Source organism: Pinus tabuliformis, chromosome 4_2 (assembly GCF_031772625.1).
Source record: "Pinus tabuliformis cultivar Carrire ecotype Pingquan chromosome 4_2, CPIR1, whole genome shotgun sequence".
In the NCBI taxonomy this organism is placed as follows: domain Eukaryota; kingdom Viridiplantae; phylum Streptophyta; class Pinopsida; order Pinales; family Pinaceae; genus Pinus; species Pinus tabuliformis.
In genome coordinates, this window is record NC_142304.1 from 614588822 (window position 1) to 614660910 (window position 72089).

General features: G+C 34.9%; 2 protein-coding genes and 2 pseudogenes across 2 annotated transcripts; all 4 read right to left on the reverse strand.

Annotated features, from left to right (window-relative positions):
- Nucleotides 1-33527: 33527 nt before the first annotated feature.
- On the reverse strand, nt 33528-34997 carry LOC149170817 (uncharacterized; annotated as a pseudogene).
- Nucleotides 34998-35934: 937 nt separating this feature from the next.
- On the reverse strand, nt 35935-37247 carry LOC149170818 (uncharacterized; annotated as a pseudogene).
- A 1935-nt stretch (nt 37248-39182) lies between these two features.
- Nucleotides 39183-40270, reverse strand: LOC149170819 (uncharacterized). The gene has a single exon (XM_089427369.1). The coding sequence runs from the start codon at nt 40069-40071 to the stop codon at nt 39445-39447; it is 627 nt and encodes a 208-aa protein (XP_089283495.1). The 5' UTR covers nt 40072-40270; the 3' UTR covers nt 39183-39444.
- Nucleotides 40271-63486: 23216 nt separating this feature from the next.
- LOC149170820 (uncharacterized) lies at nt 63487-64523 on the reverse strand. The gene has a single exon (XM_089427370.1). It carries the CDS (start codon nt 64360-64362, stop codon nt 63736-63738), a length of 627 nt encoding a protein of 208 aa, XP_089283496.1. The 5' UTR covers nt 64363-64523; the 3' UTR covers nt 63487-63735.
- Between the last annotated feature and the right edge of the window lie 7566 nt (nt 64524-72089).

Sequence of the window (72089 nt, forward strand, 5' to 3'; positions counted from 1 at the left end):
CTTTCTTTACTTTTTCTTCTTCCTCTTTTTTCCTCTGTTCTTCTATCTCCCTTTGTCTCCTTTGCTCTTCTTGCTCCCTTTGCCTTCTTTGCTCTTCTTGCTCCCTTTGCCTTCTTTGCTCTTGTTCAATTTGTGCTTTTTGCTGTCTTTCTATTTGTTCTCTTCTGTGCCTTTCTGCCTGCAACTTTCTTTGACTTTCCTCCTGTTCTCTAATTGTAACGGGAGGTGAATTTATTTCTGGCTGATCAGGCTCGCTTGAGGATGAAGTTGGGGTTGTGGATAATAACTTTAGAGGCAAAGTTTGCAACCTTTGCTTTCTAAGTTTATTAAATTCAGTTAGTTCCACATCTTCATATCTCATCGCAGCAAGTTGTCTGACTTGGCTTATTGAATCAGCACCCATGAACAGGTCGTCGAACTGGTCTTCTTGATGAACAACCTTTGTCAGCTTAGCCTGTTCTAAGGCAATGAAAGCTGTCTTTTTCGGGTCATAAAGTCTGTTGGGAATAGAAACTAGAGATAGCATTTGGAGCTTTGCTGCTTCCTTTTCTGCATGCTTATAATTTAGCAGCGTATAAACTCCAATTCTTAAAGGAAAAGATGGCCATCCTCTCTTCTTCTCCTCTTTGAGAGTTTGGGTGACACCTTCAGACATGATCTGATAGGAGATTTCTCGGGCTAACAATTTGTCTGGCATGTATAAGGGGAGAACATGTGGCCTGGCTTTGCTTCCAAAAACTCTGATATAAGAAAAACATTCTTCACCGAACCAATGGGCTACGGCTGGTAGGTCAAAAGAGGCTTCATAGGAAATCCTAGGGATAGGTCTGTCAAAAATAGAATAGTGAATGGGAACCATAAAACCATTGCAGATTTGGTATAAATGGTCTTTGTGAGAGGGTTTCCACAATTTACGATGATACAAATGAATAGGTGTTGGGTCATGGGTTGTCCATCTCCAACCAAGGACAGGAAACTCAGAATTAAAACAAAGGGCATCCATAATGTAGGCAGAATAATAGAAAGGTGGGATTTTTCTCTCAGTGACTCTGGTTTTGGCCCTAAACTCGCGAATAGCTAAGACCAACTTATCAGACAGGATAGTGGCCCAATCCATAATTATACTATTGACGGCCGCTTCCATTAGGGGAACCATATCAACATGGATATTTGCAGAATCATGAAATCCCCACAATCTACACATCATAATTCCAGCATAGCAGTAAGGTGAAGCCAAAGAAGCATTGGAGTACTTACCCGACATATCCTGCTTGTGTTTTGCTGGATTTTGCCTCCAATCTCGGAGAGGTTCGGCTGGTGATTCATTCTCTCTGGCGAATTTCTCCACGAATGCTCTGTTATAGACTTGCTCGGGATTAGGCAAATGATACATTCGTCTCAAGTCGTCAGGCTTGAAGGAGCCGAAAATCCTTCCATCCTTAGTAAGGAAGGTTCTATTAGTGAGAGGAATTTCTTCAATTGCCCAACGTACCACATCAGTATAAGGCAAGACTTGTTCCCTGGCTGCTATTCTGTGCAGAAAGGAGTCAGCCAAATCTTTAAGAGTTGCCTCAGACTTTCTTAGTTCATCCACACTTGCCTCCGTTACTGTCGCTTCTGGTTGTTCTCCTTCTAGCAAATTGTATGTCCCTTGCCATGTAGTACCAATAAGACCAGTGCATGTAGTATCTGAGATTAAGCCTTTCCTTGAAGCTGTAGCAGCTTGGCCTGAGGCAGGTGTCGCAGTAGAACCTGCCACCTTCTTGAACTTCTTTCCCATCATATTCAGACTTCTCTCGGTAGTCGAATTCTACACAAGTGCAAGAGAAATCGTAACAAAGAAATAACAATGACAATCCATAACGGGATAAATATATAATTTGAAGCGTGGCGAGATTATTCCTAAAAGAGGCTGCGGATCTAATGATTTGAGAAGGCATCGTAGATGCAATGATGGTGATTTTACGGCCTGCAGCTTCATAAATGACCATTACTGAAGTTATTAAACCGAATGACCCCTTAAAGCGTGTAATAGATTTTTTCAAAGGTCTAATCGTAATTGCTCGTTAATTCGAAGGGGCAAAGCTTTAAATACGCATGCATTACCTTATCCCTTTACTTAACGGTATCTTGAGATCTGTGTTGTTGTCAAATCGGATTTAAATCTAACTTTAATGTTTTGAAATAATCACCTTTTGGAAACTGAGGTCATCATTAAGCGTCATCAAATCGCATCGGGAGGATAAATGACATTGTCATTTGGGAAGGATCTTTAGCGAACGCCGATTGCGACATTGTATCGGTGCGCGAAAACAATTCCCAATTGATTTACCGAACGCCGATAGCGATATCGCATCGGGGAAAAGATATGAACGTCTTATGAAACTGCGTAGGATTCTACCGACTGCCGATAGCGATATCGCATCGGGTCGGTGCGTTAAAACACTTTTCACAAGACATAGTGTCGTGCCGATAGCCGATCGCCGATATCGTGTCGCATCGGGAAAAAGGTATGTGCTTTTTCTTTATGTGCATTGGTTATCGCCGATGACCGATAGCGATATCGCATCGGGAAAAACCAAGATGGCAGCCAATCTTGCGATTGCCTTTTTTCGGACTTAACCTCAAAAATTGCTCATTATTTGTTCAACAAGGGTTTTATGCACAAATTCATTTGATTATCATACCTTAACTGAACAAGTTTATTAATGCCAATTAAAAATTTTAAAAGGGACCCATTTCATATGTAAATTGTTTGTGATAAAAATATTATGAAATGGGGGGTTGTTGTAGGGCACAACACCAACCTATGATAAAAGATTTATTATAGAGTGAAGGTGTGTTGGCAATGGAAAAATTACATTCTGGGGAAGGAGACGGTCATCCACACCGATAACCAACATCTTTAGTTTATATAGACACAAGGAAAGTTGCAGAACAATCACCATCAGAAGTGGTCTACATATCTTCAACAATTTCACTTGAACATTAAATATAAAAAGGGAAGCACTAGTCATGTTGCAGGTTGCCTCATCTAGCCTTCAGTTGTAGCACTGGCTATTTGTCTCCACTCTTGTTCCCACAAGACCTTTGGATGACCAAAATTGTACAAAAATGATCAAGAGTTTGCCACCACATACGAGATGTTGTGGATGGAATGCAAGTTCCTGATTTCCACCTCCATGATGCATTATTATACTACGTGGGCCATCTTTGTGTTCCTTAAAGCGAGCATGCCAATTTGATTTGGGAGACGCACTACAGTTGGGTCATAAGACAATTTGGTGTGGAGAAAAATGTGGTTGCACTCCATATTTACTTTTATTATCCAAAACTCTGACTAGATGTTGGCAAATTTATTAGAACCTGCACTTCCTAAGTCATCATCAAGCCAACCATCAAGAAGCAAGGCCTGTACACTCCTCTGCCTACTCCTAGCCAACGCTAGGAGTCCATTTCCATGGACTATCTATCTAGCCTCCCTTCTACCAAGCATGGTAATGATTATGTATTTATGGTTGTGGAATTTTTTTCTAAGATGGCTATATTAGTGGCCTGCAAAAAGAATATCACAACGTAGGACACTGCCAAACTCTTCTTTCAACCAATGTGGGTACATTTTGAGATCCCGCAGACCATTATATCAGATCCAGATAACATGTTCCTAAGCACTTTCTGGTTGAGCATTTGGACACTATTTGACACCAAGCTCACCAAGTCAACTGCTTACCATCCCCATACTGACAATCAACGAAATTCATCAATGGGATGATAGAGCACATATTACGCATGTACAACTTCAAGCATCCATGAACCTAGGATGAGAGTCTTCTCTATGGGAAACATAACTATAACAGAGGTCTCCATAGCTCCACTGTCTTTTCCTTTGAGATAACTCTAGCTCAATTAATTATACCAAAGAATCTATAATGTTTTGTTGTTTTGAATCGCTGGATGACCAGTGAACAATTTATAAATAGGTTCTTGTAAACTCAAATAGATTTCCAAGTAAAATAAAAGGTTGTTCTTTAACTGCACATAGATAATTTGATTTTAATGGGGTGGAAAAGTAGAACATGAAGAAGTAAAATTCATTTAATATTCAAACTGAATACGTAACCAATTATAAGAAGAAATTAAGAAAACAATTTTTTCTTAATCAACAAAATATAATTAAACTATTACAGATATCTAATGTAATTTATAATTAGAGAGGAACTCACAATAACAAACAATTTTTTAAATTATTCTCTTTTTCTAAACACAATTTCATAGAGGATTGAAAATGAGACTGAAACTCAGTTAAATTTTCGATCGGATAACTGTAAAGGAGTTAATTTATATGAAGAAAACATAATGAATGAACAACATGAAATATAGCTCACTAAGAAGCAGACCATATGAGATAAATCCAGAATCCTTTATTATTCCAAAAATTGCTCTAACTTAGTACAAATCTACTCGATAGTTTGTTCAAGGGTTCAACCCATAATAACTCAAAGGGGTTCTTTATATAAAAAATTGAAAAATATCTACGTGATGTTGGAACAACATACCAAAATAGGACAAAATTACAAAAATAGGACAATATTGTAGGAACCGAAAAACTGTTGAAGAGGTGGCTCTATATTTTGGGAATCTGCTGATGATTTGGCTTGAAAAAACTGATGTGATGTCATATTGTTAGGATCAGAAGTTACTTAATTGTTTCACAGAATTGATTCCATCTTTGTTCACTTTGGATTTCCAAATCTACCATCTTCCTAAATGTTTCATCCACTTTTGTATACCTCTCAAAATTTGGCTTGGTGAGAAATAAATGTATAATTTCATGCTTGATGGTCAAATCAAACTCCAAGGCTTGCAGCAAGGCCTTCCCTATTATATGTCCTTTGATTCCTACAAACTTGGCTCTATCCACTGCAATAGTATACAATTTCTTGCAATAATCTTCTAATTTGATCAACTTATCATTTAGATCTACCAATCCTAGTAGTCCCTTTTGATTTAACACATTAAACTTTGAATGAAACCTTTGGACAACAATATCCAGGGTTTGACATTTAGTTTCTAATTGGTTAATCAAATTACTCTTTTGTAAGACCTTCCTAATCTCTAATATGGTAGTTGTTTTGTCATAAATATTTATTCATTCCAGCTCTTCTCTGCATTTTGAATTTAACACTTTGATCATATATGTGGCTTCAACTGTATTAGTCTTCAAATCTTCTTTATGTTCTTCCATCATTGCTCTGCATCTAGTGATGAGTTCTTGTTTCTCAAAAATAATTTGTATGGATGGACATTCATCTGTCATAGATTGGCTAATGTGTGTCCAAATATTTTCCTTGGCATCGACCAAATTATTTTCCATTAGGGACTCACTTTCCAACTTCTGAATCTTAAGTTCCTATTTGTGGGACTTCTGCATCTCCTTCACGTAGAAAGTATCATTCTTGACTTTCTGCAATTCTAAACTTTGGAACTTTTGCAGTAACTTCTCATTTTCCTGTTTTTGTATGGCCAAATCTTGTGATAATCTTGCTAGATCAGCTTCTTTTGATGTAGACTCAATGGCTTTTGATGATGAACTAGGCTCTATACCTACAACGGCTAGTGGGACTGCTATGACTGGAACCATAGCAAGCTATGTTTCTTCCTTCTCCTTTAGTAACTCTTCAATCTGGTCTTCCATTTTATTTAGCTGTATATTTTTCTCAATGATAAGCTTGAGCTTGTCCTCCTTTTGCTGTTTATTTTCTGCTATGTCCTTTGTTAGAGGATCTTCTGTAGAAGGCAGCTTCAACTGTTTTTTGAGTGAAACAATGTTTGCATCTTTCTTTTTGAGGAGTAACTCTGTAGAATTTACATCTTTGGGATCATAACCTACTTCAATTACAAAGTCCTCCAATGCCTTTATTATGTTATCTTTGGCTAAGGAAGAAAAATTTTCTAACTTGAGATGAGACTGAACATTGGATAGGACAATCCTAAGTTTGGAAAGAGACATAGTTGTAGTTGTCATGGTAGAAAACAACATCTCACTAGTTTGTCTATGCATATCAATCTTGTCAATTGGATGAATTTGACTGGTATCAAATGAAAACACAATCTTTTTATAATCTAATGGAGACTTAGGAAATGGAATTTGGGCTTGCAAGAAAGCCATTTTCATTTTGCCTTTCTCATTGTCAAAATTAGAAAGAAGCTTATGCTGGGAAGTTGATGTTTGTTTCCACAATTGACTATATACATTAGACTTCAAAGTTTTTCTCTTCTGTTTAATCTCAAGGAACCTTGAGAATATGTTTTGATCATCAAAGGAACTGGTTCCTGTGGACTGAATGATTTCTAGAGGCTCCATAGAAGGTGAAGTTGTAGGAGGAGTTTTTGAAGCACTAACTCCTTCTGATGTAGAAACTTCTGAATCTCCAAGATCAATTATGACTGGTTGATTTTCTTCTGTCAATGTGACAAAGCCAAACTTTGGCTTCTTCTATTGAAAAATGAATCCTTTAATGATCTCCTCAGTATATGAAGTCTCCTCTCTTACTCTTTTATATTCCTTTCTCTGAGCAAATGGAGTCTATTCAGTGGGGGTGGATATCACCTGTTCATCTGCCTCTTGAAGTGTCCCATCAACCCACTACTCTTGATTCATGAAATTTTCTATTTTTGGTCTTGGAGTATGATTATAAGGAGTCGTTTTTAATTCAACTCTCAATGCAAAAATAATACCAAAAGGGTCATAAGACAAAGTAAATCTAGGCTGGAAATTTATCTTCTTTAACAATGTATCTGCCTCAACACCATTTGATCTGATGTTGCAAATGAATGATCCTATCTTTACCTTGATCTTGAATTGAGATTTCCTTTTCTCTGAAACAAAGTGCAGGTCATCCATGTTGATCATCTACCTAATATATTCTAGAGAAAATATTCTCATAGGAACATATTTGGGCAGCTTATATGGTGCAAGCTCACAACCATATACCCTTATCTCTGTATAGTTCAGGTACAAATACTAGTCACCAGTTTTAGTCTGCTCACTTAAGTGTAAAATTCTTTTTATCTCATATCCAATCCTTGGCTTTGTTTGACTGTTGAGGAGCTATGCCACTGGATGTATGAATGTATCTACAAAATTTGAAAATGAAGAGCTGGTAGAAGTTGTCCTAAATATTTCGGTCCAATGTATCACTGATTGATTCACTCCTTGCTCATCCTATTTTCTGAGCTTGATAGGTAAAATCTCATTGATGAAAAAGAATCATGTGAAAAATTACAGAGTTGTAACTGAACAATCCTTTTACAATAAAATTCATGAATTGTTCATATATATTATTAGCTACGAATTGGTTGTAATTATACATGAATGCTGGTTGTTGATCTTTGTTAAAGATGGAAAGGAATCCAAGGATAGTTTCATCAACAGACCGGTCATCTGGATATCCTAACAAGTATGAAAGCAGAGAAATACAATGTCTGGATCCCTTAAGAAACATGGAATATGGGTAGGGTGGATTCCTTATTGGTAATTTTGCATCCTGAGGTAAACAAATTTCAAATATTTGGGCTCTCTGTGGAAAGGTTAACTTATGGTACAGATCCATAAGTGTTGCTAGTGAAAAATGGCTGAGAGAGTCTAACTGAGGAATTAGGAGCATATGGTTTATGGTTTCAGTAGAGATGGTGATCAGAATGTCTCCATTTTGAGCCACCACTGCTTTTTTTACAAGGTCATATTTGGCTTGGCACCAAGGAATTAGGTCAGGGAAATCATGTGTTCTTGGGAAACTAAAAAAAGCTAACAGAGATTCCCAGAATCTGATTGGGTCTCGCTGGTCAAGGTATTTCTGTTTGAGCGATAGGTGTAGTTCATGGAAATTGAACTTGCACTTGTCATATGCAATATTGAAAAGAGAGTCAACGAGAGGAATATGGTTAAGATCGGGTTGGTTTGTAGTAATCTTCTTTTTAACTTTCCCTTTTGCGGCCATGCTGACAAATAGAAGAAAGAGCGACTCTGGTAACAAATTGATCGAATAGGAAAAGGTTCTGCAATTTACAGTATCTTATAATGCAACCAATGTTTAGTCATATTTATCTTAGTGATTAATTGATTGTCTCAAACTTATCATCTAGTAATATATTTAGTCATAAATTTGGTCATCAATTTAATCATTGATTTAATCATTAATTGCCACAATTATTGACTAAATATACTACTATATGATCACCCCATAAAACCAATTAATGACTAAAAATACATGACCAAAATGTTGGTCACGTTATAAGATATTGTAAAGTAGCTACTAATAGCCATATATATGTAAATTTTAGTCATCATTTAAAAAAATTAATGACCAAAGAAATATAATTAAATTTTGGTCATGTTATAAGATACTGTAAATTAGCCACTAATAGTCATATAAATGCAAAATCTAGCCATCATTTGTAACTACAATTTTTTCATTTACAGTATTCATTTATATTTTTTTAGTAGTTTCATATTCATTATATAAAAAACTGATTTAGTAGTTTATATTCTTTTCATTTACTTTCATTAATAATATTATAAACGACTAATTTAGTCATTGTATATTCATTTTATTTGTGCTCATCTTTAATCAGTATAGACTACTAAATTAGTAATTTTAGATTGATTTGATTTTTTCATTACTAATTAACATAAATTAATTAGTATGATTGTGCGACTAAATTAAAAAATGCCATAAAATGTACATATTCATCTAATGTGAAAAACGCAAAGTTACATATCTTAATGCCAATACTAAATAATATCAGGTACAACTATATATAATTTTAACCACATAAATTATATTATATGAAATGTCAAGTATTATAATATGAGTTTCCAACTTAATATTGGTTGGACTACAATTTAAACATGAAATAGTTTTTCATCACTTCAAAACTTTAAAATTATGTTTCCAACGCATTGCAGGTGAATTCACCAACTTTAAAGGCTTTACCATCAGTCTGGATCTCATGCAGGATATTGGATTTAAGGGTATCCCTAGACCATTTCTCTTCTCTCTCTCTCTTTCTACATTTTTTGCTCCAATGTTATTGTTCTCCTCTTTCTTTAATTCCATCTTTTTACCATCGATACTGAGTTTCTCTTTTGAAAATGAAATAAGATACAATTCAAAGTATATAGATAATTACTGATTAATTCCTCTCTTGTCCACCTTCTCCAATAGTAAACAATGTAGGAGTGTAAACCTTTCCTCAAGTTCAACCAACCAAAGTTATTACAATAGCATATAAGATAAAAAGTCCAAGTTGAATAAGTGGAAAGTAGATGTCTTTCAACATACACTTTAGTTGATCTTCATTCCCATAATTTGACTTTAACTTGGATATATACACCTCTCAACATTCCAAAATAGTACATTATTCATAAAAAAATAGTATATTGAGGACATATGCATAAACACCTACATGTCGTTGCATTTGATTATGATATAAGTAATCATCATAAGTTTCACATTCTGCTTCAATATCATCCTAGATCTTTATATATTATCCTTTCTAGATTAATATGCCAATCATTAGCAATTATGATCTAAATTTGAACTTTTAAAAGCCATCACCTTGAACAGGGATTCTACTGTAATATTTACACATCTTATTTTAAACTCAAATAGCTATTTACACTCATCATTTTCCAATGACCATAGTATTAAATGTGTGAAAAGGGAATTTCAAAAACCGCTAATAGCATTAAACAATTCTAACATGAAAAAATATTTCTAACAATGTTCACCTAGAAGCTGTAAATTTGTACTCAAATATTTTTGGAAGATTGATATCTCAACAATAATATAAGCTCATGAGATTCAATTGCTTTGACAAGAATAAAATAATACCTTGATTGCATAAGAATTTATCATGGTGCCTAATGCTATCACAAATTTGCTCCATAAATTACAAACAAGAATTGTCAATAAGGTTTACTAGCTTGGGTTATTGGTAGGAAGAATCGTTATTTACCCATATGGATTTAAATCCCACATGTGGCATATTTATAATATGCATTCTTCCTGAGCTAATTGTTAAATAAGGATTTTCATGAGCCAAGAGGAATATCTTACTCTTGCTTAGGGCGGGAGAGTGAGGAAATTGGTTACATGTTTGAGAAAAAAAAGAGTACAAACAAGAATTGTTCTTGCACCATCAGAAGAATTTCCAAGAAAATATATAATTCTGGTGGCCACTATACCACTAAAATTATATAATTGAGTCATTAAAACCACTAAATACATTTACAAATATCATCCAAATTCTTTTGAACATAATAAAAAACTCAGTGTAAATGCATTATCATAGAACATTTGGGAAATGAATCTCAAATACATCAAATCGTCATAAAAATGTTTAAATAAAATAAAGGCTGAAGGGAATCAAATTTTACACTGATTACCTCACTAACCAGGATACACTTTATAATTATTAGGCTAAGGATGACCTTGATGTTTCACTGTCTCTTAGTTGTGTTCACATTTGATTCAAATGTTTCATAATTTTTATAGATCAATTTACAATTTTGGCATCAATGACATTTCTAAAAATTGTTTCTTCAGTCATCATTTTTCTTTATTACAGTACTTCAGAACCTTATAAATGATATTATGAAACGTAACAACTTGGCCTATGTGAGAGTGTTTCATGGTGCACCTTGAAAAATTATGAATAAGTAAAATGCATTGCAAGGGAATTTATATACAGAAACAAATATCTTACTCTTTTTTAGCATTCTTAGTATATGATTGTAAAAATATATTTTTCAAAAATGTGGACAAGCAAATCTAGAATTGACAATCAGGCTACAATTAAATCACTATAACAAAACTAAATAGTTTCATAATCAAGACAACAACCACTTCCATATAATCTTACACAATAGAGCATGACTCGAAATACACATTTCTTGTACATAATGAAACATAGAAGCCATGAAAACATTAACATACAAACACTTCAAACCACATACCTTTGTAAAACTCCAATGAGGAGACATTCCAAGTTCTTCCTGTGAGACCTCCCTTATTTCTCATGTTGTCTATAAACAAACCATTGGTGAATGTATACTTCAGTCACATTGATCTAGCCGACTTCAAGCCATTTTGAAAGGGACAAATCAACCCCTTTTTTGTATTTATCTGAGAAACACATGCATATAAGGTTTTAACTTTTCATCCACTGGATGGTCGCATTAGCAAGATGATGGGTAATAAAGCTCAATTCTCCTCTTTTACATGATGTGACTTAGTAGTAAGAATCCGTCTATTTTAAACATTTTATGGGTTACCCATTCAACAAAGGTCATGGATGAGGATATAATGGAAGATGGATCAAGTCGTTTTTATTATCGACAAGTCAACCTTTGTTATCATGAGGCCCTAGTTGACCATTGCGTTTTCAATGAAACCATTGTCACAAAAGTATTAAAGAAGGATACCTTATTCAAATTCCTTGATAATAAATTAGGGTCTTTGTATAATGTGTGAGAGGAGGGACATGAGATTTCATTGAGCCATTTCCATGCAATGGTGACAAGCATAGAGTTCCCTAAAAGAAGCATTGCCTCACGAATTCAAGAGTACACAAAAGTAAGATCTTGCCAAAGTTTCGAAACTTCTAGTTTATTGTTTAAAACTATGCTTATCAAGCATGCAAAAGAAGCTATATGTTTTCCATTAAGGCTAGTCATGACCCCACATCACCCTCTCATACTCTTAACATTATATAAATGCATTTTGGAGGAGAAAAAATTAAAACTTTGGAAATGATCTTAAAAATTCCATACATCAATGAAATAAAGGATACTAAAATAATTTTCATTTTCAGAAAATAAAATCCATAGATTATCTCTCACGGGTTTTGGTATATTCTAGAAATACCAAAAATGTTTCATATAGTTATATATATAAATTATTGGATTCCAACATATTTTGAAAATCGTAGTGAGCATAGAATATTGGTTGTTATTCATGAATGCTCATTAACTCATCATTTTTATTTAAGAAAATCATGCCATTTAAAATAATTGTTCTTATTATATATAAAATTCTTGTTCATTTAAGTGTGTAACTTTTCTTTTGTAAATGAAAAAAACCTATCATAATTAAATTTTTAATTGTAGTGAACAAAGTTATTATTTGTTTCTATCTACAAATTCCCTGTAACTCATTATGTTATTTAAGAAAACCATACCATTTAAATTTTCACTCTTACCAAATATTTCTAATTTTGAGTTGTTAACTGATTCGTTTATATTCGACCAAAATAAAGTTTTAAACAATGAAAAATAATTCGACAATTTCTTAAAATAATTCTACTTTCAATAACATTTAATAAAGAAATAACTTTCGATAACATTGACATTAAAATTAAAATATTGAAAGTAAATGTTATCAAATATCATATAGTCTTAACACCATACAATCTCGTTGCAATATAAATTTTGTATCTAAGAAAATTTGAAAGAGGAAATTACTCGGCCATGACTGATGTCTATCTCAAAGGTTTAATTATATATATATATAATTGAATAATCCCTATCTCCAAGGGGAAATAAATTAGAATCCATTTGGAGAGCACATGATTCCAATGAGTGGTGAAAGAGTCAGTAATTTTGAATTTGCTTGCACGACTCATTCCATCAATAACCACAACCAACCTCTCCTCCACAATCAGTGGGAACATTGTTTGGTATTAAGTTTCAGATTTAAAAATTTTGATTTTTCAACTCTAAGGTTACAAGTAATTTTCATTAAAGTCTATCAATTACCAAATGCTAAGACACAAGAGAAGAGAACCATTTGGTGTAGTACACGTCCAATAAATATGAAATTTATGGTGTATATAAATGCCATAAAACTCATCCACCTAATCAATGTGGGATATATTCCATACCCACAAATAAAAAAGGCATAAGATATAAGTTCCCTACAGTTTTCAATGGAGGGCATCGAGGGTCAAATATCAAAGATCATAGTTGAATTGTGTGACCCCCGGGATATTCAAATTTTAATGAAGGGGGGTTCGCTATGGCCTATTCATCTATTGCAAACTTCCAAATTAAGTTGTTGTTGCTTCGGGTAATGAAGAAGGTAGTTAAAAGGTGAAAATTTACACAATACCTGGCTGAACTTACAAGCTTGCTTTTATGGCCTTCCTCTACTATCTCTAATTACACTCAAACAAAATCAAGAGAACTGTGAATTTAGCTCAGTTTTTAAAGGGAGAATATAGATGGTTTTTCTTGTTCAGTTGTTTCCTAAGAAACTAGGTCTTGTAGCAGAGAATCAAGCATTTTTCACTTGTCCCATAGTTGGGGGCCTTTTGAATGATACAATTGGAAACGCGACTGTGATGATATTCCATAACCACAAATAAAAAAGGCACAAGATATAAGCTCCCCGCATCTTTCAATGGAGGGCATTGGCGGTCAAATATCAATGATCACAGTTGAATTGTGTGACCCCGGGATATTCAAATTTTAACGAAGGGGGATTCACTATGGCCTGTTTTTCCAAATAGCCTGTGGCTAGGTGGCAACTTTTCATTGGAGTGCAACCCCTAGCTTGAGACAACATAAAACTATTACCACCGGCATTCCATACCCACAAATAAAAAAGGCACAAGATATAAGCTCCCTGCAGCTTTCAATGGAGGCATTCGCAGTCAAATATAAATGATCACAGTTGAATTGTGTGACCCCGGGATATTCAAATTTTAATGAAGGGAGGTTCGCTATGGCCCGTTTTTCCAAACAGCCTGTGGCTAGGTGGCAACTTTTCCTTGGAGTGCAACCCCTAGCTTGAAACAACATACAACTATTACCACCTGCATTTCACCTTCAGTTTACTCCATACCAAAATCTGCAAAGTGAGGATGCTCTAAAATCCCTTTCAGCAAATGTAGTGAATTTGCATGAAACCCTTTTAGTTGACCTGCTCTAGCATTCTCAGTGCTTGTAGTGCCCTAGTTATTGTTGAAAAGGGGAAGCAGATCCATTTTCAAATCATAAAAATTGGATCAACTATAAATGTAGTCGTATAAAGTGCCCTGGTTGATATATAAGAAAAATGTGGGATTTTAGAAGAAGATCAAATGGTTTTGAAAAAATACGGGAGGCCAGACATGGATTCAATGGTGATGTTTATGATATTATGTCAAATAGTCACTTTGGGAAACACATTCACAATGTTTGGAAACAAATAGCTTGACCGAATACCTCTCTTTTCATTAAATGTTTGGGTGTGATTCACTCCATTTTCAAAGTAATCGAATATGGATACTTCGTCATTTGGTAGCTCGATTGAATTCCTCCAAGCATTCTTGGATATATAGCTAGAAATTTATTCTTGAGATTCTGTTGAGTTTTTATGGTTCATCTATTGCATAATTCCAAATTAAGTTGTTGTTGCTTCGGGTAATGAAGAAAGAAGTTAAAAGGTGAACATTTACACAATACCCGATTGAACTGACAAGTTGCTTTTATGGCCTTCCTCTACTGTCTCTAATTACACAAACAAAATCAAGAGAATTGTGAATTTAGCTCAGTTTTTAAAGGGAGAACATAGATGGTTTTTCTTGTTCAGTTGGTTGGACATAACACCCTTTCCTGAGAAACTAGGTTTTGTAGCAGAGAAGCAAGCATTTCTCACTTGTCCCATAGTTGGAGGCCTTTTGAATGATACAACTGGAATCACGACTGTGATGATCATCTCATCATATGCTCTTGATAATAGAATTATTTGCATTGCGCAATGATATTTTACTTATTTTTGTCTTTATTTATGCTTGGATGTGCCTTTTTCATAGGTGGTGTTATTCACCATAAGAGAAAACATGTTTTTATAAGGTTTTTACTATTGCCAACTCAGGATTATTAATGATGGTTGTTATGGGCCTATTTTTCGTAGTTGTGTTGCACTTTATGCACATAGAATTGGATGTTTGTAAAATTAGAATTATCCCATTCAAAGTTCAGAAATTGTTTCATGCTTGAAGCCTATCTATTCTACCCTATATTCCATTTGAAGAGTCACAAAAATGTTTATGACCCCATAGACCAGACTCAAGGCTACCTAGGAAATAATTTTTTTCCAGAAGAATTCAAGGAGCTCATGTTAAGAGGAATACATTGAAAGTATGTAAAGGTTTTACAACATTGGTTTAGTTGTTGTAGACGAGACTCCAATAGCTGGAATGCCCACAATCCTTTACATTGACATAAAACCAAAAAAGGAAGAAACATCTAAATGCTTTTGGGTCACATAATTCCTTAATTCATTATATTTTTGTAAACCCAATCAACAAGTTATTATAGAGATGATTAAAAGAGGCCAGTAACATAGTGCAATTGTGGGAGATGAATTAAGGAATTATGTAACCCATAACAGAGAAACTGGGAATGGGTCGATTGAAGCTGAACCTCCGCTCCCACTAATGGTTGTGCCTGTCCATAGACAGACCCGACGAAAGAAAATTGGAGTTGCAGAGGTCCAATAAAACTCAAATGAAGAGCCCAAAACAACCAATAAGTTATGCTTTTCGCCTTTGAATAATAAAATCTTTGATATTGCTTACCCATCAAAGAAGAACAAGTGAAATCACATGCCACCACAGAGCCCATGGTTGTGTCAAACGTCGGCTGCAGATGTTGGGGATCATAAAAAAAATTGCACTGGATCCACGCAGAAGAAGAAGAAGGTGTAAGGTTAATAAAAGTTGTGTTTGGAAAAATGAAAAAATTGATGGTGATTGCACTATAGATCATGGTAATAATAATTCAATGCCTTCGTCTGGTTCTTCCCCAATGAATTCTCGTTTCTCTAGCACTTCAGCTAACTCGCCTATGTCTAAACTAATTTCAAATGGTAAACAATCCAATGGTTCCACTAATTTCATATCATGCACCTTAGTCAATGGCATCGAGATAGAAGGCGAACAAAAAATGGTTGCGCAAAACGTTTCCACGCGTTGGATTTTAACTTGATAGAGAACAACGAAAATGGAGAGCGGGCATTGGCTTAGGTGAACAGTGTATGCTCACCCAAAACCCGCAAAAAAACACCTTCGGTGTAAAAATAGAGATCGGGCATTCGTTGGAGTGAACAATGTCTGCTCACGTGCAAGTGATCAAACTCGCAAAAGAACACTTTCAATATAACTAGCATTTGCACCAGATGTTGCAAAGGAAACATCGTAAGACATAAAGTGCGGAAATCCATTATCCATGTAGTGTGTGCATTATTTAACAAGGTGGATCTCTCTAAATTTGTTGCAAACATTTATGTTGTTGCATTGCTAATTTATTTAGAATCTACTACTACCTCCTCTTCTTGGAATATTAAATTTCTTATCACAATCCCTTTGATTATTGGCATCACAATTTTTTCCACTTTAGTGGCTTTACCTTCAACCTAAAGAAACATGAATTTGAGTCACTCAATTAAAAATAAATTGCTAAATTTCTATTTATCAGGTTTTGCATAAAAACAATTAATAACTCATATTTACAACCCTTTAAGTCTTGTATTTATAACTCATATTTATAACCCTTTAAAATGAAACTATCTATATTTTTATTAATAATAAAAAGAATCTTCTTTATAAGACTGACACTCACATGCTACTCCTATATACCTATCTTATATTTAATATTCAGTGTCGATCAATTGAATGACAAGTTGAAAGCTCAACTTAATAGCACCTTTCTAAACTCCTTTGTGGGAATTCATGTCCCATTAATTTAATGGCAAATTGAAGTTTCAAATACAATACACATTTTATACCAGATTCGGAGAGTTCATGAACAAACTTTCAAGGTTTTGATGGATCTGGGTCGTTTGTATTTTCTCTGATATTCTGGTTCATTTGTATTTTCTCTAATATTGACTATATTACAAAAGCCAAAATCTCTTGGATTGTGGTGAAACCTTGGCTAAACCATAATCCAAGTGGAACCATGAACAATCGAAGATTAGCGAGTATATTACAAAACCCAAAATGGTGTAACCTTGGCTAAACCATAAATCCAATTAGAACCATGAACAGACAAGGATTATCGTTGCCAAAAACATAAAAAGGTACATTGTTTATATTAGTATACATCCAATAGAACTTGTTGTACCGTATTGTAGATTCCTGTGGCCAACCAATGAGAACCAAATTCTATGCTACCTTTGTGGGTGGAATCTAATTCGTTGTATTTAACCCTGGCCAATGTGTCATATGCCCTAATGAATATCTAATAAACTATATAATCCAAGAATTTTGTAACACAACATATACTGATAAGGAGGTCTCCTTCCACAGGCTCTAGCATTTACAACGTGGAGTTGCAGCAGTAACTCGTTATTGAAAAATAACTATTTAGCAATGTGTTTATTTTGCAAAGAAACACGCTGGACGGTATTCCATATGGGCAGAAACTAGAATTGACTAACAGAGACCAATTAACATTTCACATTTGTAACTCTGCTAACTATTTATGTTATATAAAATACTGATAAAATGATACCTTACAGAAAAAGAAGACATCACTTTGTAGGGTGTGTTATTTGTATTTACATAATTGATTTTTTTATTCAATCAGCTATGCTATTCTCTGAGCTTTTGTTGGGTTCCTTCATCACCACCATCATTGGGAAATTCATTTCCCTCTTGAAGTATGAAACGAGTAGCAATTCCAATTGATCTCACACTACCACCATAAAGAAGCTAGCAATCCTGATATACAATTCGAACCAGCCATCCTATCAAGCAATCCATGTAGTTCCCAATCTATAGCTTTGATAACCCAAAACTCAAATCTTTTATATCTAATATGCACAAAATTTTTTACAGATCTGATGCAGAGCCATCCATGGCTTCATCTTTTAAAAAACCATCTACGAAAGGATCGTCACTCTCCAACAACCCATTGAAAGAGGCAATTTTGGGCAGTTGCAGTTTATTTTGTTGATCAATATTAGGCAAAGAAGCCATCCCTTCATGTGCACTTGGTGATTCATCTCGTTCTACCCCTTGTACTCTTTGAGAATGACCATTTTTCTTGTAAATTCGGCACAACACCCAATCATCAAGCTGGAGAACAGAAGTACCATCAAAATCAACAATACCAGTTTTAGTTGAATGAATCAATTCCTATTCATAAAGAATCAAAACACAAGAACTGTGAAAGTAAAATCATTCATATTGATCAATATTCACCGGTATATGAACAATAATTCCATCAAATATTATCACAAAACAATCAAATTAGAAGATTTCAACAATATTATGGAGCCTAGATACAGGAATTCAACTAATAGCTATACTTACTCTCAAAGAACCCTTCTTGTTAGGTATGTAATGGGCATCCTCCACTGTGGGGTCAAAATGCCAAGGTAGTCATTAGCAATAGCCAGTTTTCTAGGCATAACAAGGAGTACTTTATCAAGCTTCTACAGTATACACACCTGGGTTTTTACACCAAAATCCAATCTCCCTTACATTACAAATATATATTCTAATGAAAGAATATATAGGAAAAACATAATCTTCAAGCTGTTACAAGATTTTAGGAATAAAATCCTAACAGTAAACTTAAAATAAAATTAATAAAAAGTTGTTACAAGGAATATGGAAATGATAGAAAATCCTCTGCCATCAAATTGGAAATTGATTCTTTGATTGTTGATATCCTGCCTGCAAATTTGAATCTATTGTAAATATTCCTGAAAATCTATCGACCTCCCTTTAAACAGGGTCAACTATGCCACCTGTTATCCAATGGTCCTTTTATCCAATTTTGAAAGAGAAATTTTTGTCATATGTTGAAGTATGGTTTACAAAACCTTTTGTTTCATATAACTTATTTGAAAAATATACTCTACTTTATCCATGGGTTAATTCCTCATGTAAAAATATAATTAGTGGTAAAATTCGTAGGATAAATTAATTACTCTTTTCCTAGACATCTGGAAAAACTACAAAAAAAAAAAGTGTCTAGCTATCAAAAACCATGGTTTTCATCTCTTTGATATCCTAATGCCATAAAACAATGATATAGGAGTACATCAATAATTGGAAATCCATTGTGTTTGGTGTTTCTCAATATTTGTACGTTATTTTCCTACCCTCTCTTTTCCAACAAGAGTTACGAATGTACCTATGAAAACATCACTGGCAATCAATTCCCTCATATATGGCTCTGCATGTGCTTCAAGGAAAATAAGCTCCTTCATGTGAACAACTTTGTCATAGACACCACTAAATCCATCTCTATTATCAACATTTTGCTACTCCGTTTTGAATCCATGACCAAATTGCAGAGGTAGCATCTTATCATGCCTAAGAAACTACATAGATTGAGATTGATGGAAGCCATCATTAGCTTACATGCATAAACTTGTAGATAACATACACATTATACAATATTAAATATTGAATATTTCTCCATAGACCTTGACCCCATAGTAGACCTATAAACAAAAACCTCAATAATATGTTGTACAATTTTGACATTCACTTGCTTGTTTGCAAACACATTCTCCAAATTATCTAAACAGCTCCTTGGATTGGCAAGATCAAAAATCCAGTTCAGCATCAAGATGATACAAAACCAAAGCATTCTCTTTAGCTTCTATGGAAAAACCATCAGTAGTCTTAGTACATAATTTCATAACAGGCTTTGTTGTTTTCTTCCAGTAAAAGTTTGTAGTGGGTTGTTGTTTTTCATTCAGTATCTTGGTTCATTTAGTAATTGGGTTAGATGTTGCAATGGAAACGCCGTAAGGCAATAGCATATAACATTAATTAATGTTTTTTGACAATTTTTGTAAGGCAGAAAAATATCAAGAAAAGGCAAGGACCATGTTACAGTGAAAACTTACATCTTGCTACCTCCGAGTAGGACCAAGCTCTAATCCTTGAACTCTATTGGAAAAGTTCAGTGAGCATAGAGTTTCTCCCATGTCATTTTCATGGGGACTAATTTGTACAAATAAAGTCTTTGTGCATCCTCCTGAGTGAACATGCATCATATTGGTGTTAGATGTTGTGGAAGGACTCCAAGACAAGACAATATCATACCATCTCTATATGAGCTCATTCCTTCTGCCATCAACTGCCAAAACATGGCTCCTCCACCTGCTCTTCCCATGTTAGCAGAAGCATATATTTTTTTATAAACCATATCAAATAAATTGTGTCTTAGTCGATGCTGAATCCTAGGTCTTTAGAGGATTTCCCAAAATCTACAAATAGAATTGGTTTCTTCAATATTCTGCTTCCATCTTCTAGATGGTTCTTTATCCAACCTAACTGAACAGTTAATAAATAAGGGAAAACTACTCTTTGTATTCAGACTGGTTCCCTTCGAAACGAACTTCATTTGTGTACAAAGATATGCAGTGAATAATGTTGTCTCAAAGTCCTTCCACAACATCTAACACCAATATGATGCATGTTCACTTAGGAGGAATGTTAGGCCCCTATACTACTAGCGTAACCCCTTATTCTTATTAGTAAAACCCCCTTATTATATTGATGTACCCATGTAGTGCCCATATTGTTACTATTTTGCCCCATAGAAGCCCACTATTGTTATTATTATGCCCTTACATTATTATTGTTATGTTGGCTCTCATTATATTATGACCCCTTAGACTCCTATATATAGAAAGGAGGTCTTTTCATTTGTATCATCAAAGAAATCGCGTTGAATCTTGGGTCTGAATTTCAGAGCTTTTTGCGCTATATTTACGGAGATATGATCTGAGGAAGTTGGTATTTTTTTCAGAATCCTGAATTACATTCCAAACAAGCGACCTGGGTAAAATCTTCATAACTTTCTCTTTGAGCATCGGATTGAAATTTCATAAGAAGGTATAGAAAGAGGACAGACTGTAGTTTCTTATATATATTTTTTAGAGCCAAAGGTTGAAACAGTGAGACATGGCACTTCATTCAAGTTCGCTCTTCTGGAAAGCTCTATAATTAGGTCATCTTGGGGGATTGTGCATAACTTTGTCTTGGAGAATCTAAATTCGATCAAACTGGTGGCATTGGAAAGAGGACACAGAGGGCTACTGCAAGTCGCAATTTTAGAACTGGAAGAACAAAAATTACAGAGTTATAGTCATTTCAAGATCGAGCTCCTAAAATCAAGAAGGCGATATGAGGAAGTTTGATGGCAAGGATCCGGTAAATTGGATACTTCAGATGGAGAAATATTTTGATCTACATAGTGTACCACTGTTACAAAAGGTATGTATTGCATATTCATATTTAGAACCGGATCAATTTTTATGGCATAAAGGGCTTTGTTCTCGTAAACTAGTTGTTATGTGGTCAATTCTCACGAAGGAAATGATAGCACATTATGAGGATACAACGATCAACACCTTCTTTAGAGCAACACCACAACAATTGGAAAGAGTAAAAGGGCTTTGTGACATAGTGGAAAGTAAAATTATGGCAACAAGGAAGTCTACCCCTCACAACTACAAAGATGGAAGTTTTGTTTCTCCTAGCCTTCCACAACCTACAAGGGTTACACCACAACAATTAGAAGAAAAAAGAGAAAAAGGGCTTTGTTACAATTGTGGTAGAAAATGCACTAAAGGTCATAAGTGTGCTAAGAAATTATTTTACATAGAGTGTGAAGAGGAGGAAGAAAAGGATCAAGAAACATCAAAAGAAGAGGATATAAGCCAAAACCCAACCCCAAAGAAAGAAGAAATGAATCAGACCATATCTTGTAAAGCATTGGCAAGAATTACCACTCCTTAAACTCTCAAGATAGAAGGGCATATCAAGAAGAAAAAGGTGCAAGAAGTCAAAGATCACATCGAGAAAGAAGAAATGAATCCAACCATATCTTGTAATTCATTGCTCAAAATTACCACTCCTCAAACTATCAAGATAGAAGGACATATCAAGCAGAAAAATGTTCAAGAAGTGAAAGATCACATCGAGCATAAAGAAATGAACCCGACCATATCTTGTAAAGGATTGGAAGAAATTACCACTCCTCAAACTCTAAAGATAGAAGGACATATCAAGAAGAAAAAGGTTCAAGCAATGAAAGATCACATCCAGCATCAACAACAAGTTCTCCAACTTTTAAAGGATAACACCACTTTGGTGCATAATCGAATGAAACAACAGGTAGATCAACATCGTAGTGAAAAATGATTTGATGTAGGTGATTGGGTATTTTTACTGCTACATCTCAAGCAAGCTATTTATGAGAAGGAAATGTTGGCAATACTACATGCACTTAAGAAATGGAAACCTTACCGAATGGGAAGACACCTCAAGGTAAAAATGGATCATGATAGTCTTGAATACTTTTTAGAACAACTATTATCTTTAGAACAACAGAAAAAATGTGTCACAAATATGTTGGGTTATGACTTTGACATCATCTATAGAAAATGGAAGCAAAATTTTGTTGCAGATGCACACTCAGGAAAGGATGAGGATGTGGAAGCATTGTTTTGTGCTATTTCTATTATCCAACCAGATTGGATAAGCGAAGCAAGGGATGAATGGAAGAAGGACGAAGAAGTATTGCCACTTATTCAAAAGTTGCAAAAGAACTCAATTCAAATAATATTGCCAGAAATTGGAGAGGAAGGAAAATCATATTGGAACCTGGATCAGTCATAGAAACAAGAACCCAACAACTACAAAATTGATCAATTTCAGAGTATCTCATCAAGTGGAAGAACTTACCTTCTGAAGATTCCACATGGGAGGACAATAATTTTATACAGAAGCATCAATAACTACTCAAGTGTTGAGGACAACACTTTTTGAAGGAGAGGGGCATGTTAGGCCCCTATACTACTAGTGTAACCCCTTATTGTTATTAGTACAACGCCCTTATTATATTGATGTACCCATGTAGTGCCCATGTTGTTACTATTGTGCCCCATAGAAGCCCACTATTGTTATTATTGTGCCCTTACATTATTATTGTTATGTCGGCTCTCATTATATTATGACCCCTTAGACTCCTATATATAGAAAGGAAGTCTTTTCATTTGTATCATCAAAGAATTTTTCATTTGTGTAATGTAAAGGAGGTTTCCCCCTCAAAGAGGTTGAATTCTAAGGCGTTGATCTCTCTTTTCTATCTTTTTGTGAGCTGGTTTCATAACAGTCTAGCTATCAAAAACCATGGTTTTCATCTCTTTGATATCCTAATGCCATAAAACAATGATATAGGAGTACATCAATAATTGGAAATCCATTGTGTTTGGTGTTTCTCAATATTTGTACGTTATTTTCCTACCCTCTCTTTTCCAACAAGAGTTATGAATGTACCTATGAAAACATCACTGGCAGTCAATTCCCTCATATATGGCTCTGCATGTGCTTCACGGAAAATAATCTCCTTCATGTGAAAAACTTTGTCATAGACACCACTAAAGCCATCTCTATTATCAACATTTTACTGCTCTGTTTTGAATCCATGACCAAATTGCAGAGGTAGAATCTTCTCGTGCCTAAGAAACTGCATAGATTGAAATTGATGGAAGCCATCATTAGCTTACATACATAAACTTGTAGCTAACATACACATTATATAATATTAACTATTGAATATTTCTCCATAGACCTTGACCCCATAGTAGACCTATAAACAAAAACCTCAATAATATGTTGTACAATTTTGACATTCACTTGCTTGTTTGCAAACACACTCTCCAAATTATCTAAACACCTCCTTGGATTAGCAAAATCAAAAATCTAGTTCAGCATCAAGATGATACCAAACCAAAGCATTCTCTTTAGCTTCTATGGAAAAACCATCAGTAGTCTCAATACATAATTTCATAGCAGGCTTTGTTGTTTTCTTCCAGTAAAAGTTTGTAGTGGGTTGTTGTTTTTCATTCAGTATCTTGGTTCATTTAGCAATTGGGTCAGATGTTGTAATGGAAATGGTGTAAGGCATTAGCATATAACATTAATTAATGTTTTTTGACAATTTTGTAAGTCAGAAAAATATCAAGAAAAGGCAAGGACCATGCTACAGTGAAAACTTACATCTTGCTACCTCCGAGCAGGACCAAGCTCTAATCCTTGAACTCTATTGGAAAAGTTCAGTGAGCACAGAGTTTCTCCCATGTCATTTTCATGGGGACTAATTTGTACGAATAAAGTCTTTGTGCATCCTCCTGAGTGAACATGCATCATATTGGTGTTAGATGTTGTGGAAGGACTCTGAGACAAGACAATATCATACCATCTCTATTTGAACTCATTCCTTCTGCCATCAGCTGCCAGAACATGGCTCCTCCACGTGCTCTTCCCATGCTAGCAGAAGTATATATTTGTTTATAAACCATATCAAATAGATTGTCTCTCTAGTCGATGCTGAATCCTGGGTCTTTAGAGGATTTCCCAAAATCTACAAATAGAACTGGTTTCTTCAATATTTTGCTTCCATCTTCTAGATGGTTCTTTATCCAACCTAACTGAATAGTTAATAAATAAGGGCAAACTGCTCTTTGTATTCAGACTGATGCCCTTCCAAACGGACTTGCTTTTTGTACAGAGATATGCAGTGAATAATTAGGAATATGTTAATAAACCCTAATTTATTTCCCAAAGCGATAAGAAAATAAGGGAAAACTCACTTCAGAAATTCTTAATGCTACCGTTCCATCTTCACTTAGATTGTGGTGGAAATAGGAATCTTTCCCAAAGGATTGCAGGAAGAAAATGAGACAGCATTAAGAAATTCAGTTGAATTTGGAGGAGATGAATGTGATGGCAAGGCAAATCTGTTAAACTTCAATGATCAAATATGTTGAATAAATCTGCCACCATTAGAAGAGGAACATTTAATCCCATGAAGCCACTGATGCGTTGGGCTGAAGGTCACTCACCAATTTGAAGAATATACGGCTCTCTAATGATATTGCTCAAAGGAAACCAAGAAAACAATGTTCTGACACCACAGGGCATTTATTATTAGCTCCATATTTGCTAAAATTTGCATTTTCTGTCTTACAAATGTTCTGAAGCTAAGTTGTCTTCTTGCATAAATGCAAACGAACAATTTGCAAATGATGAGGAGAATTAGGGATTTAAAAAAATAAATTTGCATGCCTGCTAGTTCCTAAAGAATATCCCAATAACTCTAGCACATATAAAGAGAAAATTCTTTGTAGGAAAAGAAAAGGAAAATATGTTAAACTAAAATGATCAAATATGTTGCATAAATCTGCCACCAACGACGTTGAAACAGTACATTTATATTAGTCTCACGAAAAAGCATGAACCTACCAAGTTCCAACACTAAAATATTTTTTAAAACATATATATGGAAATGTTTTCATCTCTTTATTGGAAGCGTTGTGCATTTGATATTCATAAGTTCTCTTCCTGGGCACACTTACTCTTTCTTGGCATACACTAGTGTTTGATTCTTGGTGACATGCTTGGTTTCTTCAACACATGGATACTTGCTTGTTGGCACTCTCAGTCTGCTGCTAAGATTTGAAAAGTGGGATGACAAAAACCAAAAGTGGAATTGCATGGGGGTGTTTCCCTAGTGGTGAGCTTCACCAATTCACAATATACACCTAGTTGACTTGAAACCCAAATAAACCATACTCCAAATTGAGTTGAACAAAATTTCATATTTCTGGCACATTTATGATCCTATTAGGTTAGCCATTTTCTTGGCTATTTTCGAACTTAGTTCTTATTTGTGTCTCTTCCAGTTTTCTCTGCAAACCATTGCACAAACCACTACTAGTTAATGGCCCCTCAAATATCAGATTCGATGAACGTTTTACCAAGCGAAATCATAGCAATTTCCACGGCTAATTTGTGCTAAAATTTATTGTGTTTTGGTTGCTGCTTCCCTAGCGAAATCGTGCCTCTGTCAAAGGCATTTCATGGCCCTTCAATACAGCGATTTGATGGGTGCCTTTCCAACTAAAAATGTGCTACCTTTTGTTGCGACTTGGTTGCTAAATTCTCAACAAAATCATGGATCTAATCCTAGTGAATCCGTCCTCTTTTTATACTGCATTTTGGTCACCAAAACACCCAGGAAAAATGAACCTCTTGGCTCTGTCAACCATGTTTGCAATTGTAAATTTATGATATTACCTCTCTGACTTTGCATATTACATTTTTTTCAACCTTCACTAATTTCATCTTACTGGACCCTGGTTGTCCACACATCTGCCTCTGCTCACAACTTAGCCATATTTTCATTATTGGTTTGATCAAATATCACTAGTGATATGTTTCTCCCACTGTCATTGTTCATTGTAAGCAAATTTTTTGCATCTACATTCAAATATTTCAAGGCAATGTCCTAGTTTATTGTAGAATCCATTGATAGAAAAGACACACTTGCAGTCACTATAGGAAAAGTGTATCATCATTTGATATATTGATTGATCTAGATTCTATAGGAAGGGGAAGCTGGGTAGAATGTACCATATACGTGAGCTCCAGCTTGAATTTCACAACCCCAATATCTTAATGCAGCATTAACATATATACAGTTACTAAGGTTGGTGGGTCTACAAATCTCTTGATCCTTTCTATAACATGTTGTCAAGCTTCTCAAAATTAAGCAAATTGAGACAAACAAATAACAAATGTGTCATCCTTTGATCCTTGCAATGTAACTAAGATGGCATTCAGAATCATGATTGGCCTCTAGAAAATGCCCTTTCAACTAGTGAATTCAATACCAAAACTAAGGATTGTAAGAAGATCCATCCTTGGGTTCTCTCCAGTGGTGAATTAATAATTAATTAGAAGTATATAATATCTACTTCTATTTGGAAATAAAACATATTCCTTTGCATTTTCTGTCTTACAAACGTTCCGAAGTTAAGTTGTCTTCTTGCATAGATACAGACGAACAATTTGCAAATGATGAGGAGAATTAGGGATTTAAAAATATAAATTTGCATGCCTGCTAGTTCCTAAAGAATATCCCAATAACTCTAGCACATATAAAGAGCAAATTCTTTGTAGGAAAAGAAAAGGCAAATCTGTTAAACTTAAATGATCAAATATGTTGCATAAATCTGCCACCAACAACGTTGAAACAGTACATTTATATTAGTCTCATGAAGAAGCATGAACCTGCCAAGTTCCAACACTAAAATATTTTTTAAAACATATATATGGAAATGTGTTCATCTCTTTATTGGATGCGTTGTGCATTTGATATTCATAAGTTCTCTTCCTGGGCAAACTTACTCTTTCTTGGCACGCACTTGTGTTTGATTCTTGGTGACATGCTTGGTTTCTTCAACACATGGATATTTTCTTGTTGGCACTCTCAGTCTGTTGTTGAGATTTGAAAAGTGGGATGACAAAAACCAAAAGTGGAATTGTGTGGGGTGGTTCCCTGGTGGTGAGCTTCACCAATTCACAATATACACCTAGTTGAGTTGTAACCCAAATAAACAATACTCCAAATTGACTTGAACAAAATTTCATATTTCTGGCACATTTATGATCCTCTTAGGTTAGCCATTTTCTTGGCTATTTTCTAACTTAGTTTTTATTTGTGTCTCTTATGCTTTTCTCTGCAAACCATTGCACAAACCACTACCATTTAATGGCCCCTCAAACAGCAGATTCAGTGAAGCTTTTACCAAGTGAAATCATACCAATTTCCAGGACTAATTTGTGCTAAAATTTACTGTGTTTTGGTTGCTGCTTCCCCAGCGAAATCGCGCCTCTGTCAACAGCATTTCGTGGCCCTTCAATACAGCAATTTGATGAGTGCCTTTCCAACTAAAAATGTGCTCCCTTTTTTTGCGACTTGGTTGGTAAATTCTCAGCAAAATCATGGATCTAATCCTAGTGAATTCGTCCTCTTTTTCTACTACATTTTGGTCACCAAAACACTCAGCAAAAATGAACCTCTTGGCTCTGTCAACTGTGTCTGCAATTGTAAATTTCTGATATTACCTCTCTGACTTTGCATATTACATTTTTTTCAACCTTCACTAATTTCATCTTATTGGACCCTGGTTGTCCACACATCTGCCTCTGCTCATAACTTAGCCATATTTTCATTATTGGTTTGATCAAATATCACTAGTGATACATTTCTCCCACTCTCATTGTTCATTGTAAGTAGATTTTTTGCATCTGCATTCAAATATTTCAAGGCAATGTCCTAGTTTATTGTAGAATCCATTGACAAAAAAGACACACTTGCAGTCACTATAGGAAAAGCATATCATCATTTGATATATTGATTGATCTAGATTCTATAGTAAGGGGAAGCTGGGTAGAATGTACCATATACGTGAGCTCCAACTTGAATTTCACAGCCCCAATATCTCAATGCAGCATTAACATATATACAATTACTAAGGTTCGTGGGTCTGCAAATCTCTTGATCCTTTTTATAACATGTTGTCAAGCTTCTCAAAATTAAGCAAATTGAGACAAACAAATAACAAATGTGTCATCCTTTGATCCTTGCAATGTAACTAAGATGGTAGTCGGAATCATGATTGGCCTCTGGAAAATGCCCTTTCAACCAGTGAATTCAACACCAAAACTAAGGATTGTAAGAAGATCCATCCTTGAGTTCTATCCACTGGTGAATGACTAATTAATTAGAAGTATAGAATATCTACTTCTATTTGGCAATAAAACATATTCCTAGGAGATCTTTGATATGACCAATGAGGAAGTTTAATCTAGTTTCCATTGACAATATCACAATCATAAAACGAAATGCAAATAGAATATTGCTTGCCCATCCATTCACTGTTCCATCTCATTTCTATGAACATATATGCCTTACATTCATTACAGAACCCTGGCATTGTTATGACTACAATTCAATGACTTTTGTTGGTGCAATTAAAAAAATTGTGTGATAGATGCAACAAAAGGTGATAATGCCCCTGTCATAGTACTAACACTAAGGTATTCCATTGATAATCATTGAGTAATACAACCCTATAATATCTTGAATACAGATTGAATATGATGCAAAGAATATAGTGAAAAAATATTTGGGCCATATACCAGTTGTTATGAGAATAAGAATAGCCAATAAAGCTGGTGGATTTCTAGAAAATCTCAAAAATTTTAACTATATCATTTTGCTAAGAAAATGTTACAACATCCCAAATCCAATAAATCATTCATGGGAGTTTAAACACCCTAAGTAGCTAGAAGCTTCCATATTTGACCTGCTTCTCCAATCCATGAATGCCTTGATAAGAATCTCTTCTAGGGCTTCATCTTCCTCAACTTCTTTGGGGAAACTCTATGTTCCGCTCCTTATTACTCACATAATGAATATATGTTGCATCACCAATTCCCTACATTCAAAAGTTTCTTTCAATGGTGCATGCAGAATTGCTACCAAAGGACAGGCTAGATATGTGTTCAACAAAATAGCAACAAATTCTTCATTGGCATGTATGCAGAGGATATTTAGTACAAATAATGAGGAAGACAAACCCTTCATTATGACCTTCTCCTTAAGAATGTGTACGTCCAAGCTGCGTTGTTTTTTGATTTGGAAATCTTTTCAAACGCATGACATTCTCACAATAAATACAATCTAGAGGATTAGTACACATTCAAAGTCATTATAGCCATCCACTCATCCTCCATGGCTTATATCTTTATGGGGAGAAGAAAATATGATACCTCCCAAAAATGAAATCAAGAGTTGTTCCAGCCTTGTACATTAAGAGCAGCTACTGGATCTTCAACATTGTTGCCAAATACACCAGAATTATTACACTGACCATCATCGACAATGACTTCATGACTTCCCACAACTGCATTCAATCTGAAGAAACATAGTTGAATATCTCGAACATGTGCATTAAATCATCAAACTAGGTGTAAAAATGGTTCCATTATGACAAAAAATAAATTATGTAATTTGTAGGGATTCAAGACTAATTTCCAATTAGCATGAGGCCTTATTATGAATGTAATATCAACACTTTTCAAGTATAGATTTCTATGATAAAATAGTGACTTCCATTTAGGGTACAAATAGATCTGCTGGGAAAGCTGACCAGAAATCACTATTAGCAAATTTCACACGAGTGTTGTGCATAAGAAAACTGTTAAGTATCTTAAAAACACGATTACAAATAGCACGGGAAGGTAAGGAATACGTCAGCTGAATAAGATATTTCCCTTGATATCATGCAAACAACATATCCATACTCTGTCATTATAGAAACAAGTGTTCAATTTTTCTTTCTTTTCTAAAAATGCAGAGAATGTCACCTCATTTTTAAGAGCTGAGCCACATTTTGTAAATGCCAGACCTGGGATCGATAACACTCCAGAGAGCTCTGTTGAAAGCAATAATCACAAATGTATCAATGACATTCCTTTCTTCTGCGTACAAAGATGAGCACCCCCAATCACACCTGTATGAAGCCACTAATGCGTTGGGTTAAAGGTCCCTCACCAATATACATGTCTCTAATGCTATTTCTCAAAAGAAACCCAAGAAAACATTGTTTTGACACCAAAGGGTGTTTATTATTACCTCCATATTTGCTAAAATTTTCATTTTCTGTCTTACAAACATTCTAAAGCTAAGTTGTCTTCTCTGAGCATAGATGCAGACGAACAATTTGCAAATGATGAGGAGAATTAGGGATTTAAAAATATAAATTTGCATGCCTGCTAGTTGCTAAAGAATATCCCAATAACTCCAGTAAATATAAAGAGAAAATTATTTGTAGGAAAAGAAAAGGCAAATCGGTTAAACCTAAATGATCAAATATGTTGCATAAATCTGCCAGCAACAACGTTGAAACGGTACATTTATATTGGTCTCACAAAGAAGCATGAACCTACCAAATTCCAACACTAATTACTACCAAAGGACAGCCTGGATATGTGTTCAGCAAGATAGCAACAAATTCTTCATTGGCATGTATGCAAAGGATCTTTAATACAGATAATGACGAAGATGAACCCTTCATTATGGCCTTCTCCTTAAGAATGTGTACATCCAAGCTGCATTGTCTTTTGATTTGGAAACCTTTTCAAGCACATGACATTCTCACAATAAATACCATCCAGAGGATTACCACACATTCAAAGTCATTATAGCCATCCACTCATCTTCCGTAGCTTATATCTCTATGCGGAGAAGAAACGATGATACCTCCCAAAATTGAAATCAAGAGTTGTTCCAGCCTTGTACATTAAGAGCAGCTATTGGATCTTCAACATTGTTGCCAGATACAACATAATTATTACACTAACCATCATCGACAACGACTTCATGACTTCCCACAACCGCATTCAATCTGAAGAAATAGAGTTGAATATCTCGAACAAGTGCATTAAATCATCAAACTGGGTGTAAAAATGGTTCCATTATGACATAAATTAAATTGTGTAATTTGTAGGGATTCAAGACTAATTTCCAATTAGCATGAGGCCTTATTATGAATGTAATATCAACACTTTTCAAGTATAGATTTCTATGATAAAATAGTGACTGCCATTCAGGGTACAAATAGATCTACTGGGAAAGCTGACGAGAAATCACTATTAGCAAATTTCACACGAGTGTTGTGCATAAGAAAACTGTTAAGTATCTTAACAACACGATTACAAATAGCATGGGAAGGTAAGGAATACGTCAGCTGAATAAGATATTTCCCTTGATATCATGCAAACAACATATCCATACTCTGTCATTGTAGAAACAAGTGTTCAATTTTTCTTTCTTTTCTAAAAATGCAGAGAATGTTACCTCATTTTTAAGAGCTGAGCCACATTTTGTAAATGCCAGGCCTGGGATCGATAACACTCCAGAGAGCTCTGTTGAAAGCAATAATCACAAATGTATCAATGACATTCCTTTCTTCTGCATACAAAGATGAGCACCCCAATCACACCTTTATGAAGCCACTGATGCATTGGGTTAAAGGTCCCTCACCAATATATGGGTCTCTAATGCTATTGCTCAACAGAAACCCAAGAAAACATTGTTCTAACACCACAAGGTGTTTATTATTACCTCCATATTTGCTAAAATTTTCCTTTTCTGTCTTACAAACTTTCTGAAGCTAAGTTGTCTTCTCTGAGCATAGATGCAGACGAATAATTTGCAAATGATGAGGAGAATTAGGGATTTAAAAATATAAATTTGCATGCCTGCTAGTTCCTAAAGAATATCCCAATAACTCCAGCACATATAAAGAGCAAATTCTTTGTAGGAAAATAAAAGGCAAATCTGTTAAACTTAAATGATCAAATATGTTGCATAAATCTGCCACCAACGATGTTGAAACAGTACATTTATATTGGTCTCACGAAGAAGCATGAACCTACCAAGTTCCAACATCAATTGTTACTAAAGGACAGCCTAGATATGTGTTCAACAAAATAGCAACAAATTCTTCATTGGGTCACACTGGGGCTACAGTTAATAGAACTACACCCTTGGGACATGTTGATAGTATTGTGATTGAAGTAAATGGAACTGTTTTTATGGAATAATGTTGCTTTGGGATCGGGTTGGAGTTAATGGAGCCGCACCCTTGGGACATGTTAATCGGATTGGGTTTGGAGTTAATGGAACTGCAATCCTAGGGCGTGCTGCTCTGGAATTGAGTTGGATTGGGCCTAGAGTTAATGGAACTGCACCTTGGGACATGTTGCTCTGTTGTAGGGGCATCAGGTCGGATAGGGGTCGGGACATGTTGCTCTGTTGCAGGGGCATCAAGTCGGATAGGGGTCGGGACATGTTGCTCTGTTGCAGTGGCATCAGGTCGGATTCGGGTCGGGACATGTTGCTTTGTTGCAGTGGCATCAGGTTGGATTGGGGTCATAGTTGAGGAAACTGCACTGTTGGGACATGTCGCTCCAAGGACTCCTAAGTTAACTTGTTTCTTACGCAATTGCTACTCCATGGAGTCTCTGATGGTAATGATTGTGACACAGGTGGCGGCCCAACAACCTGTCCTGGATGCATTTGTAGAGGTAGATGTCTGACATTCTGCAATGGACGAGCCACTGATTGCATTCGTAAGGGGATGTTACTCCTTATGTTTTTGGGAAGGGTTGGGGACTTATTTCTCATGAACACACTGCTAGAATTTATTCTTAAAGGAAAAACGAATTAACTTGCAAAGAGGCTAATCAATTTCTTTCGTAATCACAGCCACCTTAAGAACTGTTTACATATGGAAAGTTTAGAATCACATCAAAATTTTCTAAATCCTACCCTACACAATATTTAATTCCAGCATGTTCAAAAACATTTCTTATGAATCACATCAAAATTTTCGAAATTCAACCCTATGTAATATTTAATTCTAGCATGTTCAAAAACATTTCTTATGAATCTCCAGGGATTTCTGTTCTGCAATCCTGAAGTGTCTCAACTGTCGCAAAACCTTAAAGAAAATTTTGAAATCTAATGTCCACAAAACCTAAAACACAGACCATTTTACACTCAACAAGTTGAAAGCTTGGAACATTTAGTCTACCCCTTCATCTTGAGCTTTGACAAAAGCTTCTTCCTCAACTTTGCGACCAACAACACTTTCTATCTCACCATAGACCGGTAAATGGGCTTCAAAATTTCCATCCTCTGTAAGTTGGGCATGGGTAGAATCTCCTTTATGTAACTTGTGGCGTTTCTTGGATGGCATATCTCTTTCTTCCTTCACTGAATCATCTTTTCTTTTTCCAAGAACATTGTCTTTGCTAGTCTCTGCTGTCTCCTGCTCCTTTGTCTTTGCCATTCCTAACATGGACGGGTGTTTTTTCCCTGACATGTGCAGCTCATGAAGATTCTCTAAGCTTCCACAGTTAACCTCACAAAGAGAACACCACCCCAACAGTCCTTGTGGCTGCTTTTTCTGTGGCTTTACTACATCTTTTGAACCCTTTTCCTTCAACTTTTTTAACCTGGACTGGTGCTTCTTCCCAAACACATGTTGTTTGTGAAGAACTTCCTTTGTGCTACAGGTAACATCACAGAGTGAGCACCACCCAGGGATCTTTGGAGTCTTAGCATCCATATCTTTGATGCCTGGGATCTCCCTATGTGCCCTGTTTTTAGACTTGGGTTGCAATCCAAAATCTGAGTTCTTACCCAACCTGGACTTGAAAATATGAAAAGCATACCCAATGTTAGCAATAAAAATAGTATGCTCTATAATTTCCAATATGAAGATCAACCTCTCTGCATTTTCCCAGCCTCATAAAGACAATAGAGAGGTTGTTTTAATTCCTAGTGAATGTGGTATTGCCCTCAACAGTGATAAAGGCTCCCACAATATCAAACATTTCTCAATTAGTAAACAAAAAGAATGGACAAATTACTATAATAGTAAACAACTTTTCTGGCACAATAAGAAAAGGTAGAAAAAGAATGGATACACTACTGAATCAAAAAACAAAGTTCAAAGTTGAGATGCTAAGAAGTGAATGAAAAAGGATGGATACATTGCACAATCTGGAATGGAAATTTGAAAAAAAAAACAGATACCTCTTGTTGGCGTGACTGATGTTGATAGATCTGAGGTGGAGGTGAAGTTTGATTAACAAATTCCTGCTGTTGATATTGCTGAGTTGGATTCACAGACCGGTTCAAGCTCTACAAATGGCCAATGGAATATACAATAGGCTCTGCCCCGTAATTCATAATATTCAAAGTGGGTTCTCTGTCAGTAATGGGTTTTCTGTAGGGATCCCGAATCATCGTGTCTCTGAGGTCATCGGTACCAATCGAGGAGAAAGGGTAGGCGGCATTGCCCTGCCTTCCATGTGAATGGGGACAGCTTGGCGGAGAGAAAACGCCGAGGAAGGCAACGATGTTGATGAGAATGGTAAGGGGGAAGAGTTGTAATGACTTGCAGAGATTCCAGTGTGTAATAAATGTGGCCTGAAGATAACCTTGATAAATGAGCCCTTGCACCACCATGATTCTCTATATAATCCATTTGGGACACTCCATTGGGCACTTGGATCCGTATAGAAGAGAATTTACCACCAGAAGTGGAAACATCTTGCTCTGTTGGTTGATCCTCGGAGTTGTTCCTCTTTCGGTCATTTGTTCCTGAATTACATAAAAATTGCATCAAAAGAACTTAGTCCACATTAATAAACTGAACTTTTCTAGAGCCAACACGTGAATCTACCCGTCTAGGCACTTGCAAGAAATATTGCATGGGAGACTGTAATGTAAACTGAACACTGAGTACCTGGAGAAGCGATATTTCCATCAAGTTTAGACAGATGAATTTGCTCAAAAGACAATTTACCAGCACAAATGGAAACATCCCGCTCTGTTCGTTGATCCCATTCAGTTTTACAGAGGCCCCTTGCTACAAAGAACCTTCTCTAAAAACCTTTCAACATTGAAAGGATAAACGAATTAACTTGCAAAGAGGTTAATCAATTTCTTTCGTAATCACAGCCACCTTAAGAACTGTTTACATATGGAAAGTTCAGAATCACATCAAAATTTTCTAAATCCTACCCTACACAATATTTAATTCCAACATGTTCAAAAACATTTCTTATGAATCACATCAAAATTTTCGAAATTCAACCCTACGTAATATTTAATTCCAGCATGTTCAAAAACATTTCTTATGAATCTCCAGGGATTTCTGTTCTGCAATCCTGAAGTGTCTCAACTGTCACAAAACCTTAAAGAAAATTTTGAAATCTAATGTCCACAAAACCTAAAACACAGACCATTTTACGCTCAACAGGTTGAAAGCTTGGAACATTTAATCTACCCCTTCATCTTGAGCTTTGACAAAAGCTTCTTCTGCAACTTTGCGACCAGCAACACTTTCTGTCTCACCATAGACTGGTAAATGGGCTTCAGAATTTCCATCCTCTGTAAGCTGGGCATGGGCAGCATCTCCTTTATGTAACTTGTGGCATATCTCTTTCTTCCTTCACTGAATCATCTTTTCTTTTTCCAAGAACATTGTCTTTGCCAGTCTCTGCTGTCTCCTGCTCCTTTGTCTTTGCCATTCCTAACATGGACAAGTGTTTTTTCCCTAACATATGCAGCTCATGAAGATTTTCTAGGCTTCCACAGTTAACCTCTCAAAGAGAACACCACCCCACCAGTCCTTATGGCTGCTTTTTTTGTGGCTTTACTACATCTTTTGAATCCTTTTCCTTCAAATTTTTTAACCTGGACTAGTGCTTCTTCCCAAACACATGTTGTTTGTGAAGAACTTCCTTTGTGCTACAGGTAACATCACAGAGTGAGCACCACCCAGTGATCTTTGGAGTCTTGGCATCCATATCTTTGATGCCTGGATCTCCTTATGTGCCCTGTTTTTAGACTTCGGTTGCAATCCAGAATCTGAGTTCTTACGCAACCTGGACTTGAAAATATGAAAAGCATACCCAATGTTAGTAATAAAAATAGTATGATCTATAATTTCCAATATGAAGATCAACCTCTCTGCATTTTCCCAGCCTCAGAAAGACAACAGAGAGGTTGTTTTAGTGCCTAGTGAATGTGGTATTGCCCTCAACAATGATAAAGGCTCCCACAATATCAAACATTGCTCAATTAGTAAACAAAAAGAATGGAAAAATTACTGAAATAGTAAACAACTTTTCTAGCACAATAAGAAAAGGTAGAAAAAGAATGGATACACTATTGAATCAGAAAACAAAGTTCAAAGTTGAGAGGCTAAGAAGTGAATGAAAAAGGATGTATACATTGCACAATCTGGAATGGAAATTTGAAAAAAAAAACAAATACCTCTTGTTGGCGTGACTGATGTTGATAGATTGGAGGTGGAGGTGAAGTTTGATTAACAAACTCCTGCTGTTGATATTGCTGAGTTGGATTCACAGACTCGTTCAAGCTCTGCAAATGGCCAATGGAATATCCAATAGGCTCTGCCCCAAAATTCATAATATTCAAAGTGGGTTCTCTGTCAATAATGGGTTGTCTGTAGGGATCCCTAATCATCGTGTCTTTGAGGTCACGGGTACCAATCGAGGAGAAAGGGTAGGTGGAATTTCCCCGCCTCCCATGTGAATGGGGACAGATTGGCGGAGAGCAAACGCCGAGAAAGACAATGATGTTGATGGGAATGGTAAGGGGGAAGAGTTGTAACGCCTTGCAGAGGTTCCAGTGTGTAGTAAGTGTGGCCTGAAGATAACCTTGATAAAGGAGCCCTCACACCGCCATGATTCTCTGTATAATCCATTTGGGACACTCCTTGCGCTGCTCACGCGATTTCCAGGGAGGAAACAGTAACGGATTTTTTCTCCGAGCACTCAGAAAGTTGAAGATTGATCAAGTAAATATCGTGAACAGTTCCAACCACTCAACTACCTTCCTTTGATTGAACGATTAACAATCATCTAATCGTCTAACACATAATCTAAGGGCACATAGGGATGACAAGTAGATTTTAGGAAAGTTCATTTCAGAGGGAAACGCCTTAGGGCATAAATATAACAAAACATATGAAATTATAGAACTTTACCCCACAATGACACCTGTAACACACCTACGCTATACGGTCTAGTGCCAAGGCATGGACAATGGAGAAAGGCTTGATGGTCATGTACAATGATCAGCATCAATAGCAACAAAGGAATGCCTTATAGATTGATAAGAAAACTAATAAATAATGTGAAAAGCAATATAAAATATAAATAACTTAATAGGTAAAATTAAAATTATTAAAATAACAAAATAAAAATGTATTCCATAATGAATATAGAAAAATTTAAATAATAAAATAATATAATAAAATATATTATATAAGATATGCCAAGGAAAATTTTAAATTTCGTATTCAAATTTAAAAATATGGATAAGAATTAAGTTTTTTATAATTTTATTTTATGTAATGTATTAATTTTTTTTTAAATTTTGTTATATTTAGTTATTTTTTATTTAATTTAATTTTGTGTTATTTAAAATTAAATGTATTAATATTTTTAATTTTAAATATAAATTTATATTTAATAATTTATGAAATTTTTTTTAATGTAAACTTTATATAATAATTTTAAAATAAATTGTAAATAATTAAATAGTCAATTGATAAATTGTGAGCAAGTGAACATACGATTAGTAAGTAATTGAATATTAATAGGGAAAACATATGAATAATAAATTTAAATTGAAAACAGAAAAAGAGAGGAGACAAATAAAATATGGAGAGCTCCTCCACCACAAACAGAAAATTAACTTGAAAAAAATGGTGAAAAAACACGGAAAGACACAGTATAGAATAATTCTGTATTAAGACATAGAATATTTGAATTGAACTTCTCAAAAGTTCTGTAAACTTAAACTGTATGAGCAAAAGATACGATCAAAATTTGTTTCTAGGATTTTCTCATCCGATAAGTGCAGCGTTGTACACAGTTACTGAATTCAAATCAAAGTTAAAAACTGAAAAGAGTGACTGAAAGGTGGATAAAGCAGGTTGGAAGAAGTATATTTATGTTTTCTGAAACTGATCGAAAGGAAATAGTGAAGATACACTAGAAACTGAGGGAAAATATGCTCTGGGTGAAGACAGTGGGTACACACAGACAAAGCTAACACAATCAAAAGCTGCACACTGGCAAAGAGTAAGAATCCTCGATTGCAAACATTCCAGAGACAGCCATCGGAATTACAAGTGACAGTATCAAAATTTTTTAATTCAACAAGATGAAATAAATAGGTTTTGTTTGTAGATGAAATAAATATGGTATAATGTTTAAAGATCTGGAGCATTTCTATTTCTAAATTAAGACACAGATTTTGCCTCTTTCGGTTGTTTTTCCTCCGCTGAACATAACGAGGATAAGGTCAATGTCGCAGACTGCTGGTAAGGGTTGAATTTGAAACTGAAAAAAATGTTATTATAATAAATAGAGAATGTTAGTTTTCGACCTCTTTAAATATACCGATCAAATATTCACAAAATTAGTCTTTAATAAAACAGTTAAGCCACAGCTTAAAACATCAGACCAGAGCTATTAGTGGATCGCGGGAATTAAAGTAACTGAAAATCGGGATTAATAAGAAGCCATAGCAAACATTTAACAACCTAAATTGATATGTTAGGCAAAAAAAAATTCTGGACAGATATCATATTTCAATTTGTTTCTTCCGGGGAGATCCAGGAAAACGAATTTCGAATGAATTATACCATAGTTTAGATTAATCTGAAAGATGTTGAAACTTTATCCGCCATGTCAGATACCAAATTTGTAAGAATGCCAAAAAACTATGTCGCACAATTTGCACAAAATAAATGAAAGAAATTTTTAATGGTAGAAATGTTGTTTGTATCCCATATCTATCTCTGGTCCGCACCAGATTGAAGCACCGGCTATACAGAAATAAGGAAATCTTGCATTCATTCAAACTTCAAAACATCCGGCAGTTTACAGTCCTCAAGCATCTGAAAAAATTTCCCCGTCAAATAACGTGACCTGGCTGACAAAATCTATGTTGAGATGATCGTCAAGGTGGGTCGCATCCCAGGCATGCTCGTAAAATTCGAACAGTTCATAGTTTTCGAATTCGTCCACGAGGTGCCAGTTTTCACAAAGCGATTTAAGATTTGGACTCCCCGTCAAACTCTCCTGTGTTTCCTCCAAAGATCGGCATAATTCTTCTGTTATGTCCCAAACGGGACTCGAAGGAATGCTGAGAGCGTCATCTGAAGCCTCCAGGAGATAACATAAATCAACGCCGAAGTCTGTATCTCGAGTTAGGCCTTCGTGGTTGCCAGAGCTATCAGTGGCCGCAGAATTATACCCCAAGTTTGGGGAAAGATAAGAAGTGGAACATGTCGCGGCGATCTCTTCCTCCAGGGTTCTCATGACTCCGCTTACAGCCTGCTCACTGGGAGTGAATTCATCTTCTTCGCCGTCTTCTGCTAAAGTTTGATCTAATTGGAGTAAACGAAGAAACTGGTCTCTTTTTTCGCCGTGAAAGCGTTTCTGCTCCTGGACGTCTATGGACTCCGGCAGAGCTTCGAGGTCACGGTTGCGTTTCCTGAGCAGCGCCTCAGTCATGATCGAGAAACGGCCTGGAGATTCGAACACGGAACACAACGGTGCTGCAATGATCAGAGGATGATTATTGTTGTCTTGCAGCGAAGAGCTCGTCTTTCCTCATACTTTTGTAGAGGATAGCAGGATTGGCTATATATAACGTTATATGAACCATTCAAATTCTGTGACTAATAGGGGAGTTTAGATACTCAATACGAACCATTCAAATTCTGTGAATATCCAAAATATTTCTACAACTGAAATAGGAGATTTTTACCAGATTAGCTGAGCTTGGTGAGCTTAAGTTGATTGCATTGCAGATTCCCCGATATTCTACTTAGCTTAAGTCGATTGTTAGTCGATTGTAAATTCCCTCAACATTCGGGAATCTTAGGTACATGGGCCTGGTCAAAAAATTGACCGGCCTGGTGATCAACCTCCACGGGTGTATGTGGTTGTGGCCGGCTAGTCGTGCATTACCTAATAATCTCGCTCCTTTGACTGACCCAACGGTGTAACTTCTAGAAATACTGGGGATTCGGGAATGGTGGTTCGCTGAATGGCTTCAGTGTACAACGTTTGAAGTGGTTGCACGAACGTGATAAACATGTGGCCCGACGAAAACGAGGTATAATATAATCCAGCGCGATTCGTATGGAACGTATCTTTTTGTTACTTCGAAGTTCGGGCTGATTGCCAAGCAACGTCACTGTTATTATTGACAAATTATATATATAAGAAAACGAAAAGCTGGCTGATTAACTTTTCACACACACGAGGCTGCGTTTTGAGTATTACAAAAAAAAGATTGCTGATTAACTTTCACAGGTGGGTCACTTTCGACTCTGGCTGATCGATTTGATGATGCTTATTTCAATCAAATTGCTACTATTTTATGTTTTAAATCATTAATTAAAGTTTCTTTAAACAGAGAAAAACCGAGACGATCAGAAAGAATCCATTATTGACCCGAAAAAACCCCTAAAAAGTTGCCTTAAGTTCAATATAGTGTCCAGTGCAATATTTTAAGATAATTTTATTACCGAAGCTATTGTGAAGGAAAAACCCATCGTGAATTGCTTTATATTAAATAAAAAATACACTGTAATCTTTTAAGAAAGTGTTAGTGTGATAAGGTAATTTGGCACAGATGAAATTGGAAAACATTGCCCATAGATTCACATCAAACTTCCATGCTGAAATATCGCATGCATAAGTTTGTAAACTAGAGGGTCCCATTTCAGTCGAAAATAGTGAAGCACAGACGTTAGGGAGTGTGACATCCCCAATTGGATAGGCGGGCATGCGTGGAACTTCCCGCACTCATTTTAAAATATGAATGACATCCACCCATCCAGATTTAATCTTTTATGAATTTCAAGCACAACACCAGGGCATAGGCCCCTGTCCACACGAAAAGAAAAGGACAATTTTAGATCCTTTTATTAATTTTTAGATATCGCTGAAATACATTTGTGTGGGTTCGTGAGTCCCTTTATATGTTTCTATCTAGAAATATCGAGTCAATGACAAACAATAGTTGTCGCCCTTAATTTTCCAAGTTCTATTACGAAAATGTGCCGTCCTTATTTGTTCACTGCTTTTTTCCGCCGATTTGCTTCTGGATGCCTGGTTTTCAAATGAGGAACTCCACGTTCTCTATTTTGAATGACCTTATGTGCGGAATTATTTATATTTTAGTATTTATTATGAAATAAGTATTTTAGTATTTATTATGAAATAAAATAAGTGCTATATAGTACTTAGTTTTTTTTCATTAATTTAAATATAATTAAATTAAAATATATGTTATTGTTAAATATATTATTTTTACTATTAATTTTTACTCCAATAGTTATGAAGTCTATTTAAACATTCATTAATTTTAAAATAAATGTAAACTAAAGAGTTAAATTTTTTTATTTATTTAAAACTAAGATGATTGGATATGATAATATATTTGATCATTTTTAAATAAAAAGTTAACCAAAATAAGAATGTAAGACATATAGGTTATATATTATGAAATTGGTCAACTAGTAATTATAAATTTGAAATATAAACTTTTAAGAAATGTGATTATTTATTGGAAATTTGTAATTATGAAATTGATACAAAACAACATTGATTTAGCAATATATTTTTAATGATAAAAGATGAAATTGTTCACACATTAAATTAATGATGATGTCTTCAATAGATTTTAACACTAATGCATGCATTAAGTGTTAAATAACCTGGACATAAATTTAGTTTTAAATTAATTTCCAAAATAATATAATAGAAAATAGTGAAATATAAAGCATTGATTTGCTCGCATGTTCTTTGTAGGATGTTGATTTTGTTTTTAATGGAATTATCTGAAAAGACTATTTAATTCATGCATGTGGAGCTCAATTTCCCAAAAGAATCCATACTTAACATATTGTAATTTGCTAGCCCTAACCACCTCCCAAGTCAAAAAAAGTAATTGACAAAAAGGCAATAAGTCTAAATTGTTTATCTTCATCTAATTTACACATCTCCAAAGTCAAAAAAAATTAATTGACAAAAAGGCAATAAGTCTAAGTTGTTTATCTTAATCTAATTTTGATTTAGGTCTGGGATGTTAGATTCCACAATATCATTATAATTGCACTTGGTTTTTTTTACCAGAAAAAATATTATTAAATGTGATTTATGAGGTTTCTGACAATGAGTATTATGTTTTACAATTTACATTTTATTCTCTTACTTATTATTTTATTAGCATAATGTTTTACAATCTACTTTTACTCTCTTACTTATTACTCTATTAACATAGGAATATAGATTTATGATAAGACTTTTAGGGACTTATTAATTAATAAGACCAGATGTACCCAATACCCATTATCTCCAATCCCGGATGCGGGTGTCTCAGAGGTAAACGGAGCGGTGCCACATGACAAGCACACGCTGCCACGTGAAGAGGACTGGGCTATTAATGCCCCAAGCCGTCGAAATCCAGGTTTAAGGGAGCCGCTTCAGAGCATCCTTAATGGAGCCGCTGAAGATGATGGCAGGCCTGCGTAAGGCATTCAATGCGGATCACTTCTCAAGAATTGGACATGAGAATAAAGGCAAATGTTGGCCGGCGAAGGCAGCGCACTGTGGTTCAGGGAATGTTCATAGTCTATGTTTTATTTGGGTGGTGGAGAGCTGGGGTGAGGACAGTTTCCCCCCTGAGCATCTCGGCCTGTGTTTACGCTCTTTGGAGCTCCGTCTGGCTGTATCTAGGAGGCGGCAAGAGGCGGAAGGGGCTTGCATACCGTTTCGGGGAGCCGGTGTTCAGCTCAAAGGACGGGAGGTTACGATGGTGCGTGAGAGAATGCCTTGCAGGAGGGGTTCTGGGAGTGGACAATTCCCCCGCCCACCTGCAGCAGACATACATCATCATTGTTGTTGTGTTTATTGCTATCGCAGAGTGGGAGCTAACCCAATTCCTGCAAGTCAAGTCATGGAAGTTGGCAGTTCCGTTGAGGGGGCGCCCAGGCTTCCAGCTTTTGGTTCGGTTATTTTCTCACTGGGCAGCTCTGAGGGCAATGAAGGGATTAACGCACATATCTCTGTGCTCTTCACCAAAACTCCTGCGGTGGATGATGATGGGTCATCGCTGGTTCTGGCGGAGGACGGCACAGAGCAGGGGAAGGGGAAACTCCCACTGGGGGAGCAGTCAAATTTGGTGGCCTGCTCCGAGAGAGGCAAAGGTAAGGTTCTGTTGGGGGAGTCGTCCACTGCTGCGGGCACTTCTGGAGGTGCAAGTCTTCAGCCTCACCCCCAATGTCGAGGCCATGCACAGTCATCCCCTTCGCAAAGTCCATTGGCTACGGGAGAAAGCGCGTCTGAAGGTGAAGGCGGAAGCAGAAGCATGGAGGAAGAGTCCGAGGACTAGCTCTCACCAACGCTCTCATGCTTTAGTCTTCTTTTCTCAGGTCGGGTCCTTTCATGTTGGGTTCAGGGGTCTGGTTAATTGTCAATTCCATGTTTTTGTTATGATGGTTAAGTGTCTCGGAACTAAGTCCTGCGCGCGGTCTTCACGGACGCAGCAGGCGCGAAGTAGTGTGTCTGGTATATGTCAATTTTTGTCTTTTGTAATTGCCTGGCTAGGCCTTCAGGCCATGCAGATCTGGCTCTTGTCACAGTTTGTCTCGTGTTATAAATATGTTTCAAGATGCCCCTGCGCGGGCTATCATAGTGTGAGTAGCATAGTTCTCAGTGTCAAGCATTTTGTTCCTTTTGCTAACATTGCCCTGCGTGGCAATTTCATGAAACGGTCAATGTCACCCATGGAGACTCCTTTGGCCATGGGCAGCCAGCTTCCTTGGATGTAAAGTATTTGCTGTACATATTAATATATCAGTAGTTAGTATTGCCGATAAAAAAAAAATACCCATTATCTCCAAAATAATGTGATAGAGTTGTTCAACTTTCCAGGTTAGCTATGTAAAATGGCCCCAAATTTGGAAAAGATAATTGGTCAACTTTCCAAGTTGGAGTTCGAATACAAAATCCATATCTCCAAAGTAATGTGATAAAGTTGTTCAAATTTCCAGGTTACCGTGTAAAACGGCCCCAAATTTGGAAAAGACAATTGGTCAACTTTCCAAGTTGGAGTTCAAATACAAACTCCAAATTTAAAAATGCAGGTTAAAATTCGGGATCCCACCAGATCCTTGAATGGAATTTCAAGTTCAATTTTTCTGACCTGCTGAAAAAATATGAACAAATTTGTTCAAAATCCAAGATAAAATATAAATATAAAAAATATGTTTACATATCTTTCAAAAAAATTTCAAAATTCTAACCGTGGGTTGTTCTCCGCCTACATAGACAACGCTTCCAGGTTGACTGTGTGCTTACTAAATTTGTTGTTCTCCACCTACACAAATAGCGCTTCCAGGTTGTCTGTGTCTTATTAAATTTGTTGTGGGTATGAGTTTACATGGACGATATGTATGATATCTATTTGTCGAAGCTAGACATTTGGATGATGTGGTGTTTTGGGAACACAACGCTAAGGCTAATTATATTTTGAAATTATGTATTTTTACTCTTTTATTTTATTATTATATTAATATAAGAATACAAATTTATGATAATAATTTTGTATCTTTAGTTTATAATTTATTAATTGATAAGAACTTTATACCTTTGGTTCACCGAAAGTGTTTATTTTATAGAGTTGGGTTGGCATAACACTGTTTAGCCGGCCAATCACTGCCATCCATTTTCGTCGTTCTCTTCCGATTAAAATGCAAAACGTGGAAAAGTCACCGCCGACTTCGCATGTCGTTTGAAAAGTCAAAGTCGGATTCACATGTCATTCAAGGATTTTTTCTTGCTCGTATGACATACAGTCGACTGAGGCTTTCCCATGTTCGTATGACATATAGGTGAGCGAGGCTGAAGTCTCTAAGTCAACCATGAAGCGGTAAAAGATTGAGAGTAAGTTGCCACCAAGAAATCTAGAAGGCTTTTGATTCTAATTTCAACCTCTTGTAAATTTCTACAAGACTGAGATTTCATTCGGTCCAATTTCAATTCACTAAAACAAACATCGTGTTTCAGCTTGATCTAAGGAGATTTTAAAAAATCTGAGATTCCAGTATTCCCATGGCAAATCTTCTATGAAAGACAATCTGAAAGACAATCCTCAAGTGGTGCAAGTGTTCATCATCAGAACCAGAAAATACCGTCAATTCTTCTAAATAAACAACTAAAAAGACATCCTTTTCATTAGCAAAAGCGATGTCCATTGCTCGCTGAAAGGTGGCTCTAACATTCTTCAATCCGAATGGCATTTTAGCTTACTGAAAAGTTCCCCAAGGTGTTGTGAAAGCAGTTTTGTCTTGGTCTTTTTCATGCACCAAGATCTAATTATAGCCCGAGTAACCATCGAGTAGTGACATTCGCGATGCTCCAACTACTCTTTCCAGAATATGATCCATTTTTGGAAGTGGATAGTTATCCTTTAAGGATACTTTGTTGAGGTTCTAGAAATCTATACACAACCTTATTTCTCCAGTCTTCTTTCGTACCGAGACTAAATTAGGAATCCAATCAAATAATTTGATTGGAACAATGATGTCAGCTTTGAACAATCTATTCACCTCTTTCTCAGTAGATGGCAACAACTTCGGATTAATCCTTCTCAACTTTTGTCTGAAAGGTTTTTGATCTGGCTTTATGGGAATAGTATGCTGAAATATATCCCTGTCATACACCTTAAAATCTGAATAATCCCATGTAAAAACATTAGAAAATTCAGAAAGTAATCTAACATATTGGGCCTTTACCTCAGGAGACAATGTTTTTGATAGCTTTACAAGCTTCGGCTTGTCAACTGTTCCGAGATTGACATCTTCATGTTTTTTATTGTTTGAGAAGTATTCATGATTGTCACATGCCCTCCTCATCTCCTCATCAGTCTTAAACACCTCAAACTATTAAGCCTAAAGTGCTAAAGCCTATGCCTACCTTTCCCCATAGAACACCCTGCATTTCTGACCTAATTTCCCAGACCTAAACTGTCCAGCTCCACCTGATCTAGCAAAACCCCAACAAATTCAATCAAAACCTTTCGAGCTACTATACCCAGCCTAAAATTCTTTACCTGATCCAATCATCTTGACTGAGATCCTTACGGAGAGAGCCCTCTCTCGGCCTAGTAGGACTAGCTACCAGGCTAAGCATGGTTTGTGGTTACCGTGGAATTGCCTCCCTTCAGCCTGAGGTCAATCTAGGTGATAACACGGAAGAGAAAGCAGAAGACATAGAGCAAGAGGGAGATTCTGTGCGCTCTTTTAGGCTCGTGGATTTCGAGTAAATCCCTATTGTTTTGTCACTGTTGTGCTGAGACTTTGTTTGAGCTCACACTTGTAATATTCTTCTCTTAAAGACATAATATAGAGGTCGATAATGAAAGCTGGACTAGGAGATGTAGCCAGGAAGTCTGGTGAACTCCTTAACTATTTACTGTGTTGATCTGTCGAATTGTTATGTTTTCCAATTGTTAAATGTCTGTCTTATTTGCAATATTTTCGATCCATTGCACTAAATAATATAAGAATTCCTGCACATGAGTCTGTAATACCTTAATATTGATTTAAGATCTCATTTTCAGATCAAGTTGTATCAGAGCATTTGGTTTTGGTCTTATTAAGGTTAGACAAGTTTGTGCTGGATTTTGAATGCTAACTAGATTAAAGCACAGACTAGGAGAAGGAGAACTTGTTGAGGCTAATGCAGAGATTGGAAGAGTCTATTCTCATAGGAGAATGGCCGAAGAAGCTTCATTGGGATTAGAATCTCAATTTATAGAAAGTTTTAAGACACTCCAAGCCATGGTGGAAGAGATGTATCTGGAATTTAAGAAGGGTCGAGGTGGAAGCACTTCGACACCTAAACCAAACAAAGGAGTAGAGGAACCTTTTCTAGTTGCCTCTCTAGAAGGCAAAGGAAAAGGAGGAATGCCTCCTCCGCCATCTCCTCCATCATCACCTTCATCATCCTCATCATCTTCTAGCTCTTCTAAGAAGAAGAAGAAAACCTCCTTAATCAAATTAGTTGTGAAGTTTGATTTGTCAATTTATGATGAAGAACTCAATGCAGAAAAGCTAGATAATTGGATAAGACAAAATGATGTATATTGTAGGGTGCAGAACGTTGATTAGAAAGGAAGAAGATTCAACTGGCTAACCTTTGACTTGGAGGAACTGCACTAGTATGGTGGGAAGGCAAGACACAAGCTGATCTACAAAAACATGGTAAAATCATTTCTACTTGGAATGAATTTGTTTATGCGATCAAAAAGAAATTCTATCCTTTAGCTTACATGCAGCAGGCAATGACGAGTTGGAAAACTCTTTGTCAGTTGAAGGGTCAGAGTGTACAGAGTTATACTTAGGAATTCAGAAAGAGAGCTTTAACTCTAGGTATATCATTAGATTCACCCGAGACTTTATTGAATTATATAGGTGGTATTCATAGCTATTTAAAGCATACTATTCTCATGTTTAATCCCACTAGCTTATATGATGTATCAGTTCAAGCCACAAATCTAGAAGCTAGAGGTAAGAATGTAAACCCAAAGGTTGGGGGATCATCTAAATATTCTGTAAGCAAGAGCAAGGAAAAGAAGAAACTGAAATGGAAGGAGAGGAAAGAAAACACTATAAAGAAGGATAAACCTTCATGCACTCATTGCAAGAAAGAAGGACATGATGACGCACACTACTGGTTTTTGCATCCAAAACTGAAACCTAATAAGTTCGGTGGAAAGAAGAAAAAGAATGTTTCTACTATTCAGTAGGACTTGTGATCAGATTCAGACAATGAAACAACAGTTACAGCCACATGTATTAAAGGTAAATATTATAAAGCATCCACAAGTAATTTTGCACAATCTGTTGATAATAAAAGTAATGAGAGGGAAAGAAATGAGCTTTTTCGTATCAGAGTAATTTCCAAGCACAATAAGATTGATACTTTTTTTGATAGTGGATCACAAGTAAATTTTATTTCTGAAACAGCTATAAGGAAATTGGGATTACAAACAAAACCTCATGAGAAGCCATATTCATTAGGTCAGGTGTGTGATAAAACAAAGCTACAAGTAATGAGACAATGTAAACTTAGGTTTTCTATTGGATCAACATTTGTAGATGAGGTTGAGTTAGATATAGTTCCATTGGATATATGTGGTATTGTTTTGGGAAGTCCATACTTGTATGATAGGAAAGCTATTTTCTATAGAGCTGAAAATAAGTATCAACTCACTAAAGATGGAATAGAGTATATTGTAAGAGCTCATAAACTCAAAGATAACTATTCTCTCATAAACTCAGGAAAGATGAAAATAATTGTGAATGCAAGTAAGCAATTTTTACTAATGGTTCTAAAGGCAAAGGATCCTGAAAAATCCAATGCATTTGAAGGCTGTGATTCTAAACAGAAAGCTGATTTAGTTAAAGTTGTTTCAGAGTATGATGTTCTATTTCAAGAACCAAAAGGTCTGCCACCCAAGCGAGAAATAGTACATGATATTTATTTGCAGTAAGATGCTCCATTACCTAACATTGGAATGTACAGGTTGTCAGCTTTAGAGAATGCAAAGATAAAGAAGCAGGTACAGGAGTTGATCAATAAAGGGTTTATATGACCAAGCACATCACCATGTTGATCTATAGTCGTGCTGGTGAGAAAGAAAGATGGTTCGTGGAGAATGTGCATTGATTATAGAGCACTAAATAAAATAATGATCAAGAATCGTTATCCTCTTCCTCATATTGATGATTTATTAGATCAATTGAAAGAAGCAGTTTACTTTTCTAAGTTAGACTTGCGAAGTGGTTATCATCAGGTCAGAGTTGCGGAACATGATGCATGGAAGACTGCTTTCAAGATAAAGCAAGGACTGTATGAATGGTTGCTTATGCCTTTTGCCTTAACTAATGCTCCTGCTACATTTATGAGAGTTATGAATGATGTACTCAGACCATTTATTGATGACTTTGTAATTGTTTATTTAGATGACATTCTTGTTTTTAGTAAGACATGGGAAGACCATGGAAAGCATGTAAAGCAGCTTTAGATGTTTTAGAAAGAGAAAATCTCTATGTAAAATTGTCAAAATGTGAATTTGGCAGAACATCTTTAAATTATTTGGGTCATATTGTAGGGGATGGTGAATTGAAGATAGATCCCTCTAAGGTTGAAGTCATTGTGAACTGGCCTAAACCCAAATCTGCTACAGAGGTTAGGAGTTTCCTACGGGAAGCACAATACTGTAGAAAATTTATTGCTAACTTTTCTTTGATTGCAACTCCATTACATGCTTTAACACGATTGAAACAGGTGTTTAATTGGGGAGGCAAATAGCAAAAAACCTTCGACACCCTAAAGGAGAAAATCAGTACAACACCATTACTAGCACTCCAGACCTTCAACATCCATTTGAGATTGAGACAGATACCAATGACTATTCCATGTGAACAATGTTGATGCAACATGGAAAACCCATATACTAACATTCTGAGACATTTACTTCTGCAGTAGTTAACTATCCCACATATGATAAAGAATTGTATGCATTAGTACAAAGTGTGAAAAAGTGGAAACATTACCTAATGGGTAAATAAACAATCATACATACAGATTATCAACCACTTCAATATTTTCACTCACAAACTAAATTGCAGCAATCAAGACATTATAGGTGGATGGGTTTTCTATAGCAATTTCATCTTGTCATCAGATATAAGAACGGCATACACAATAAGGTTGCAGACATGCTATCAAGACCAATCATAAATGCATCTACTATACTTAAGCATAACTCAGTAATGCATGAAAGTTACATTGAACAATATGCTCAAGATGTAGATTTTAAAGATGTATATTCAACTTTAAGTCATGGCAAGCAAGTAGAAGAATTGGATTATTATGTAAGGGACCAACTCTTTTATCATTTGGGAAAGTTATGCATTCCACAAACTAAAAGAGTTAACATAATTCGAGAAGCACATACTTCTCTTATATCAGTTCATTTGGTGTAAGTAAAACAGTTGCACAATTGCAAAGGTTCTATTATTGGCCAAGAATGCATGAGACAGTTTCTAGATATATCAAAGGGTGTACTATGTGTGCTACAAGCAAGCCCAATAATAGGAAATTAGGCTTGTACACTCCACTTCCAATTCCTTCTCGTCCTTGGGAAAGTGTTTCCATGGATTTTGTTGGGGGATTGCCAAAATCTAGGAAAGGTCATGATTATTTGTATGTTGTTGTGGATAGGTTCAGTAAAATGTGTATTTTGATACCATGTAACAAGCAGGTTATAGCTGAACAAACAACAAAGTTGTTCTTTCAGAATGTATGGGTTCATTTTGGGTTACCCACTTCTATTGTATCTGATCGAGATTCTCGATTTGTTGGGAAGTTTTGGTCAAATCTATGGGAGTTGATGGACACCAGGTTGAAGAAGAGCACAACATTTCATCCACAAACAGATGGTCAGACAGAAGTGGTCAACAAGATAGTGATCCAGCTACTCAAAGGCTATTGAAGAAAGCATCCCAAGCTTTGGGATGAACATTTGTGTTATGTGCAGCATGCTTACAACCGTGTCAAGCACTCTTCTACTCATAGATCTCCTTTGAGACTTGTTTTGGTTTTATACCAAAGTCTCCCTTGGATTTTGTCTTTGGTAAAGACATAGCAATTGATGGACATAGTAATGTGGACAAAGCAACCAATTTCATTGAACAAATCTAGGAAATTCACCAGGCAGTACAGGAATAGCTGGAAAGAAGTCAAGCCAAGTACAAGGCCATACATGACAAGCATCGAGTTGAGCATAGTTTTCAAGTTGGTGATCAAGTCTGGCTGTACATCGACAAAGACATAATGCAAGGTGAAGGTAAGAAGCTAAAACAAATAAGGTATGGACCTTTCAAGGTACTTGATAAAATTGGTGAAAATGCTTTTCGCCTTGATTTACCAGCTTATATGCAGATATATTCAGTCGTTAATGCTGAAAACTTAAGATTGTATGAACCTTCATTGATTGAAGATCCTGAAGAGCAAAGTTAGTTGCCTTCTATTGGGGATTTGTTGCCTGAGTATCTCAATGAGTTACAGAAAGACACAATTCTAGACAAGAAGGTAAGAACTACGCATCAAGGGGATGTTGAGTACCTGAGAGTGGGACTCAAAGGTTCAAATCCAAGCAAAGCATGATGGATAGAAGTTAGACAGGTGAGGGAGTAGTATCCTCACTTGATCGATGCCTAAAACCAACTTTTGGTGGTCCAAAAGCTTTTCAGTGGGAAGGCGTGATTTAAAATGGATCTTAAAACCCTCTAAGTCTAAGTCCTCATATATATATATAAAACTATCAGGAAAAAATATATCAAAGGAAAACACTAAGGAATGGACAAAAACAAAGCTAAGCGGAGGTTGAAGTCTCGTTGCACTAGAGCTGTCGATTGAAAGAGATCAACAACCCAGATTAAATCGGGATATTACATCGGATCAGGCCAGTGGAGTGTATCAGAGGCAGCCTTGTGGGAACTGAAATCACGATCCAGTGACTTAACATGGACCGTTGATCGATCGCACAGATCAATGATGGAGATTACATTATCGCATCGCAGATTCCAAAGGGGAGGACTTAACCTGCAAGCCCGAAGACCATGCAATATGTGATTTGTGATTTATCACATCGCAATAATATATGGAATGGACCATGGCCTGTGGCATTGTGAAGCGCTGATATACGATACGCCGATATCGGCGATCAGCGATCAGTGAGTGCATTGGAAACAATACAAAGACCTGCGATATGTGACATGTGATAAACCCGAACCCGGTAAGGCTTATAGGTTGGATTTAAAAATATTTTAAGTCCGGTTTTTGCGAATTTCTTTGTATTTCCCCATGTATTGATGTTTGACCCATAGCCCGATGTGACTTGCGATTGCGATCAAGGCAGACCCGACAGGGTTTATAGGTGTGGATATATAAAATTTGAAGTCCGATAATAAGCGTTTTCCTATGTATTTCTATGTATTCCTGCTATGGACCAAGTACAAAGGGATTATGATCATAGCGCTACGACTTGCGATAGCGATCAAGCATGGACCCGAGAGGATTATAGGGCAGACTTTATATCTTTTGAAGTCCATCTTGGTCGGATTTTCCACTGTTTTTAGAGTATTTCCTATGTATTTCTCTGTGTAAACAAAGAAGCGATTCTTTGGGATTTTCGCCCGCGCTAATCCCTTCCGTTTGAAAACAGGTGGCAACCATACCTTAGAGTGTTTTGCAATGATTGTTAAACGTTCAAGAAGGAGATGAAGGGACAACAGCCGGGAGTGAGAGAGTTCGAAGAGGGAAGGCGAACAGACAGGGTCAAGAGACTTAAAAGCCATTCAATGGCAACACAGAGGGGAGCATGGACATAGAAGAGAGCGGAAGAGAAAGCAGAAGACAGAGAGAAAGAGGGAGAGCCTGTGCACTCTTTTAGGCTCGAGGATTTTGAGTAAATCCTTGTTGTTTTGTCATTGTTGTGCTAAGATTCTGTTTGAGCTCACACTTGTAATATTCTTCTCTTAAAGATATAATATAGAGGTCGACACAGAAAGTTGGACCAGGAGACGTAGCCAGGAAGTCTTGTGAACTCCTTGATTATTTACTATGTTGATGTGTTGAATTGTTATGTTTTCCAATTTCTAAATGTCTGTATTATTCGTAATATTTTCGATCCATTGCACTAATTAATATAGGCATTCCTACACATGAGTCTGTAATACCTTAATATTGATTTAAGATCTCATTTTCAGATCGCCGAAAAAAAAGCAATTAATGACTAATAAAATATGATCAAATTGTTGGTCGCGTTATAAGATAATGTAAATTAGCTACTAATAGTCATATATATGTAAATTTTAGTCATCATTTAAAACCAATTAATGACAAAAGAAATATGACTAAATTTTGGTCATGTTATAAGATACTGTAAATTAGTTACTAATACTCACATATATGCAAAATTTAGTCATCATTTGGAATCACAATTTTTCATTCACAATAGTCATTTATCCTTTTTTTGGTAGTTTCATATTCATTATATAAACGACTGGTTTAGTAGGTTATATTCATTTCATTTACTTTCATTAATAATCATTATAAACGACTAATTTAGTCATTGTATATTCATTTTATTTGTGCTCATCTTTAATCAATATAGACTACTAATTTAATAGTTATAGATTGATTTCATGTGTTCATTACTAATTAACTTAAATTAATTAGTACGATTTTGCAACTAAATTAAAAAATGTCGTACAATGTACATATTCATCTAATATGAAAACAAAGAGTTACATATATTAATGTCAATACTAAATAATATCAAGTACAACTATAAATAATTTCAACCGTAAATTATATTATATGAAATGTCAAGTATTATAATATGAGTTTCAAACTTAATATTGGTTGGGCTACAATTTACATATGAAGTATTCATGGAAAATTTTAGGGGCTAATATTCGCAGGTGGGATAATTTTCCATGATGTTTCCAAAAAAAAAGATCCTCCAATTTCCATTTTTTATAAAAATGATACGCCCAAATTTTGCAATATAAAATTATTTTACCTTAAAATTCTCTAACATTATATATAGAGTATATATAAAATCATTATAAATTTGAACTTTTTTACAAATACATCAACAAACATTTTATATTTTGCATATTTGGGACTAGTGAGATTCACCAATTTTTTAAACTTCAAGATAATTTTCCATCCTTAAAATTTTCCTTGGAAATATTGTTGCATCACTTCAAAAAAATAGCATTATGTTTCCAAGGCATTGCAGGTGAATTCGCCAACTTTAAAAGCTTGACCATCAATCTAAATATCATGCGGGATATTGGCTTTAAGAGTATCACTAGACCAGTTCTCTTCTCTCTCTCTCTTTCTACATTTGTCACTCCAATGTTATTGTTCATTTTTCTTTAATTCCAAATTTTTACCATCAATATTGAGCTTCTCTTTTGAAAATGAAATAAGATACAATTCAAAGCATACATATAATTATTGACTAATTCCTCTCTTATCCACCTTCTCCAACAATAAACAATGTAGGAGTGCAAACCTTTCCTCAAGTCCAACCAACCAAAGCTATTATGATAGCATATAAGACAAAAATTCCAACCTGATTATGGAAAGTAGATTTCTTTCAACATACACTTTAGTTGATCTTCACTCCAATAATTTTAATTTAACTTGGATATATACACCTCTCAGCATTCCAAAATAGTACATTATTCGTAAAAAAATTAGTATATTGAAGACATATCGTCGCATTTGATTATGATATTAGTAATCATCATAAGTTGAACATTCTTCTTCAATATCATCCTAGATATTTATATATTATCCTTTCTAGAATAATATGCCAATCTTTAGCAATTATGATATCAAATTGAACTTTTAAAAGCCATCACCCTGAACAGGGATTCTACTGTAATAGTTACACATCGTATTTTAAACTCAAATAGATATTTACACTCATAATTTTCCAATAACCACAATATTAAATGTGTGAAAAGGGAATTTCGAAAAACACTACTAGCATTAAACAATTCTAACATGAAAAAGGATTTCTAACCATGTTCACCTAGAATCTGTAAATTTGTACTCAATTTTTTTCGAAGCATGATATTTCAACAATAATATAAACTCATGAGATTCAATTGCTTTGGCAAGAACAAAATAATACCTTGATTGCATAAGAATATATCATGGTTCCTAAATAAATCACAAATTTTCTCCATAAATTACAAACAAGAATTGTCAATAAGGTTTACTAGCTTTGCTTATTGGTAGGAAGAATAATTATTTTCCCCATCTGGGTTTAAATCCCACTTGTGACATATTTATAGTATTCATTCTCACTGAGCTAATTGTTGAATGAGGATTTTCATCAACCAAGAGGAATATCTTACTCTTTCTTAGGGAGGGAGAGTGAGGAAATTGGTTACATGTTTGAGAAAAAAAAGAATATGAACATGAATTGTTCCCACACCATCAGAAGAATTTCCAAGAAAATATATAATTCGGGTGCCCACTATACCACTAAAATTATATAATTGAGTCATTAAAACCACTAATTACATTTAAAAATCTCATCCAAGTTCTTTTGAACGTAAAAAAAAACTCAATGTAAATGCATTATCATAGAAAATTTGGGAAATGAATCTCAAATACATCAAATCCCCATCAAAACGTTTAAATAAAATAAAGGATGACGGAAATTTCCTTCAAATTTTAGAATGCATACCTCACTAACTAAGATACACTTTATAATGATTGCAATAAGAATGACCTTGGTGTTTAACTGTCTCTTAGTTGTGTTCACATTTGATTCAAATGTTTCATAATTTTTATAGATCAATATATAATTTTGGCATCAATGACATTTCTATAAAAAAAATTCTTCATTCACCATTTTTTTGTTACCATACTTTAAAACCTTAGAAATAATATTATGATACATAACCACTTGGCCTATGTGAGAGTGATTCATGGTGAACCTTGAAAATTTGTGAATAAGTAAAATGCATTGCAAGGGAATTTATATATAGAAACAAATATCTTACTCTTTTTTTACATTCTTAGTATATGATTGTAAAACAAATACCTTTCAAAAATGTGGACAAGCATATCTAGAATTGACAATCAGGCTACAATTAAATCACTACAACAAAACTAAATAGTTGCATAATCAAGACAACGACCACTTCCATAGAATCTTACACAATAGAGCATGACTCCAAATACATGTTCCTTGTAAAGAATGAAACATAGAGGCCATGAAAATATTAACATACAAACACTTCAAACCACATACCTTTGTAAAAATCCAATGAGGATACATTCCAAGTTCTTCCTGTGAGACCTCCCTTATGTCTCATGCTGTCTATAAACAAACCATTGGTGAATGTATAATTCAGTCGCATTGATATAGCCGACTTCAAATCATTTTGAAAGGGACAAATTAGCCCCTTTTTTGTATTTATCTGAGAAACACATGCATATAAGGTTTTAACTTTTCATCCACTGGATGGTCGCATTGGAAAGACTATGGGTAATAAGGCTGACTTCTCCTCTTTTACATGATGTGACTTAGTAGAAAGAATCTGTCTATTTGAAACATTTTATTTGTTACCTATCCAAGAGATGTCATGGATGAGAATATATTGAAAGATGGATCAAGTCATTTTTATTAGCGACGAGTCAACCTTTGTTATCATGAGGCCCTAGTTGACCATTGTGTTTTCAATGAAATCATTGTCACAAAAGTATTAAAGAAGGATACTTTGTTCAAATTTCTTGATAAGAAATTAGGGTCTTTGTATAATGTGTGAGGGGAGGGAGAGGAGATTTCATTGAGCCATTTCCATGCAATGATGACAAGCATATAGTTCCCTAAAAGAGGCATTGCCTCATGAATTCGAGAGTTAACAAGAATAAGATCTTGCCAAAGTGTTGAAACATCTACTTTATTGTTCAAAACTATGCTCATCACACATAAAAAAGAAGCTATATGTTTTCAATTAAGGTTAATCATGACCCCACATGACCCTCTCATACTCTTAGCATTATATAAATGCATTTTGGAGGAGAAAAAATTAAAACTTTGGAAATGATCTTAAAAAATACATACATGAATGAAATAAAGGATAATAAAATAATTTTCATTTTCAAAAATTAACATTCATAGATTATCTCTCACGGGTTTTGATATATTCTACGAATACCCAGAACGTTTCATATAGTTATATATATAAATGATTGGATTCCAACATCTTTTGAAAATGGTAGTGAGCATAGAATATTGGTTTTTATTCACGAATGCTCATTACCTCATCATTGTTATTTAAGAAAATCATGCCATTTAAAATAATTGTTCTTCATATATATATAGATATATATATATATATATATATATATATATATAATTCTTGTTCATTTAAGTGTGTAAGATTTCTTTCCTTTCATAATTCAATTTTTAATTGTAGTGAACAAAGTGATTATTTGTTGTTATCTACAAATTCCCAGTGATTCGTTATTATATTTAAGAAAACCATACCATTAAAAATAATCACTTAGTGATTTATATGTGGGTAAATTTTCACTATTACCAAATATTTCTAATTTTGAGTTGTTAGCCGATTTGTTTATATTCAACCAAAATAAAGTTTTAAACAATGATAAATAGTTTGACAATTTCTTAAAAATAATTTTATTTTAAATAACATTTAATAAAGAAATAACTTTCCATAATATTGACATTAAAATTAGAATATTGAAAGTAAATGTTATCAAATATCATATAGTCTTAACACCATACAATCTCCTTGTAACATAAATTTTGTATATAAGAAATTTAAAAGAGGAAATTACGCAACCATGATTGATGTCTATCTAGAAGGTTTAAAAAAATAAAAATATAAAAATTGAATAATCCCTATCTCCAAGGGTAAATCATTCCATCAATAACCACAACCCACCTCTCCTCCACAATCGGTGGGCACGCTGTCTGGTACTAAGTTTCAGATTTAAAAATTTTGATTTTTCATCTCTAGGGTTACAAGTAATTTTTCATTAAAGTCAATCCATTACCAAATGCCATCCACCTCTCCACAATCGGTGGGCACGCTGTCTGGTACTAAGTTTCAGATTTAAAAATTTTGATTTTTCATCTCTAGGGTTACAAGTAGCTGTCTGGTACTAAGTTTCAGATTTAAAAATTTTGATTTTTCATCTCTAGGGTTACAAGTAGCTGTCTGGTACTAAGTTTCAGATTTAAAAATTTTGATTTTTCATCTCTAGGGTTACAAGTAATTTTTCATTAAAGTCAATCCATTACCAAATGTGTTTGATTTTTCATCTCTAGGGTTACAAGTATTTCATCTCTAGGGTTACAAGTAATTTTTCATTAAAGTCAATCCATTACCAAATGCCAAGTCACAAGAGAAGAAAACCATATGGTGCAGCACAAATCTAACAAAGATGAAAGTTATGGTGTATATAAACACCATAAAACTCATCCACCCGATCAATGTGGGATATATTTCATACTCACAAATAAAAATGAACAAGATATAACCTCCCTACAGGTTTCAATGGAGGGCGTTGGTGGTCAAATATCAACGATTACAGTTTAATTATGGGACCCCCATATATTGGAAGTTTAACAAAGGGGGGTTCGCTATGGGTTGTTTTTCCAAACAACCTGTGGCTAGGTGGCAACGTTTCATTGGAGTGCAACCGCTAGCTTGAAACAACGTACAATTATTACCCCCTGCATTTCACCTATTGTTATAAACTTGTTAAAAAATCCCAGAAAGTGTGTTCAAAACGAGTTGCCAACTAAAATAGATGTCGAGATCTTCCCCCACATGAGTTCACAATGGCTGCATTTGTCCTCCTTTGAATTTAACAATATATCACGAGAATCTGCAAGGTGAGGATTCTCTGAAATCTCTTTCAAAAAGTGTAGCGAATTGTCATGAAACCATTTCAGTTGACCTGCTCGAGCATTCTCAGTGCTTGCAGTGCCCTAGTTATTGTTGAAAAGGGGAAGCAGATCAATTCTCAAATCATAAAAATTGGATCAGTTATAAATGTCTTCATTGAAAGTTCCCTTGTTGATATATAAGCAAAATATGGTATTTTAGAAGAAGATCGGGAGGTTTTGACAAAATACGGGAGGACAAACATGGATTCAGTTGTGATGTTTCTGATATTATGTCAAACAGTCACTTTGGCAAACAAATTCACAATGTTTGGAACAATTAGGTCGACTGTATACCTCTCTTTTCATTAAATGTTTTGGTGTGATTCACTCCATTTTCAAAGTAATCGAATATGGATACTTCGCCTTCTGGTAGCTCGATTGAGTTCCTTCGAGAATTCTTGGATATATAGCTAGAGATTTATTTTTGAGATCCTGTTGAGTTTTTATGGTTCATCTATTGCATACTTCCAAATTAAGTTGTTGCTGCTTCGGGTAATGAAGAAGGCGATTAAAAGGTGAACATTTACACAATACTTGGTTGAACTCACAAGCTTGCTTTTTTGGCCTTCCTCTACTGTCTCTGATTACACTCAAACAAAATCAAGTGAATTGTGAATTTATCTCATTTGTTAAAGGGATAAGATAGATGGGTTTACTTGTTCAGTTGGTTGAACATAACACCTTTTCCTAAGAAACTAGGTTTTGTGGCAGAGCAGCAAGCATTTTTCACTTTCCCATAGTTGGAGGCCTTTTCAATGATACAATTGGAAACAAGACTGAGATGATCATGTCATCATATGCTCTTGATAATATAATTATTTGCATTGAGCAACGATATTTTACTTGGTTTTGTCTTTTCAAACATGTTGTTTATGCTTGGATGTGCCTTTTTCATAGGTGGTGTTATTCACCATAAGAGAAAACAAGTTCTTTATAAGGTTGTTACTGTTGTCAACTTAGGATTATTAATGATGGTTGTTATGGGCCTATTTTTCCGAGTTGTGTTGCTTTATGCACATAGAATTGCATGTTGGAAAATCAGAATTATCCCTTTCAAAGTCGAAAAACTATTTCATGCTTGTAGCCTATCTATTCTACCCTATCTTCCATTTGAAGAGTCACATAAATATTTATGACCCGATAGATCAGACTCAAGGTTACCTAGGAAATAATTTTGTTTCAGAAGAATTAAAGGAGCTCATGTTAAGAGGAATACATTGAAAGTATATCAAGGTTTTATAACATTGGTTTAGTTGTTGTAGAGGGGACTCCAATAGCTGGAATGTCCAGAATCCATTACATTGACATCAACCCAAAAAAGGAAGAAACATCTAAATGCTTTTGGGTCACATAATTCCTTAATTAATTAGATTTCAGTAAACCCAATCAACAGGTTATTATAGAGATGATTAAAGGAGGCTAGTAACGGAGTGCAATAGTGGGAGATGAAGCAAGGAATTATGTAACCCACAAATGAGAAATTGGGAATGGGTCGATTGACGCTGAAGCTTCGCTCCCACTGATGGTTGTGCTTGTCCGTAGACAAACCCGACAAAAGAAAAATTGAAGTTGCAAATGTCCAAGAAAACTCAAATGAAGAGCCTTTGAATAACAAAATAATCGATATTGCTTACCCATAAAAAAATCAAGAACAGGTAAAATCGCATGCCACCACAGAGCCCATCATTGTGTCAAACGCCAGCTGTAGATGTCGGGGTTCATCAAAAAATTTGCACCGGCTCCACGCATAAGAACAAAAATGTGTCCGAGTTAATAAAAGTTGTGCTTGGAAAAAAAAGAAAAACTGATGGTGATCACACTAGAGATCATTGTAATAATAATTCAATGCCTTTGTTTGGTTCTTCCCCAGTGAATTCTCATTTCTCTAGCACTTCAGCTAACTCACCTACAACTAAACTAGTTTCAAATGGTAAACAATCCAATGGTTCCACCAATTTCATATCATATGTCGAACCACTAATTTCATATCATGCGCCTTATTTCTCTAGCACTTCAGCTAACTCACCTACAACTAAACTAGTTTCAAATGGTAAACAATCCAATGGTTCCACCAATTTCATATCATATGTCGAACCACTAATTTCATATCATGCGCCTTAGTCAATTGCATCGAGATTGAAGGCGAACGAACAATGGTTGTGAAAAACCTTTTTTTAACTTGACAAAGGAAAATAAAAATAGAGAGCGAGCATTGGCTAAGGTGAACAACGTCTGCTCACCGCAAGCTCGAAAAGAAAACACCTTCATTGGCTGGGGTGAACAATATCTATTCACCCAAACTCGCAGAAAACACATCCAATATAAATATAACAAAACATACAAAGTTATGAAACTTTACCCACAATGCCACCTACATCACACCTACCCTATAAGGTTAGTGCCAAGGCATGGACAATGGAGAAAGGCTTGATGGTTGTGTCCAATGATCAACATCGATAGCAACAAAGGAATGCCTTAAAGTGTGAAAAGAAAAATAATGAATAATGTAAAAGAGGAATATAAATTATAAATAACTTAAGAAATTAAAAATATTAAAATAACAAAATAAAAATGTATTCCATAATGAATATCGAAAATAAGAAAATTTTAAATAATAAAATATTACATATTATATAAGGTATTGAAGGGAAAATTGTAAATTTCATATTCAAATTTAAAAATATGGATAAGGAATTGTAAATTTCATATTCAAATTTAAAAATATGGATAAGGAATTGTAAATTTCATATTCAAATTTAAAAATATGGATAAGGATTAAGTTTTTATTTATAATTTTATAATTATTTTATTTTATACATTGTGATATGAAAAATAATCAATAATGTAAAAAAGGAATATAGAACTTAATAGGTAAAATTAAAATTATTAAAATAACAAAATAAAAATGTATTCCATAATGAATATCGAAAATTAGAAAATTTTAAATAATAAAATATATTATATAAGATATCGAAAGGAAAATTGTAAATCAAATTTAAAAATATGGATAAGGATTAAGGTTTTTATAATTTTATAATTATTTTATTTTATGTAATGTATTATTTTTTTTTAAATTGCATTTAATTTTATTTTTTTTAATCTCGTTATATTTAGTTATTTAATTTTTATTTAATTTAATTTAATTCTGTGTTATTTAAAATTGAAATGTATTAGTATTTTTAATTTTAAATATAAATTTATATTTAATAATTTATAATATTTTTTTAATGTTAAATTTATATAATAATTTTAAAATAAATGGTAGATAATTAAATAGTCAATTGATTAATTGTAACCAAGTGTATAAACCATTAGTAAATAATTGAACATTAATTAATAGTGAAAACATATGAATAATAAATTTAAGTTCAAACAGAAAAGAAAAAAATAAAGTATGCAGAGCTCCTCCACCACAAACACAAAATTAACTTGAAAAAAATGGTGGAAAAACACGGAAAGACACAGTACAGAGTAATTCTGCATCAAGATATAGAATATTTGAATTGAACTTCTCAAAAGTTTTGTAAAGAGCAAAAGATACGATCAAAGTTTGTTTCCGGGATTTGCTCATCGTATAAGTGGTCACACGCAGCGTTGTACACAGTTCCTGAATTCAAATCAAGTTAAAAAGTGAAAAGGATGAGTGAAGGGTGGATAAAGCAGGTTGGAAGAAGTATATTTATGTTTTCTGAAAATGATCGAAAGGAAATAGTGAAGATATGGTGGGTACACAGACAAAATTAACACAATCAAAAGTTGCACAGTAGCAAAAAGTCAGAATCCTCGATTGCAAACATTGCAGAGACGGCCATCGGAATTACAAGTGACAGTATCAAAATGTTTTAATCCAACACGATGAAATAAATATGTTTTGTTTCTAGATGAAATAAATATGGTATAATGTTTAAAGATCTGGAGCATTTCTATTTCTAAATTAAGACACAGATTTTGCCTCTTTCGGTTGTTTTTCCTCCGCTGAACATAAAGAGGATAAGGTCATCGCCAATGTCACAGACTGCTGGTAAGGGTTGAATTTGAAACTGAAAAAATGTTATTATAATAAATAGAGAATGTTCGTTTTCGACCTCTTTAAATATACCGATCATATATAATATTCACAAAATTAGTCTTTAATAAAACAGTTAATCCACAGCTTAAAGCATCAGACCAGAACTATCAGTGGATCGCGGGAATTAAAATAACTGAAAATCGGGATTAATAAGAAGCCATAGTAAACATTTAACAACCTAAATTGAGATGTTAGGCAAAAAAAATAATTCTGGACAGATATCATATTTCATTTTGTTTCTTCCGAGGAGATCCAGGAAAACGAATTTCGGATGAATTATACCATACTTTAGATTAATCCGCCATGTCAGACACCAAATTTATAAGAATGCCAAAAAACAATGTCGCAAAATTTGCACAAAATAAATAAATTTTTAATGGGACAAACGTTGTTTGTATCCCATATCTATTTCTGGTCCGCACCAGATTGAAGCACCGGCTATACAGAAATAAGGAAATTTTGCATTCATTCAAACTTCAAAACCGCCGGCAGTTTACAGTCCTCAAGCAGCAGAGAAAATTTCCCCGTCAAATAACATGACCTGGCTGACAAAATCTATGTTGAGATGATCCTCAAGGGGGGTCGCATCCCAGGCATGCTCGTAGAATTCGAACAGTTCATAGTTTTCGAATTCGTCCACGAAGTGCCAGTTTTCACAAAGCGATTTAAGATTTGGCTTCCGCGTCAAACTCTCCTGTCTTTCCTCCAAAGATGGGCAGAATTCTTCTGTTATGTCCCAAACGGGACTCGAAGGAATGCCAAGATCGTCATCTGAAGCCTCCAGGAGGTAACATAAATCAACGCCGGAGTCTGTATCTCGAGTTAGGCCTTCGTGGTTGCCAGAGTTATCAGTGGCCGCAGAATTATACCCCAAGTTTGGGGAAGGATAAGAAGTGGAACATGTCGTGGCGATCTCTTCCTCCAGGGTTCTCATGACTCCGCTTACAGCCTCCTCACTGGGAGAGAATTCATCTTCTTCGCCGTCTTCTGCTAAAGTTTGATCTAATTGGAGTAGATCAAGAAACTGGTCTCTTTTTTCGCCGTGAAAGCGTTTCTGCTCCTGGACGTCTATGGAGTCCGGCAGAGCCTCGTGCTCACGGTTGCGTTTCCTGAGCAGCGGCTGAGTCATGATCGAGAAACGGCCCGGAGATTCGAACACGGAACACAACGGTGTTGCAATGATGAGAGGATGATGATTGTTTGTCTTTGCTGCAAAGAGCTGGTCTTTCCTGATACGTTTGTAGAGGATAGCACGATTGGCTATATATAACGTTTCGATAAGGCAATGATATAAATATAAATGGATATGATACGTTTGTAGAGGATAGCACGATTGGCTATATATAACGTTTCGATAAGGCAATGATATAAATATAAATGGATATGTTTATATGTTTAGATAATTTGAGGTTCAGTGGTTAATGGTTAAAAGTATGTGTTTATTTAAGAAATTATAAATTAAATATTAGAAAATTAAAATATTTATTTTGTAAAATTTTAATCAAATTATTAGTCAAAAATAAATCTCTAATCCTATAAACAAAAATTCCCATGCACCAAGACACTCAACGTGAACCATTCAAATTCTGTGACTAATATGAGAGTTTAGATACTGCTGGGATGACTCGTTAAAGTATTTCTAGAATGTCTGCTTCACGGCAAAGCTGTTCATTTTTGAATGTTGGAATGCATTTAGAAGGCAGATTCTTGTAAACAACTGGAATAGGAGACTGTTAACAGATTCGTTAGCTGGTGATCAACCTCCACGGATGTATGTGGTTGTGGCCGGGTTGTCGTGCATCACATAATAATCTCGCTCGTTTGACTGATCCAACAGTGTAACTTCTAGAAGTATTGGGGATTCGGGAATGGTGCTCCGCAGAATGGCTTCAGCGTACAACGTTTGAACTGGTTGGACGAACGTGATAACATGTGGCCCAAAGAAAACGAAGTATTACTTCGAAGTTCGGGCGGATTACCAGGCAACGTCACTGTTATTATTGATTAATTATATATAAATTTCCATTATTATAACAAAAGGAAAAGCTGGCTGATTAACTTTTCACACATACGAGGGTGGTTTCGAAGTATTATAAAAAAAGAAAAAATTGCTGATTAACTTTCTACAGGTGGGTCACTCTCGACTCTGGCTGATTGATTTGATGATGCTTATTTCAATCAAATTGTTCCTATTTTATGTTTTAAATCATTAACTAAAGTTTCTTTAAAGAGAAAAAAGCGGAGACGATAAGAAAGAATCCTTTTTTGACCGAAAAACCCCTAAAAAGTTGTCTTAAATTCAATATAGTGTCCACTATAATATTTTAAGATAATTTTAGTATGGAAGCGGTTGTTAAGGAAAGACTCATTGTGAATTGCTTTAAATTAAATAAAGAATTCACTGTAATCTTTTAAGAAAGTGTTAGTGTTATAAGGTAAGTTGGAAGATCAAACTTCCATGCTGAAATATCGCATTTCCTTGTGGATAAGCGGGTATACGTGGGAACTTCCGCACTCATTTTAAGATATGAATGAAATCCACCAATCCAGATTTAATCTTTTTTGAATTTCAAAGTACGACACCAGGGCATAGGCCCCTGTCCACACCAAAAGAAAAAGACACTTTTAGAGGCTTTTATTAATAAAGATCATGTCAATGACAGCAAGCATAAGATATCGCTGAAATACATTTGAACTCCATGTGCACCTTTCAACCTTTTCATTTGTGTGAGTACCCCCACAAGTCCCTTTATATGTTTCTATCCAGAAATATCGAGCCAATGACAAAACCAATAGTTGTCGCCCTTAATTTTCCAAGTTCTATTACGAAAATGACAAAACCCATAGTTGTCGCCCTTAATTTTCCAAGTTCTATTACGAAAATGTGCCGTCCTTATTTGTTCACTACTTTTTTCCACCGATTTGCTTCTCGATGCCCGGTTTTCAAATGAGGAATCCGACGTTCTCCATTGTGAATGATCCTATCATCTTGTTCACTGAATCGTCTATATACTAGTATTTACCTTGAAATAAAATAAACTCAATGTTTTTTCAATCACATCGAAGGACAAAGTCTTATTAGGTAGCCGTACCAAAAAAATAAATCCGGCACTATCAGAAAAATTGTTCCCACCACATCTTTCCATGAAAATATATAATTTGGGTGACCACTATACCACTAAAATTATATAATTGAGTCATTAAAATCACTAATTACATTTACAAATCTCATCCAACTTCTTTTGAACATAATAAAAAACTCAATGTAAATGCATTATCATAAAACATTTGGGAAACGCATCTCAAATACATCAAATCCTCATAAAAACTTTAAATAAAATAAAGGCCAAAGGGAAATTTCTTTCAAATTTTAGACTCCTTATCTCACTACGCAGGATACACTTTATAATGATTGGACTAAGGATGACCTCAGTTTTTCACTGTCTCTTAGTTGAGTTCGCAATATATTAAAATGTTTTATAATTTTTATAGATCAATATACAATTCTGGCATCAATGACATTTCTAAAAATTGTTTCTTCAGTCGTCATTTTTTTTATTACAATACTTCAGAACCTTAGAAATGATATAATGATACATAACCACTTGGCCTATGTGAGAATGTTTCATGGTGCACCTTCAAAAATTGTGAATAAGTAAAATGCATTGCAAGGGAATTTATATATAGAAACAAATATCTTACTCTTTCTTGGCATTCTTAGTATATGATTGTAAAAAAATATTTTTCAAAAATGTGGACAAGCAAATCTAGAACTAACAATGAGGCTACAATTAAATCACTACAACAAAACTAAATAGTTGCATAATCAAGACAACAACCACTTCCATAGAATCTTACACAATAGAGCATGACCCCAAACACATATTCCTTGTACAAAATGAAACATAGAGGTTGTTATCACCAAAATATGACCCTGATAGGCTGCTCATCAAGTCAATCTCAGTGTAACTATTTCAAACCAACCTTTTGGCTCAGGCTTAGCCTCCTCAACCTGAGAGGGCTCTCTCAATATATTTAAGATTTTTGATTAATGATTAGATGACTAACTCTAGAAATAAAAATGGACAAAAATGTATAACTGGTTGAATAAAAGATTTAGAAAACATCTATTGGGCTATGGAGTCAAGATAGTCTTCAACAAAACATCATAATCAGCTAAACATGGAAGTCAAGGCACTTGGAGTTTAGGTTTATAAGTGAAACAGTAACACAGTGAATAAACATAGTTTACAAGCATGTGAAGGAAGTTAGAGCATTTTCCAATGAATTCTAAGTAACACATGCTCATACCACTGCAAATAAGTAATTGAAAAAGGCCATAGAAATATCAAACACATAAACCCCTTGTGAATCTTGAGTAGTAAAACTGATCTCTGTATTAAGTTTGAAAAACACACAGTCTGCTACAATAACACAACTTCTTTTGCTAATCAAATTGCCAACCCTGAGGAATTCGACCTCATGCTTCATATAGAGTCTTTACAACCTTGGATTCTATGATCCATCCTTAGGAGAATTCGAATTTCTAAAATTGACACCTATCTACTCATAAAACAAACTCTTAATTACAAGCTGACAACTAACTGTTTTTTAAGAGTCCTAATACAAATAGGAGTGAAACTCCTAAAACATGTTTCAACAACCTTATCTAAGACTTAAATAAATTCTTTGATAGTGGCTAATCCATGTCTTCGACCTTTATGATGCCTCCAACATTATTACCAACCCTGCTGATCCATGACCTATCTGTCCAAAAACTGTCTTTGAACAACATGTGTAAAATTGGAAAATTCTGATTTCTGAAAATATGGCTTCAAAGAAAACCTTGTTTCTTTCAACTGGTAACCCTTTGAGGAAAGTGAGAGAGGTTATTGTAGCTGGAGATTTTATGAAGAGAAACATCTTTTAGAATTCTAAAAGACTTTTTCATTTGGCCAAAAATTAATCATGAAGTGAACTACTAAAACCAGAAAATAGAGTTTTTCTCTTAATGACTTTCAGCAGTTTCGTAGCGCACGTTGGGTCATAAAGTTCTCCCACCTCATAATGAATTTAAATAAACTGAGAGAGGTTTTTGTATTTAAGTACGTTAGAAAGAAAAACCTCTTTCAGGTTTCAAAAATGAGTTTTCAATTACTCACGAACCCCCTTGGAAGTTTACTACTAGCTGCGTTACGAAACTGTGGATTTCTGTATGATTGCAAAAATTTAACCCTAAACTTAATGGAATGACTTCTAAATGGAAAATGTGACATATTTGAGCATGAAGTGAACCTAAAGGACTTTATTTGGAAATGAAAAATGACATTTTAAGACTTCAAACCCTATAACTTACCCTTTTATCAAGACTAAAATGACCTTTAGACCTCCTTGAAATCATGACCAAAAGTTGAGTTGACACAATGATGTTTTGAGAATTTTTGGGTGATAACAGAGGCCATGAAAGAATTAAAATACAAACACTTCAAACCACGTACCTTTGTAAAACTCCAATGAGGAGATATTCCAAGTTCTTCTTGTGAGACCTCCCTTATATCTCTTGTTGTCTGTAAACAAACCATTGGTGAATGTATACATCAGTCGCATTGATCTAGCCGACTTCAAGCCATTTTGAAAGGGACAAATTAACCCCTTTTTTGTATTTATTTGAGAAATACATGCATATAAGGTTTTAACTTTTCATCCACTGGATGGGCGCATTGGCAAGACAATGGGTAATAAAGCTCACTTCTCCTCTTTTACATGATATGACTTAGTAGAAAGAATCTGTCTACTTGAAACATTTTATGTGTTACACATCCAAGAGAGTTCATAGATGAGGATATATTGAAAGATGGATCAAGTCATTTTTATTAGTGATGAGTCAACCTTTGTTATCATGAGGCCCTAGCTTATCATTGTGTTTTCAATGAAATCATTGTCACAAAAGTATTAAAAAAGGATACTTTATTCAAATTTCTTGATTAGAAATTAGGGTCTTTGTATAATGCGTGAGAGGAGGGAGAGGAGATTTCATTGAGCCATTTCCATGCAATGATGGCAAGCATAGAGTTCCCTAAAAGAGGCAATGCCTCATGAATTCAAGAGTTAACAAGAGTAATATATTTCCAAAGTGTTGAAACTTCTACTTTATTGTCTAAAACTATGCTCATCACAAATGCAAAAGAAGCTATATGTTTTCCATTAAAGCTAATCATGACTCTACATGACCCTCTCATACTCTTAGCATTATATAAATGAATTTTGGAGGAGAAAAAGTTAAAACTTTGGAAATGATCTTAAAAAATCCATACATGAATGAAATAAAGGATACTAAAATAATTTTCATTTTCAAAAAAATAACATTCATAGATTATCTCTCGCAGGTTTTGGTATATTCTAGAAATACCAAAAACGTTTCATATATTTATATATAAAAATGATTGGATTCCAGCATCTTTTGAAAATGGTAGTGGGCATAGAATATTGGTTGTTATTCACGAATGCTCATTAACTCATCATTATTATTTAAGAAAATCATGTTATTTAAACTAACTGTTCTTTGTATATATAAAATTCTTGTTCATTTAAGTGTGTATATTTTCTTTTGTAAATGAAAAAAACCTATCATAATTAAAATTTTAATTGTAGTGAACAAAGTGATTATTTGTTTCTATCTACAAATTCCTAGTAACTCATTATGTTATTTAAGAAAACCATACCATTTAAATTTTGACTATTACCAAAATATTTCTATTTTTCAGTTGTTAGCTAATTTATTTATATTGGACAAAAATAAAGTTTTAAACAATGAAAAATAATTCGACAATTTCTTAAAAATAATTTTATTTTAAATAACATTTAATAAATAAATAACTTTCGATAACATTGACATTAAAATTATAATATTGAAAGTAAATGTTATCGAATATCATATAGTCTTAACACCATACAATCCCGTTGCAACATAAATTTTGTATCTAAGAAAATTTGAAAGAGGAAATTACTCGGCCATGATTGATGTCTAAAGGTAAAAAAAAAAATTGAATAATCACTATCTCCAAGGGGACATAAATTAGAATCCATTTGGAGAGCACATGATTCCAATGAGTGGTGAAAGAGTCAGTGATCTTGAATTTGCTTGCACTTGCTTGCACGACTCATTCCATCAATAACCACAACCCACTTCTGAATTTTCTTGCAGGACTCATTCCATCAATAACCACAACCCACCTCTCCTCCACAATCGGTGGGCACGCTCTCTCGTATTAAGTTTCAGATTTAAAAATTTTGACTTTTTCAGCCTTACGGTTACAAGTAAAATTTCGACTTTTCAGGCTTAGGGTTACAAGTAATTTTCATTAAAGTCTATCAATTACCAAACTCGAAGCCACAAGAGAAGAGAACCATATGGTGCATTACACATACAAAAAGGATGAAAGTTATGGTGTATATAAACACCGTAAAATTCATCCACGTTATCAATGTGGGATATATACCATACCCACAAATAAAAAATGCAAAACCTCCCTGTAGCTTTCAATGCAGGGCGTTGGCAGTCAAATATCAACGATCACAGTTGAATTGTGTGACCCCGGGATATTCAAAGTTTACCAAAGGGGGTTTCACTATGGGTTGTTTTTCCAAATATCCTATGGCTAGGTGGCAACGTTTCATTGGAGTGCAACCCCTAGCTTGAAACAACATACAACTATTACCATCTATGTTCCACCTTCGGTTTACTCCATACAATTGTATGACAACAACACAATTATACACTTGTTCAAAAATTCTAGAAAGTGCATTCAAAACCAGCTTCCAACTAAAACAGATGTCGAGATCTTCCACCACATGAGTTCACAACAGACACTTTTGTCCTCCCTTGAATTGAACAATATATGCCCAAAATCTGCAAAGTGAGGATGCTCTAAAATCTCTTTCAGCATATGCAGTGAATTGGCATGAAACCCTTTCACTTGACCTAATCTAGCATTCTCAGTGCTTGCAATGTCCTAGTTATTGTTGAAAAGAGGAAGCAGATCCATTCTCAAATCATCAAAATTGGATCAGCTATAAATGGATTCGTAGAAAGTGCCCTTGTTGATATATAAGAAAAATGTTTGAAGAAGATCGGATGGTTTTGAAAAAATACGGGAGGCTAGACATGGATTCAGTGCTGATGTTTTGGATATTATGTCAAATAGTCACTTTGGGAAACACATTCACAATTTTTGAAACAAATAGCTCGACTATATACCTCTCTTTTCATTAAATGTTTGTGTGTGCTTCACTCCATTTTCAAAGTAATCAAATATGGATACTTCATCATCTGGTACCTTGCTTGGATTCCTCCGAGCATTCTTGGATATATAGCTAGAAATCTATTCTTGAGATTATGTTGAGTTTTTAAGGTTCATCTATTGCAGAATTCCAAATCATGTTGTTGTTGCTTCGGGTAAGGAAGAAGGAAGTTAAAAGGTGAACACTTACACGATACCTAGTTGAACTGACAAGCTTGCTTTTATGACCTTCCTCTACTGTCTCTAATTACACTGAAACAAAATCAAGAGAATTGTGAATTTAGCTCATTTTTAAAGGGATAACATAGACGATTTTTCTTGTTCAGTTGGTTGGACATAACACCTTTTCCTGAGAAAATAGGTTTTGTAGCAGAGAAGCAAGCATTTTTCACTTGTCCCATAGTTAGAGGCCTTTTGAATGATATAATTGGAAACACGATTGAGATGATCATAGCATCATATACTCTTGAAAATAGAATTATTTGCATTGCGCAACGATATTTTACTTGGTTTTGTCTTTTCAAACATGTTGTTTATGCTTGGACGTGCCTTTTTC

Bases quoted from the DNA above. Each gene is read 5' to 3' on its own strand.
- LOC149170819 (XM_089427369.1), bottom strand. From the start codon at position 40,071: ATGACTGAGGCGCTGCTCAGGAAACGCAACCGTGACCTCGAAGCTCTG.
- LOC149170820 (XM_089427370.1), bottom strand. From the start codon at position 64,362: ATGACTCAGCCGCTGCTCAGGAAACGCAACCGTGAGCACGAGGCTCTG.